This window comes from Physella acuta, unplaced genomic scaffold (genome assembly GCF_028476545.2).
Source record: "Physella acuta isolate Inbredline_101_S28 unplaced genomic scaffold, ASM2847654v3 ptg000058l, whole genome shotgun sequence".
Classification (NCBI taxonomy): Eukaryota; Metazoa; Mollusca; class Gastropoda; family Physidae; genus Physella; species Physella acuta.
In genome coordinates this window covers 921,111-993,199 of record NW_026731578.1, presented here as the reverse complement: position 1 = coordinate 993,199, position 72,089 = coordinate 921,111, and the positions used below count along the sequence as shown (strand labels likewise).

At 39.7% G+C, this 72,089-nt stretch overlaps 2 protein-coding genes across 4 annotated transcripts; both read right to left on the bottom strand.

Moving 5' to 3' along the window:
• Positions 1-3,155: 3,155 nt before the first annotated feature.
• LOC131948220 (polypeptide N-acetylgalactosaminyltransferase 5) lies at positions 3,156-28,017 on the bottom strand. 2 transcript variants are annotated; one of them, XM_059309765.1, is made up of 11 exons: positions 27,869-28,017; positions 15,694-16,432; positions 14,274-14,427; positions 12,503-12,675; positions 11,510-11,674; positions 7,649-7,862; positions 6,746-6,863; positions 6,056-6,235; positions 4,925-5,053; positions 4,085-4,312; positions 3,156-3,381 (listed from the first exon to the last, which is right to left on the bottom strand). In XM_059309765.1, the coding sequence occupies exons 2-11, from the start codon at positions 16,145-16,147 to the stop codon at positions 3,235-3,237; spliced, it is 1,962 nt and encodes a 653-aa protein (XP_059165748.1). In that variant the 5' UTR covers positions 16,148-16,432; positions 27,869-28,017; the 3' UTR covers positions 3,156-3,234. The 2 variants fall into 2 exon arrangements, with proteins under 2 accessions (XP_059165748.1, XP_059165740.1); XM_059309757.1 differs by lacking the exon at positions 27,869-28,017 and adding an exon at positions 26,653-26,953.
• Positions 28,018-30,739: 2,722 nt separating this feature from the next.
• LOC131948055 (alpha-1-macroglobulin) lies at positions 30,740-69,798 on the bottom strand. Of its 2 annotated transcripts, none has more exons than XM_059309530.1 (37): positions 69,595-69,798; positions 60,931-61,091; positions 58,747-58,914; positions 58,524-58,576; positions 57,745-57,814; positions 55,909-56,040; positions 54,214-54,298; positions 53,951-54,053; positions 53,547-53,777; positions 53,270-53,440; positions 49,365-49,553; positions 48,430-48,703; positions 47,208-47,407; positions 46,482-46,631; positions 45,665-45,770; positions 45,443-45,510; positions 45,205-45,289; positions 43,370-43,520; positions 42,501-42,729; positions 42,194-42,343; positions 41,258-41,353; positions 41,111-41,162; positions 40,893-40,985; positions 40,118-40,294; positions 39,168-39,505; positions 38,680-38,854; positions 38,263-38,480; positions 37,763-37,984; positions 36,627-36,763; positions 36,262-36,352; positions 36,071-36,154; positions 35,211-35,316; positions 34,564-34,686; positions 34,305-34,333; positions 34,068-34,158; positions 33,164-33,298; positions 30,740-31,466 (listed from the first exon to the last, which is right to left on the bottom strand). In XM_059309530.1, exons 1-37 carry the CDS (start codon positions 69,663-69,665, stop codon positions 31,321-31,323), a joined length of 5,160 nt encoding a protein of 1,719 aa, XP_059165513.1. In that variant the 5' UTR covers positions 69,666-69,798; the 3' UTR covers positions 30,740-31,320. The 2 variants fall into 2 exon arrangements, with proteins under 2 accessions (XP_059165513.1, XP_059165523.1); XM_059309540.1 differs by having other exon boundaries at positions 45,214-45,289.
• Between the last annotated feature and the right edge of the window lie 2,291 nt (positions 69,799-72,089).

The window sequence follows — 72,089 nt, the reverse complement described above, 5'->3', positions numbered from 1 at the left end:
CGTTGGAATGTGTGGACAACGTGAATTGAAACTGACTTAACGCATGACTTACCAAATGACTTACCAAATGACTTACCAAATGACTTACTGAATGACTTACCGAATGACTTACCGAATGACTCACCGAATGACTCACCGAATGACTCAACGAATGACTCAACGAATGACTTAACGAATGGTCTTGCCGCTGGTCTAAGTAGTTAACTGAAGCATTACACATTAACCAGCCACATGTAATGTAAGCATTATTTGTTTCGTTGTTCCATTTGAACTCAATTTTCCAATCTTGTTAGTTTTACTTTCTTGTTAAACATTAAATTGGTAGAAAATTGACCTGCTTTTGTTTTTCGTGGTTGTATAAAGGAGAAAAGTCGACCAAATGGAATCTTTGTTTACACTATGGGTTCTTTAACTGATGCCTGTATCAGCCTGCAAGAATGCCTTCAAGTGAGTTGGAGGTGCTCATACTTTCAGAGTCTTGGCAATAAGTCCATTCAACCAGTGGCGTAGACAGGAGGGGTGAGTGGCTAGTGGCCAGTGGCTAGAGGTCCCTCGTGGTCACCCAGACTAAAATAGTGTCACGTTTATTCAAGATATTGGCTACCGCGAATGTATGTCGCTTCTTGCTACAATTTCACCATATATATATATATATATATATATATATATATATATATATATATATATATATATATATATATATATATATATATATATATATATATATAATTCAGTACATGGGGACCATGCGGAACACCACCATGTAAGCACGCCTCGCTTCCCCCTCACTTTCTCTCCAAGCATATCGCTATCAACCCCACCACCCACCTGGTGAGTTGTGGTTCACAACGAATTGTTACCTCCTCTTCGTTTCAAATCGTTTAAAAAACTAAATTATCTGCCCCTAATAGCCGTCACTAATTCGACCCGGCTCTACGATTGCAAACATTTAGTGTTAACTATAGCTCACCGGACTGGTGGGGTGGGGGTGGTAGCGTTATGCCTAAAGAGCGGGGTAGGAACGGCTAAGCCCTTTCGTGGTGGTGCCTCGTATGGTCCCCACGTAGAGAAATATTTATATAGATAGATTCTCGTCTGCAAATTGTCGTCATGGACGGCTGCTTTCACAGGGCGGGTGGGGGTGGGTGGGGGTAGTATCCAATTCACAAATTATGAATTGCTGATAAGCAGAAAATAAAACAACTAAATAGCGACGAACGCTACGTCGCGGGTCAGCTAAAAGTGAAAAGTTAAACAACTTGAACGTGGAATTAGAGAAAACAAACACGTGAAGAAACTTAAAAAATTAAACTTTGTTTACTTAAAAATACTTAAACATTTGTTAAACCACATGTGTTGTCAAACCACACGATCATAGAACACATGAGTTCAGCTATCCTAGCCGTGACGTCACATCCGGTGTGTATCAAATGTTTTGCCAGGCAACAGCCATGAGGGCGCCGTTAAACACGGGAGTAGCAGAGCTTGATCATCATCTTCCGGTCAGCGCCCCACTCCGCCTCGGGCGGGCAGACCTCACAGTCCGACGAGAAGGGCCCTTTGGTCATGTAGCCGTAGGGGCACTGGACGCAGGAGCTGCTCATCTGCTCGAAGAAGTAGCTGACGGGACAGCCCCTGCAGGAAGCGATCCTGTGGGTGGCGAGCTTGGTCCCCGCGGTGTGGAGGTGCTGCTCGCAGGATGAGATCCAAGACTCGACCTCCACCCGCTCCAGACTGGCGTCAGGCACACCCCAGCGCCGCTGGACGTCTGCAAAGTCCTCAGCCGACAAAAGCAGGAGGTCTTTGATCCTCTCAGCCTCATCCAGGTACCGCTCCACGGAAACTTTGTTGGTGTAGTCTTTGTGCAGGCCGAAGTTGATGTCTGCTTGCGATGGCATGCCGTTCTCCGCGAAAATCAAATTCTCGTCGCAAGTTGCTGTCATCTGCGTCCAGTGGCATGCTACGCCGCAGTTGAACTCAGAACCTTCTAGCAGCTTATCCCTAATCTCAGTCACGTGATTTTTTAGAGCGGTGACGTCGCTTTCGTTGCATGAGTGTAGAGTGTAGCTCATATCAAAGGGGAGGTAAAGCTTGGTCGGAACTTTTAAAGGGAGACACTCGGGGACGCTGACTGCGTCGAATTTGTAGTTCTCTTCTAGTGGGTCACAGGACAAGACGCCGCTCTCCCCCGGGGCGTTGAGGGGGAGGTCAGTGTCAGGAGAGGGGCAGGTAATCCTGACATCAAACCGTCCACTGATCTTGAGTTTACCGTTTAGAGGGAACGGCGGGAAATTGACGCACTGGAATGGCTGTAGCGCGGACACAGACGGCCAGTTCAAGGTCAGCATAGCCCAACACGTGACCACCATAACACACCTACCCCACAGCTGGACACGCCCCTGCATGGTTCGGGGAATCATCTGGATAAAGTTCTGGATAATTCTTTTAAAACATTGTCAGTTTATGTACAAATCGCGAAGATGCTTCACATTCGTTTGGTACGGTTTGGATTTCATTCGACATCGGGAATATCCAAAACTTGGTGCGCAGCGGGAAATATTTTTTGTCAGTATTTCGGTCCTATTGCTTACATAAATTCTACCTTTGTAAACAGTACTATTTTAGGCAGTATTTCTGCATGCGGTACTATTATAAGCAGTACCTTGATAACAGTATCGTGTCGAAAAATATATTTCAGCATATTACACAGCTAGGTAAAGCTAAAGATTACAATGTAAATTAATTACCTCTGTAAAATATGTACCTTGCGACACCAGTGTCTAGATGTCTATCCTGAGATGAGGGATTGCTGCATATTTATTTGACTTATACTTTAGACCAAACCTACTGGCTTTTGTAGCAAATACTTTTTACTTTTTAAAATACAAGTTTAAATTATTGAAACGCCCTTGATAATATAAAAACAATTTTCTTAAAATAAGAAAACTGGGTTGAAAGCGATCAACCATGCGATAGGCCTAAGCGTTTTTAACGGTAGTCGATGAAAGTGGAGTTCTGTTTTTTTAAATTGTTATTTAAAGGAGTTATTGCCCCTAAGTTTTTTGGGGGTTTTTTTCTTCTTTTACACAAGGGTTTATTTAAATCTGGAATCAGAAAACTTGGAATGATGGTTCACGAAAAATATCAGTAACTAATTGTGGTATTTCTTCTGTTTATTTTGATGGCCATTATAAATATAACAATCTAAAACAACGATATAACAAATTGAGAAAACTAATGCGGGAAGTTTATATCTGTGCGTCTCGGCTGGAACTTCCACTTCTGCCATTTGTTGTCTGCGCACGTGCTCAGTGTCAGTGTGTCGTCATACACCCCTGACGTCAGACACAGGCCGGAAGGCAGGTGAAGTAGACTTTCGTCCTGGGCAGGCAAGGAACAAAATTATTCAAACAATTTATGATTAATAGGAGTGATTTTACTCGATATTTTTTTTTGTCAAGAATTTAAAAGCAAGTACGAATATCATTGGTTATAGAGAGTGGCATATTTTACATTTCTCATAGAAGATCATATATTTGTCAGTTGTAAAAGATTTTACATTTGTCAGTTGTAAAAGATTTTACATTTGTCAGTTGTAAAAGATTTTACATTTGTCAGTTGTAAAAGATTTTACATTTGTCAGTTGTAAAAGATTTTACATTTGTCAGTTGTAAAATATTTTATATTTGTCAGTTGTAAAAGATTTTATATTTGTCAGTTGTAAGAGATTTTATATTTGTCAGTTGTAAAAGATTTTATATTTGTCAGTTGTAAAAGATTTTATATTTGTCATTTGTAAAAGATTTTATATTTGTCAGTTGTAAAAGATTTTACATTTGTCAGTTGTAAAAGATTTTATATTTGTCAGTTGTTGTAGCAGATGTCAGAAGTAGTACTAAACCAACAATGTGTAAAAGATGTGATATTTTCACGGATTCCCTAGATTATAAAATCTTCCTTTTCTAATGTAGAACACTTCCTTCAAACGAAAAATGCGATTTATTGTAATTTTCCCAAATAAATCGTCCAGCTTGTCTGTGAGAAAGAAGGGAAGTAAGTAAGTAAACAAACAAGGGAGACTAACGTTTCGATACTGCCACGTGACTCCGTTCGACTGACACGGCGGGCCGTTGACAACTTTCATGTTGGACCAGCAGACGTAGACATCGTCTTGAGAGATCTGACCGTCCTCCGTCAGGTACCAAAACTGGTTGTAACCTTGACCGTGGCACGGGTACATCTTTGGCTCATGCTGATTGGCTGAAGGCCCGCCCATGCTGTCCACGCACCGGGGAGACGCCACGCTTCGGATCTAGGTCAAGGACAAATTTATTTTATTATTAAAACTGTCACAGAATGTCTTTGTTTACATGATGAACACAAGTACAATGTGTAGCTGCTGCCTCGCGTCCACACAAACAAAGCCACGATAGCTGAGTGCTCAATGTTTCCTATAAGTCTGGGCCAAAACATTCTTTAACGAGCTGACTCAGCCAGAATAAAATGACCAGCATTTTTGTGGGAGTTGAAATTTCTAGACACTGATGACTTAGACCTCACACAATTTGAACAATTTAAAACCATTCAGTCTCATGTCTGGCTTATCTTTCACATTTTATGCCTTAAGCTCAATCAGCTGAGATAGCATGTCTGCTTACCTACCCTTACCTACCCTCCGACCGTGTATACTCTTCCTCTATTACTATTACATACTCTGCTTGCTTAACTCCAATCTATTTATTACCTCCCTTCCCTATATTACCGCCATCCCTCTATTATCTCAACTCCGTCTATTGCTTCCCTTCTCTGAGTTACCTCCCTCTCAATATTACCTCCACCCAACAATCCTACCTCCTCTCTCTATAACCCCCCCCCCCCCCACACACACACAGTTTTGAATTACCTCCCCTCTTTAAATACTTACCTCCCCTGCATACTTGATGTTGGCCGTAAGCTGTATGTCAGGATACACATTACGTATGTACCATTCAAATGACTGGCATTTGAGGTCCTGACGTAATTTCTTTCTCTCCGTGACGTCACCATAGTCCCGCTGACAACAACACAAAATACGGTTTTCCACATAAAACTAGTTGCTTTAGAGATTATCAGAAAACAAAAAAAAATTTAATTTAATGCTGAAACGATATCTAGATATGTAACATACATGCCAACATACACCAAGAAAATTAAGCATCACAGAAAGAAAGTAAAAAACTAGAATCAATTATTCAATGACATTTTCTAATTCTGATTTACTTTCATCTTGTAATAGTGTGGACCTTATCACGGGTTTACGTCTATATTAACCGACCAAAGTTCGATCTTTAAAGTTTGATGAAGTTTGTGACTGCAAGGGTTTGAACATTCCATTCGGTGGGCTGGATGTAACGAAAGCTCTGAGTCAACAGAGCGGGCATGTGAGGGATTAGGCTGTGTGGGGGAAGTTGTGGGGGAAGCTGTGTGGGCAGCTGTGGGGCTGCATCTATTTGACTTGTGGGGTAACTAATCACATCATGAGATAGCAGGAGTTACGTCATGCACAATGGCAACTGACGTTTGATGGGATTGTGTTGCTACTACATATTATGATTATGGGGGTCTGGTGAGGGGGGGGGGGGGGGGGGGTTGGGGGGTTGGGACATATAACAGTGAGTTTAGGGACGATTATTACAGTAGTATAAGATTGTATCCCTCTCTCTCCTCTCACTATATATATATATATATATATATATATATATATATATATATATATAAATCTACATTTACATTTACATATTACATATACAACCCCCCCCCCACAATCCCACCCCCACAGAACCCACCAGAATGTATAGAATCCTCTCGTAGAAGTAGTTCTTATAGTCGTCCATCCAAACGTTAGACACCCTCCCACAACCCCCCACCCCCCACAGAACCCACCAGACTGTATAGAATCCTCTCATAGAAGTAGTTCTTATAGTCGTCCGACAAGCCGTTAGACACCCCCCCCCCCCCCCCCCCCACACAACCCCCCCACCCCCCCCCCCCCCCCCCCCCCCCCCACAGAACCCACCAGACTGTATAGAATCCTCTCATAGAAGTAGTTCTTATAGTCGTCCATCCAGACCTCAGCCACCCTCACAGAGTTCTTGTTGCCGATGTCCCTGGTCCACTTGATGGGGTTCGTCTTGCGGAAGATGTGCCCGATGTGGGAGCAGGGCACCATCTCCACGCTGCCCCCACACATCCACGCCTGTGGAACAGACGAGTCACGAGATTCAAACATCACACGCGCTTTTTTGTAACACACTCAACATTTCATTTCACTGAAATAAAAAGACCCCCCCCCCCACCCTTTTGTCCAACGTCCCCCCCCCACCCCGCCACCTTCTAATCTACCATTTTACCGACCCCAATCACCTGCTGTTAGCGACCCCAGCCCTAATTTCAAGCCCCGCTTATCTTGGCCAACTTACTCGCGACCAGACACATTATAGCCCCGACCCCACCCACTTTATAGCCCCGACCCCACCCACCTTATATGTCCGACCCCCTCTCACCTTATAGTCCCGACCCCACCCACCTTATAGTCCCGACCCCACCCACCTTATACCCCGACCCCACCCACCTTATAGGTCCGACCCCCTCTCACCTTATAGTCCCGAGCCCACCCATCTTATAGTCCCGACATCACCCACCTTGTAGTCCTGACCCACCCCCGTATAATCCCGACCCCCACCCCCGTATATTCCCGACCCCTCACCTTAAATGACAGCTCGATGTTCTCGCCGCCCCAGTAGTCCAGCCCGGGGTCGTACGTCCCCAGCCTGTCAAAGAACATCCGGCTGATGGCAAACAGACCGCCCGGCATGGTGGGGGATCTGGGGAGGATGGGAGGCTCATCATGGGAGGCTCATCATGGGAGGCTCATCATGGGAGGCTCATCATGGGAGGCTCATCATAGGAGGCTCATCATGGGAGGCTCATCATGGGAGGCTCATCATGGGAGGCTCATCATAGGAGGCTCATCATGGGAGGCTCATCATGGGAGGCTCATCATGGGAGGCTCATCATGGGAGGCTCATCATAGGAGGCTCATCATGGGAGGCTCATCATAGGAGGCTCATCATGGGAGGCTCATCATGGGAGGCTCACCATGGGAGGCTCATCATGGGAGGCTCATCATGGGAGGCTCATCATAGGAGGCTCATCATGGGAGGCACATCATGGGAGGCTCATCATAGGAGGCTCATCATGGGAGGCTCATCATAGGAGGCTCATCATGGGAGGCTCATCATGGGAGGCTCACCATGGGAGGCTCACCATGGGAGGCTCATCATGGGAGGCTCTTCATGGGAGGCTCATCATGGGAGGCTCATCATGGGAGGCTCATCATGGGAGGCTCATCATGGGACAACACGGGACAAAAGACAACATTACTAACGTCAACATGAGACAGCATGAGACAGCATGAGACAGCATAAGACAGCATGAGACAGCATGAGACACCATGAGACAACATGAGACAACATGAGACAGCATGAGACAGCATGAGACAACAGTACCATTTCAACATGAAACAACGTCAGCATGAGACCACATTACATCCTCACCCTGCGGTGTGTCAAACTAGACTGCATCAGACACGTCCACACCATCAACTCACCTGATGGTATCCGCCTGATTTCTGCGTCTCTTTCTTTCACTTTCTGGAATGTTCTGCCACTGGAAGGTCAGGTCCTTGAACCTAAAGATCCCAAACTGGTTGACGTTCGTGTTTTGTTGAGTGGCGAGGCTGTCGTCATCGATGACTTCGATGCTGGGGAAGGCGACAACTGTCGGGTTTTCTGTGATCCTGGCACTCAGGGGCTCGGCCCAGGCTGGAGCAAATGTCAGGTGTTAGGGTTAGGTTCAGAGACAGGTTTTGTAGGGGTTAGGTTCACAGACAGGTTTTGTAAGGGTTAGGTTCAGAGACAGGTTTTGTAAGGGTTAGGCTCAGAGACATACGTTCATACGTTAGGTTTAAGTTTTTAGCAAACGTGTGTAGACAGGTTAGGATTAACTTCATAGACATAGGTGTGTTCATACGCAGAGGCGTAGCGATGGGCGGGGGGGGGGGCGGGGGTGCGGATCGCACCGGGTGACACCATTTAGGGGGGTGACACCAAGGCAAAAAATAGTAAAATATATAGAGAAAAATTTGAGGGGGGGGGGCGGAAATCGCAAGTTTGAGAAGGGGGGGGGGTGCAAATCGAAAGTTCCAGGGGGGGTGCAAATACCCGGGAAGAGTCGCTACGCCTCTGAGTGCCGCACCAGGTGATACCCGACCTCGCTACGCCACTGTTCATACGTTAGGATTATGTTGACAGACATACGTGTGTTCATACGTTAGGATTATGTTGACAGACATACGTGTGTTCATACGTTAGGATTATGTTGACAGACATACGTGTGTTCATACGTTAGGATTAAGTTCACAGACATACGTGTGTTCATACGTTAGGATTATGTTCACAGACATACATGTGTTCATACGTTAGGATTAAGTTCACAGACATACGTGTGTTCATACGTTAGGATTAAGTTCACAGACATACGTGTGTTCATACGTTAGGATTAAGTTCACAGACATACGTGTGTTCATACGTTAGGATTAAGTTCACAGACATACATGTGTTCATACGTTAGGATAAAGTTCACAGACATACATGTGTTCATACGTTAGGATTAAGTTCACAGACATACGTGTGTTCATACGTTAGGATAAAGTTCACAGACATACGTGTGTTCATACGTTAGGATTATGTTGACAGACATACGTGTGTTCATACGTTAGGATTATGTTGACAGACATACGTGTGTTCATACGTTAGGATTATGTTCACAGACATACATATTAAGACAAGTGAGGGTCAAGGTATGAGAGTTAGGTTTTTGTGTGTTCCTAAGTTAGGATTAAGATAAGAGACTTGAGTGTGTCACGAATTTAGGGTTAAGACCATCTCTATTGGGTGAACGGAAAAAAAGTCACAGGAAAAAAAAACACAGAAAAAAGTCAGTTTTTGCTAGGAAAAAAAGTCACAGAAAAAAAGTCACAGTGGAAAAATTGTATCGGAAAAAAAGTCACAGAAATAAAGTCACAGAAAAAAAGTCACAAAAATCTTTTTAGAAATATTTGTGTTAATTTGTTAAGAATTGTAAAATTTTGTATGTTTATTGTTGTGGGTTGTATTTTTTGCTAGCATAAATTATTTATAGACATTAAAAGCATTATGATTTATAACAATTGTAAGTAAAAATACTCTAAGATAATTAACACAACAATCTCAACTTTTGTTACGTATTTAGTTAAATACGCAGTAGAAAAGTTAATTATATAAGAAATTTAGGCATATTTTGCCGTAGGCTATTCTCTGGTCGGCCTCTCCTCAGTAGGCTTTGTCCGAACATATTTTGTGTTGTTGGCATTATGTGTCAATGACAGCCTTTGAACCTTGGCGGCTTTCTGTTTTGATCCTAACTTTTGTTATGTAATGTGGGCATTAAAGGTGGTTGAACTAAACATAACTATTGTTGCCATGAGTTGAGGGCATCAAGGCAGACGAGCTTACCATTTCACGGTAATTTAATATTGGTATTTAAAAAAACACGATGAAAAACGTAGACTTTAGAGCATTCTATTAAATGCTACTAATCTTAAGTTTAACATAATTACAATCTACATACTTCATAATAAATATTTTTAGATGAATTATAAAAATTCCTATGCGTATACAGCCTACACACATTACATTACATTTAATTAATCCTAAGTTAATTTGCACTCTCTAAATATTTAATGCATAAAAGTATTATCAAATATCATGCAAATATATATTTGTGACTTTTTTTCCTGTGACTTTTTTTCCTGTGACTTTTTTTCCTGTGACTTTTTTTCTGTGTTTTTTTTTCCTGTATTTTTTTTTCCTGTGACTTTTTTTTCCTACAATCCTCTATTGACATGGGGTTAAGATTACTTTCGGGCAAAAGACAAATTGAAAGATGCAATCGTTTGTTTATTGGTGGTTGCGTCTTTCATTTGTTTATTGGTGGTTGTGTTAATCGTTTGTTTATTGGTGGTTGTGTCTTTCATAATTAGCTGGCCCATTTACATACACACTCACTGTAACCTACAAACACTCACACACAAAAAATCTACACACACTAACCTAAACCTTCACACATTCGTAGAAAGCTACACACCCTGACACATACCTACAACACACGAACACACCTACACACACCCACATGCGACACATGTCACCAGACTGTCCCTATCAGGGGCGTAGCGAGGGGGGGGGGGGGCGGGGGGTGCGGACCGCACCGGGTGACACCATTTAGGGGGGTGACACCAAGGCAAAAAATAGCAAAATATATAGAGAAAAACTCGATGGGGGGTGCAAATCGAAAGTTTGAGGGGGGGTGCAAATCGAAAACTTGAGGGGGGGTGCAAATGGAAAGTTTGAGGGGGGGGGTGCAAATCGAAAATTTGAAAGTTTGTCCCTGGGAAGGGTCTCTATGCCTCTGGGGGGGGGGGGGGGGGTGACACCATTAAGTGCCGCACCGGGTGACACCCGACCTCGCTACGCCACTGGTCCCTATGTCGCTCACTATGTGTGTAGCAAAACGTTGAATTATCAACTCACATAAACGTCTTTAAAACCACTTTCCTAATAAAAACATTATTACAATGTTTCGGGACTCAAAAGATTTACGATCAAAAAATTCAATAGCCCTATCAAGCCGACTATTGAGCGCTGTGGGAATCAATGGCTAAACCCTTCAAACAACGGGCCGTGTCACAACTTTATCTGTTTGTTTAGTGCTGGGCCATCTGGCAACACAAACCATTTGTATACACGTGGGATTAGCGCGGTATCGTCGTGATACATTGTTACTGTGTTCGTAACTACAACTACACGTGTTAAAATATCAAGCAAACAAAAGCTAATCGTATATATATATATATATATATATATATATATATATATATATATATATATATATATATATATATATATATATATATATATATATATATATATATGTACATATATATATATATATGTACATATATATATATATGTACATATATATATATATATATGTACATATATATATATATATGTACATATATATATATATATATATATATATATATATATATATATATATTTGTATGTATTGAACAATATATGTATATGTTTTATATATGTGTGTGTTTATGTAATGCTGGCTTTCTCCTCACCAAAAACTAACCACTTAGTGCATTTATAAAAGTTGCGTGACCTCACCTGAGTGACCCCACCTGTGTGACCTCACCTGTGTGACCTCACCAGGTGACCTCACCTGCGTGACCTCACCTGCGTGACCTCACCTGCGTGACCTCACCTGTGTGACCTCACCTGTGTCACCTCACCTGGGTGACCTCACCTGGGTGACCCCATCTGGATGACCTCACCTGGTGACCTCACCTGCGTGACCTCACCTGGAAAACACTCGATGTGTGAGTCCAGAAAGACGACGATTGGTGCCGTGGACACGTGGTACCCCAGCAGACGAGCTCGTGTCAGGCCCTGGCGCTGGGTGGCTCGCACGATCTGAACCTTGGGGTAGGAGTTGAAGTATTTCTCCAGGGGCGCTCCCAGGTGCTCTGTAACAAGATACGATTGGCTACATTTTTAGGGATGCTCCGTGGTGCTCAGTAACATAAGATACGATTGGTTAAAATTCTACGAGAGATTCTAGATGTGAATTGAGGTACGATTAGTAAATCTATTTTTTTAATAATAAATTCACACGACCAAGTTTTTATTTAATAACTTATTACAACATACAAAATATTGTTTCAAGTAAAGTATCTTTTGCAAACAAACGGTTCATTGGGCAAAAGAAGTGGAGTTGACCTGTTTCAGTGTCTTTGGCTTATGGAGTGACAGTGGTCAGCATTTTGACTAGGCGCCTTTACTTTTCCTAAAGTGAGCCAGGTACTCATCAGAGCTGGATGGACTTAAATCCTACGACTTCGAGACCTTCAGGATAGCAGTCAAACGCTAGAACATTCCACCACGCTCTCAAATCAAAATATTCAGTTAAGAAATTATTTTTCTCGAACCATTATCTTCGGCCCATTCTATAAATAGCACTTTCCTAACTCCCAAAAATGTCAATGTAACAATAGCACTATCCTAACTCCCAACAATGTCAATGTAACAATAGCACTATCCTAACTCCCAACAATGTCAATGTAACAATAGCACTATCCTAACTCCCAACAATGTCAATGTAACAATAGCACTAATTCTAACTCCCAAAAAGATCAATGTAACAAAAGCACTATCCTAACTCCCAAAAATGTCAAGGTAACAATAGCACTATCCTAACTCCCAAAAGAGTCACAGTAACAATAACACTATCCTAACTCCCAAAAGTGTCAAGGTAACAATAGCACTATCCTAACTCCCAAAAGAGTCACAGCAACCTTTTGTGGAGAAGTCGTCCACTAGAATGACCTCATTGAGCAGGCTGTCAGGTGTCCTTCCCAGGATGCTGTGCACTGACCGCAGGAGAACTGACCAGGCCTCGTTGTGGAATATGATGATCACACTGACCGGTTGCAAGCTGGTGCTGTAGCTGTTGCTCTGGGCTTTACAGCTGAAATTATCACGTGATATACAGGGGTCTGGGCTTTACAGCTGAAAATATCACGTGATATACAGGGGTCTGGGCTTTACAGCTGAAAATATCACGTGATATACAGGGGTCTGGGCTTTACAGCTGAAAATATCACGTGATATACAGGGGTCTGGGCTTTACAGCTGAAAATATCACGTGATACACAGGGGTCTGGGCTTTACAGCTGAAAATATCACGTGATACACAGGGGTCTAGGCTTTACAGCTGAAAATATTTGGTCACGTGATAGGTCAAGGAAAAAGTCAAGAAGCAAAAATTTGAAAATAATAAGGCACAGTATTAGAGGCAAGGTTCATGAGGAAAAATTCTAAAGTCCATAATGGCTGTCTTGGAGGCTAATTCCATAGATTGTAGGAAAAAAAGTCACAGGAAAAAAAAACACAGGAAAAAAAAACAGAGAAAAAAAGTCACAGGAAAAAAAGTCACAGGAAAAAAAGTCACAGGAAAAAAAGTCACAAATATATATTTGCATGGGATTTGTTAATACTTTTATGTATTAAATATTCAGAGAGTGCAAATTAACTTAAGATTAATTAAATGTAATGTAATGTGTGTAGGTTGTATACGTATAGTAATTTTTATAATTCATCTAAAAATATTTAGTATGAATTGTATAGATTGTAATTATGTTAAACATAATATTTATAGCATTTAATAGAATGTCCACGGTTTTCATCGTGTTTTTTTTAAATTAAATTACCGTGAAATGGTAAGGTCATCTGAATTACTGCCCTCAACTCATCGCAACAATAGTTATGCTTAGTTCAACCACCTTTACTGCCCACATTTATCACGCTCATTACATAACAAAACATAGGATCAAAACAGAAAGCCGACAAGGTTCAAAGGTTGTCATTGACACAAAACGTCAACAACACAAAATATGTTCGGACAATGCCGACTGAGGAGAAGCCGACCATAGAATATCCTACGGCAAAACCTATGCAAAACACAATGATGTGCCTAAATTTCTTTTATAGTTAACTTTTCTACCGCGTATGTAACTAAATACGTAACAAAAGTTAAGATTGTTGTGTAAATTATCTTAGAGTATTTTTACTTACAATTTTTATAAATCATAATACTTTTAACGTCTATAAATAATTTATGCTATCAAAAAATACAACCCACAAAAATAACATACAAAATTTTACAATTCTTTACAAATAAATCAAAAGATTTCTAAAAAGATTTGTGTGACTTTTTTTCTGTGAATTTATTTCTGTGACTTTTTTTCCGATAAAATTTTTCCATTGTGACTTTTTTTCCGTTTACCAATTCCATAATGGCAAAATCAAAGTGGCTTACTGCAAAGGCAGAATTTAAAAGGCAACTTCTTACATAAGTCAATTTCAGGCACTGAGACCTTAAAATGAAATCCAAATGAACACATTTTTAAAATGTGCTTTATTTGCCTACTTATTTCCCCTGGATCCATGCATAAATTATAGCACGTAAACATAGATCCCCTGGATCCTTGCATAAATTATCGTAAACATAGATACAGAGACTTGTGCATAAATTATCGCACGTAAACATAGATAGAGAGTACTCACGCCTGGCCCCGCCCATCTGGCAGGCTGCGGTGTACTGACACCATGTCACTGGCATACTGGTTGAAGCTGTTGTCAGCCAGGCCTTGCTTGTGTCTGGCCCTGTCACTCTCGGACAGAGAGTTCAAGTCCAAGGTCACGCCTCGACCCCCCTCACCTGTAGCAGAGAGACATGTTAGTCACACCTCTACCCCCCACCAGTAGCAGAGACAGGCCTATATGTTAGCCACACCTCTACCCCACCTGTGGGAGACATGTTAGTAGAGATAAAGTTCCAGTACCAGTGGACGCTGGGCGGAATGACATGTATGACGTAAGGATTGTCCTAATGTTGTTAGCAAAAGCTTGTTGCATTAGCAAGTGCATGTCGGATTATCGGGGCTAAACTCGTAGTGTGCATTCTTGAATGGTGTGTCCAACTGCACGGTTTGTAAGATACTAAACCGTGTTCACGAGACTCAATGGTGAGTAGATAACTAAGTAGTGTGTATAAACTGTCTACCAAACATGAGCTGGTGTACAGAAGAGTAAAGCACTAAGTTCATTAAAAAGAACAATGTGTGTGAAGGTTTAGCTTTGTGTCAGAAAATAAACAATTTAATAAAAATCCTGCCCTTCTCGACTTGGAGTGTTTCATAAATTTAAATTGTTCAGTATGTAAAGTTTGTTTAAACTTGATTGTTTACCATTCGTATCCCTAAACTACCATGTACATCTAGTTGAAATAGAGAGTCTTCGTACCCCCCCCCCCTCCCTTTATGTAGTATGAGGTCATAAAACTTGGCCCTCCGATCATTAGATATGTGCCGTCATTTCTAACAACACTTTAAAGAATCATATCATTGATTTGTTAAATCTACACACACAAATTCGCTTTGGTGAACACAAAAGCTCTATCAAATATCTTGAATAGCCTACACAAATCTGCAACTCAAATGTAGCAAAAGTATTTTTCCTGCTAATACAACATTAAAGAATTAAATAAACTTTGTTTATTTTAATACCGTCATGCTTGCCCTTGGCAAAACCTGTAAGCAATCTCTGCTTCAACATAAACAAATTTTAATGTTGTCTTCATTTCAGTTTTTAAAGGATTAAACTCCTTAGACTTTCGATAAACTTTAACTTGAAACCTTAAGAATACTCAAGGGACAAAAATTAAAAGAAAGAACCATATCTCATCTATTAACATCACGATAAATCTGTTTAATGGCAGTGTGGACGGTCATTATAATATAAATGAAGCCAAAGTCCATTAACAGATATAAAAACATCTTTAGCTAGTTCAGTTTAATCTTGTCGTTATTTGCCGAGCTGGGGACTTTAGATAATCAGACGAGTCACGTGTGTTCAGCTTGACCTTTACCGTTCAAGGTCACACTGGCACACGTGGAATTAATACAAAAATTAAACTGCATCTTACCTGGACCGTTGGCGTTGATCTCCCCATTAAATGGCGGCAAGATGACGCTCTCAAAGTCTGTTGCTGGCCTCTTCTCCACCAAACGGCCCCCAATTTCTGCCAGCTTCTCCAGGTGTCTCGGGTCAGGGGCCGCCTGCAGAGCTTCATCAAAAGTCAGCTTCTTCTGCTGCTGTTGCTGCTGCTGTTGCTGCTGCTGCTGTTGTTGCTGCTGTTGTGTCATGCTCTCAACCGCCGGCTTCAGATTTCTAACGCCGTCATCTAGGTTGACCTCTCTCAGATCGAGGTTGACCTCATTAAGATCTGCCTTAGGGAATACGATAACACGAAAGGAGTAGATAATCCAAACGACGGGCACGACTAGCAGAGTTCTCTTCAGCAGACGATTGCGATTTGACTTCCTCATTTTGCAGACGGCAGTAAGATTAGGTAGCAGTTTTATCGTCTGGCTGATCATGGATTGTTTCCCTTCTTCGCTAGCCTAGCGCTAGGAAATCATCTGCATATTTTCTCTTACACTTTGATTACATCTTACACTGATATGCCTTCGCCACAGTGCTGTGGTTGTCACACTGTTGTCTTTGTGCCACCGTGGTTGTTACGCTGTTGTCTTTCTATCACCGTGGTTGTCACGCTGCTATAAATTACCGGGGTTGTCACACTGTTGTCTTCCTGCCACCGTGGTTGTCACACTGTTGTCTTTCTGCTAGAGCCGTTGACTTCCATCACATAGAGCCAGACCCTGAAAGACAGGAGCCACCCATTAGACACACCTACACTACAACAGTATCCCTAGCGTGAAGAATGTGTCATGATTTATGGAAGGAGCTGAGTAGCTAGCATTGTACTCACTCATCATCTGACACGTGTTCATCTTTGATCTACAGGATCACGTGACCGGCAATAACCAATGGGGGAGGGGTAAACAGATGATCGTTCAAGTCAAAGAGTATCGGTATTTGGGTAGGGGTGGGGTGCGTGGGTTAATATTGGGGGTGGGAGGCTGGTATTCATTGTGGGGGCGGTCTTCATCGGTAAGAAAAATAATCCCTGCGATCGTTAAATCACATTTGTATCCAACTCATAAAATTTATAACTGCAATAAAGATGTAATGGTGGTTGGCCAAAACAATTGAATGGTGGTTGGCCAAAACACTATAATGGTGGTTGGCCAAAACTAATGGTGGTTGGCCATAGCAATTTAATGGTGGTTGGCCAAAACAATTTATTGGTGGTTGGCCAAAACAATTTATTGGTGGTTGGCCAAAACAATTTAATGGTGGATGGCCAAAACAATTTAATGGTGGTTGGCCAAAACAATTTAATGGTGGTTGGCCAAAACAATTTAATGGTGGTTGGCCAAAACAATTTATTGGTGGTTGGCCAAAACAATTTAATGGTGGATGGCCAAAACAATTTATTGGTGGTTGGCCAAAACAATTTATTGGTGGTTGGCCAAAACAAGTTATTGTTGGTTGGCCAAAACAATTTAATGGTGGTTGGCCAAAACAATTTATTGGTGGTTGGCCAAAACAATTTAATTGGGGTTGGCCATAGCAATTTAATGGTGGCTGACCAAAATAATTTAATGGTGGCTGACCAAAACAATTTAATGGTGGTTGGCTAAACAATATAATGGCAGCTTGTCACAGCAATATTGTGGGAATTGGCCATATCATGAGAAGGACGGCTGGCCATAATAAGAAAATATCAGATGGCCAAGACAACATCAACAGGCCATAAACCGCAAGCAGTATGACAATCTAACATATGTCGACATATATAAGAATGCACGCATGTTATGTTGGCTTTTAAATTAACTTTTTAAAATATCAAAAATGTATCGATTTCTTCCATTGTTTTCAAAGAATTGTATTTAACTTACTGTATGTGAGCAGAACCCAACTGCACGACAGGTGCACATACAGTAGCATGTGTACACACACATACAGTAGCACGTGTCCACACACATACAGTAGCACGTGTCCACACACACACACATACAGTAGCATGTGTCCACACACACACATATACAGTAGCATGTGTCTCCACACACACACAGTAGCATGTGTCTCCACACACACACAGTAGCATGTGTACACACACACACAGTAGCATGTGTCCACACACACACAGTAGCATGTGTCCACACACATACAGTAGCATGTGTCCACACACACACACAGTAGCATGTGTCCACACACACAGTAGCATGTGTCCACACACACACAGTAGCATGTGTACACACACACACAGTAGCATGTGTACACACACACACAGTAGCATGTGTCCACACACACACAGTAGCATGTGTCCACACACACACATACAGTAGCATGTGTCTCCACACACACATACAGTAGCATGTGTCCACACACACACACATACAGTAGCATGTGTCCACACACACACACAGTAGCATGTGTCCACACACACACAGTAGCATGTGTCCACACACACACACAGTAGCATGTGTCCACACACACACAGTAGCATGTGTCCACACACACAGTAGCATGTGTCCACACACACACACAGTAGCATGTGTCCACACACACACAGTAGCATGTGTACACACACACACAGTAGCATGTGTCCACACACACACAGTAGCATGTGTCCACACACACAGTAGCATGTGTCTCCACACACATACAGTAGCATGTGTCCACACACACACAGTAGCATGTGTCCACACACACACAGTAGCATGTGTCCACACACACAGTAGCATGTGTCCACACACACACAGTAGCATGTGTCCACACACACACAGTAGCATGTGTCCACACACACACATACAGTAGCATGTGTCTCCACACACACATACAGTAGCATGTGTCCACACACACACACATACAGTAGCATGTGTCCACACACATACAGTAGCATGTGTCCACACACATACAGTAGCATGTGTCCACACACACACACACAGTAGCATGTGTCCACACACATACAGTAGCATGTGTCCACACACACACAGTAGCATGTGTCCACACACATACAGTAGCATGTGTCCACACACACACAGTAGCATGTGTCCACACACACACACAGTAGCATGTGTCCACACACATACAGTAGCATGTGTCCACACACACACACACAGTAGCATGTGTCCACACACATACAGTAGCATGTGTCCACACACACACAGTAGCATGTGTCCACACACACACAGTAGCATGTGTCCACACACATACAGTAGCATGTGTCCACACACATACAGTAGCATGTGTCCACACACACACAGTAGCATGTGTCCACACACATACAGTAGCATGTGTACACACACACACAGTAGCATGTGTCTCCACACACACACAGTAGCATGTGTCCACACACATACAGTAGCATGTGTCCACACACATACAGTAGCATGTGTCCACACACACACAGTAGCATGTGTCCACACACATACAGTAGCATGTGTCCACACACATACAGTAGCATGTGTACACACACACACAGTAGCATGTGTCCACACACATACAGTAGCATGTGTCCACACACATACAGTAGCATGTGTCCACACACACACAGTAGCATGTGTCCACACACATACAGTAGCATGTGTACACACACACACAGTAGCATGTGTCTCCACACACACAGTAGCATGTGTCCACACACACACATACAGTAGCATGTGTCTCCACACACATACAGTAGCATGTGTCCACACACACACACATATACAGTAGCATGTGTCCACACACACACAGTAGCATGTGTCCACACACATACAGTAGCATGTATCCACACACATACAGTAGCATGTGTCCACACACACACACACAGTAGCATGTGTCCACACACACACAGTAGCATGTGTCCACACACATACAGTAGCATGTATCCACACACATACAGTAGCATGTGTCCACACACACACACACAGTAGCATGTGTCCACACACACACACACAGTAGCATGTGTCCACACACACACACACAGTAGCATGTGTCCACACACACACAGTAGCATGTGTCCACACACACACACAGTAGCATGTGTACACACACACAGTAGCATGTGTCTCCACACACACACAGTAGCATGTGTACACACACACAGTAGCATGTGTCCACACACATACAGTAGCATGTGTCCACACACACACACACACAGTAGCATGTGTCCACACATATACAGTAGCATGTGTCTCCACACACACACAGTAGCATGTGTCCACACACACACAGTAGCATGTGTCTCCACACACACACAGTAGCATGTGTCCACACACATACAGTAGCATGTGTCCACACACACACACACACAGTAGCATGTCTCCACACACACACAGTAGCATGTGTCCACACACACACAGTAGCATGTGTCCACACACATACAGTAGCATGTGTCTCCACACACACACAGTAGCATGTGTCTCCACACACATACAGTAGCATGTGTCTCCACACACATACAGTAGCATGTGTCTCCACACACACACAGTAGCATGTGTCTCCACACACATACAGTAGCATGTGTCTCCACACACATACAGTAGCATGTGTCTCCACACACACACAGTAGCATGTGTCTCCACACACATACAGTAGCATGTGTCTCCACACACACACAGTAGCATGTGTCTCCACACACACACAGTAGCATGTGTCCACACACACACACACAGTAGCATGTGTCCACACACATACAGTAGCATGTGTCCACACACACACACACAGTAGCATGTGTCCACACACATACAGTAGCATGTGTCCACACACACACAGTAGCATGTGTCTCCACACACACAGTAGCATGTGTCTCCACACACACAGTAGCATGTGTCCACACACACACACAGTAGCATGTGTCCACACACACACAGTAGCATGTGTCCACACACACATACAGTAGCATGTGTCTCCACACACACACAGTAGCATGTGTCCACACACGTACAGTAGCATGTGTCCACACACACACAGTAGCATGTGTCCACACACACACACAGTAGCATGTGTCCACACACACACAGTAGCATGTGTCCACACACACATACAGTAGCATGTGTCTCCACACACACACAGTAGCATGTGTCCACACACACACAGTAGCATGTGTCCACACACATACAGTAGCATGTGTCTCCACACACAAGGTAGCATGTGTCTCCACACACACAGTAGCATGTGTCCACACACACACAGTAGCATGTGTCCACACACATACAGTAGCATGTGTCCACACACACACAGTAGCATGTGTCTCCACACACATACAGTAGCATGTGTCCACACACACACACACAGTAGCATGTGTCTCCACACACACACAGTAGCATGTGTCCACACACACACAGTAGCATGTGTCTCCACACACACAGTAGCATGTGTCCACACACACACAGTAGCATGTGTCTCCACACACACACAGTAGCATGTGTCCACACACACACAGTAGCATGTGTCTCCACACACATACAGTAGCATGTGTCTCCACACACACACAGTAGCATGTGTCCACACACACACAGTAGCATGTGTCCACACACACAGTAGCATGTGTCCACACACACACACAGTAGCATGTGTCCACACACACACACAGTAGCATGTGTCTCCACACACACACAGTAGCATGTGTCCACACACATACAGTAGCATGTGTCCACACACATACAGTAGCATGTGTCCACACACACACACATACAGTAGCATGTGTCCACACACACACACAGTAGCATGTGTCCACACACACACACACAGTAGCATGTGTCCACACACACACACAGTAGCATGTGTCTCCACACACATACAGTAGCATGTGTCCACACACACACACACAGTAGCATGTGTCCACACATATACAGTAGCATGTGTCTCCACACACACACAGTAGCATGTGTCCACACACACACAGTAGCATGTGTCCACACACACACAGTAGCATGTGTCCACACATATACAGTAGCATGTGTCCACACACACACACAGTAGCATGTGTCTCCACACACACACACACAGTAGCATGTGTCTCCACACACACACAGTAGCATGTGTCCACACACACACAGTAGCATGTGTCCACACACACACACAGTAGCATGTGTCCACACACACACACACAGTAGCATGTGTCCACACATATACAGTAGCATGTGTCTCCACACACACACAGTAGCATGTGTCCACACACACACAGTAGCATGTGTCCACACACACACAGTAGCATGTGTCCACACACACACAGTAGCATGTGTCTCCACACACACACAGTAGCATGTGTCCACACACACAGTAGCATGTGTCCACACACATACAGTAGCATGTGTCCACACATATACAGTAGCATGTGTCCACACACATACAGTAGCATGTGTCTCCACACACAGTAGCATGTGTCCACACACACACATACAGTAGCATGTGTCCACACACATACAGTAGCATGTGTCCACACACACACAGTAGCATGTGTCTCCACACACACACAGTAGCATGTGTCCACACACACAGTAGCATGTGTCCACACACACACAGTAGCATGTGTCCACACACACACAGTAGCATGTGTCCACACACACACAGTAGCATGTGTCTCCACACACACACAGTAGCATGTGTCCACACACACAGTAGCATGTGTCCACACACATACAGTAGCATGTGTACACACACACACAGTAGCATGTGTCTCCACACACACACAGTAGCATGTGTCCACACACATACAGTAGCATGTGTCCACACACACACACACAGTAGCATGTGTCCACACACACACAGTAGCATGTGTCTCCACACACATACAGTAGCATGTGTCCACACACATACAGTAGCATGTGTCCACACACACACAGTAGCATGTATACACACACACACAGTAGCATGTGTCCACACACATACAGTAGCATGTGTACACACACACACAGTAGCATGTGTCCACACACACACAGTAGCATGTGTACACACACACAGTAGCATGTGTCCACACACATACAGTAGCATGTGTCTCCACACACACACAGTAGCATGTGTCTCCACACACACAGTAGCATGTGTCTCCACACACATACAGTAGCATGTGTCCACACACACACAGTAGCATGTGTCCACACACACACAGTAGCATGTGTCTCCACACACATACAGTAGCATGTGTCCACACATATACAGTAGCATGTGTCCACACACACACACACACACAGTAGCATGTGTCCACACACATACAGTAGCATGTGTCCACACACACACAGTAGCATGTGTCCACACACATACAGTAGCATGTATCCACACACATACAGTAGCATGTGTCCACACACACACAGTAGCATGTGTCTCCACACACATACAGTAGCATGTGTCCACACACACACACACACAGTAGCATGTGTCCACACACATACAGTAGCATGTGTCCACACACACACACACACAGTAGCATGTGTCCACACACATACAGTAGCATGTGTCCACACACACACAGTAGCATGTGTCCACACACACACAGTAGCATGTGTCTCCACACACATACAGTAGCATGTGTCCACACACATACAGTAGCATGTGTCCACACACACACAGTAGCATGTGTCTCCACACACATACAGTAGCATGTGTCCACACACATACAGTAGCATGTGTCCACACACACACAGTAGCATGTGTACACACACACAGTAGCATGTGTCCACACACATACAGTAGCATGTGTCTCCACACACAAGGTAGCATGTGTCTCCACACACACAGTAGCATGTGTCCACACACACACAGTAGCATGTGTCTCCACACACACACATACAGTAGCATGTGTCCACACACACAGTAGCATGTGTCCACACACATACAGTAGCATGTGTCCACACACACACACAGTAGCATGTGTCTCCACACACATACAGTAGCATGTGTCCACACACATACAGTAGCATGTGTCCACACACACACAGTAGCATGTGTCTCCACACACATACAGTAGCATGTGTCCACACACATACAGTAGCATGTGTCCACAGACACACAGTAGCATGTGTACACACACACAGTAGCATGTGTCCACACACATACAGTAGCATGTGTCTCCACACACAAGGTAGCATGTGTCTCCACACACACAGTAGCATGTGTCCACACAAACACAGTAGCATGTGTCCACACACACACAGTAGCATGTGTCCACACACACACAGTAGCATGTGTCTCCACACACATACAGTAGCATGTGTCCACACACATACAGTAGCATGTGTCCACACACATACAGTAGCATGTGTCCACACACATACAGTAGCATGTGTCCACACACACACAGTAGCATGTGTCCACACACACACACACACAGTAGCATGTGTCCACACACACACAGTAGCATGTGTCTCCACACACACACAGTAGCATGTGTCCACACACACACACAGTAGCATGTGTCCACACACACACAGTAGCATGTGTCTCCACACACACAGTAGCATGTGTCTCCACACACACACAGTAGCATGTGTCCACACACACACAGTAGCATGTGTCTCCACACACACACAGTAGCATGTGTCCACACACATACAGTAGCATGTGTCCACACACACACAGTAGCATGTGTCCACACACACACAGTAGCATGTGTCTCCACACACACACAGTAGCATGTGTCCACACACACACAGTAGCATGTGTCCACACACATACAGTAGCATGTGTCTCCACACACATACAGTAGCATGTGTCTCCACACACACACAGTAGCATGTGTCCACACACACACAGTAGCATGTGTCCACACACATACAGTAGCATGTGTCTCCACACACATACAGTAGCATGTGTCCACACACACACACACAGTAGCATGTGTCCACACACATACAGTAGCATGTGTCCACACACACACAGTAGCATGTGTACACACACACACACAGTAGCATGTGTACACACACACACAGTAGCATGTGTCCACACACACACACACAGTAGCATGTGTCCACACACACAGTAGCATGTGTCTCCACACACATACAGTAGCATGTGTCCACACACACACAGTAGCATGTGTCCACACACACACAGTAGCATGTGTCCACACACACAGTAGCATGTGTCTCCACACACATACAGTAGCATGTGTCCACACATATACAGTAGCATGTGTCCACACACACACAGTAGCATGTGTACACACACACACACAGTAGCATGTGTACACACACACACAGTAGCATGTGTCCACACACACACACAGTAGCATGTGTCCACACACACACAGTAGCATGTGTACACACACACACAGTAGCATGTGTCCACACACATACAGTAGCATGTGTCTCCACACACAAGGTAGCATGTGTCTCCACACACACAGTAGCATGTGTCCACACACATACAGTAGCATGTGTCCACACACACACAGTAGCATGTGTCCACACACACACAGTAGCATGTGTCCACACACACACAGTAGCATGTGTCCACACACACACAGTAGCATGTGTCCACACACACATACAGTAGCATGTGTCTCCACACACATACAGTAGCATGTGTCTCCACACACACACAGTAGCATGTGTCCACACACACACAGTAGCATGTGTCCACACACACACAGTAGCATGTGTCCACACACACACAGTAGCATGTGTCTCCACACACACACAGTAGCATGTGTACACACACACACAGTAGCATGTGTCCACACACACAGTAGCATGTGTCCACACACACACAGTAGCATGTGTCCACACACATACAGAAGCATGTGTCCACACACACACACAGTAGCATGTGTCTCCACACATATACAGTAGCATGTGTACACACACACATACAGTAGCATGTCCACACACACACACACAGTACGTACACAGTGTGTACACAATATACTAAGTACGGTTATAATCTTTTGGAAAATATATCGTGTCCGTTCATTATTTGTTTAGAATCGTTCAAGAGTATTGATGAACTAACCACCTACATACATGTGTATTGATGAACTAAACACCTACATACAGGTGTACTGATGAACTAAACACCTACATACAGGCGTATTGGTGAACTAACCACCTACATACAGGTGTATTATGAACTAACCACCTACATACAGGTGTATTGATGAACCAAACACCTACATACAGGTGTATTGATGAATTGATTAACTAAACACCCATATACAGGTGGATTGATGAATTGATGAACTAAACACCCACATACAGGTGAATTGATAAATTGATGAACTAAACACCCACATACAGGTGTATTAATAAATTGATGAACTAACCACCCACATACAGGTGTACTGATGAACTAACCACCTACATACAGGTGTATTGATAAATTGATGAACTAACCACCTATATACAGGTGTACTGATGAACTAACCACTACCTTACTGGTGTGTTTTCGTGAACTAACAGCTAAGTAGCGATTAGCCTACCCATGGCCTTACTTGATACAGTAAACAAAGTTTTTGCGATAAGTTCCGTCTTGACTGATAGCACAATTTATGTATCATATTTTTATATGTATGATAGTATCACAAGCTCTCGTAGATTAGCTGTACCCTAGAATATGCCGATAACAATATTATTAACTTAGGTTTGGGTTAGTGTGGGACTCGTAGGGGGAAATTGTAAGTTTTAGTCTAAGGCAATTTTCAAAGTTAGTTCATCGAATGTGTGTGTAGATCTATAGTCAATCACCAAATATTGCACCATGTTTTTCTTGTTTTGTTAAAACTACTGGGTATAAAAGTCCAATATGTCTGTTTACACGTTGGTATGGTATTTAAGTATAAGTACAAGTAGAATAAGCAGAAAGTAAATTACATGTATGAAAGGCTAGACGGTGTAAAACAGAAATTATAATATTTTATCTAAAACGGCTAGGTGATGTAAAATATTAACAATTTATCTAATAATCTAGATGATGTAAAATAGAAATTAAAATGATCTATCTGAAACGGCTTGATGATGTGAAATTAAGTGCAGGAAAAACTTGAAATTGTTACCTGTACTTTAGCTAAAAGGAATTAGTTTAGCTGTGGCCGAGAAGAGTAGCTCCCCTTGCGTAAGGACGGATGAATGGAATATTTGCCGTTGTAAAACACTTATAGACTGGCCGTGTTTACATGTGTTCCCGTGCCTGTCTGTCCACGTGTGTGTGCTACTTAAACTGCTACACACGTAACACGTGTCACAGAATAACAAACAGGTCAGAGACCATCTACGTACCCAGCACGACACGTCACTAGATAAGGGTAGTGTGTTATCGTACCACCACCGCCCCAACCCACTGTACACTGTGTTGTGTCTAAGACTATGAGAAAATACATAGAGTTCTGCTTGTCTACTGAACCGTATAGTCGTGCTGGGGGGGGGGGGGGGGGGGGGAGTTAGGGGTGACACAATCAGCTGGTTCACCATTCGTTGGGTGTGAAATATTAGTGGTTCTGTTTGGTGTGAACCATTAGTTTTCCGTTTGGTGTAAAATATTAGTGGTTCTGTTTGGTGTGAAATATTAGTTTTCCGTTTTGGTGTAAAATATCAGTGGTTCTGTTTGGTGTGAAATATTAGTGGCTCTGTTTGGTGTGAAATATTAGTGGTTCTGTTTGGTGTGAAATATTAGTGGTTCTGTTTGGTGTGAAATATTAGTTTTCCGTTTGGTGTAAAATATCAGTGGTTCTGTTTGGTCTGAAATATTAGTGGTTCTGATTGGTGATTTTCTCCCCTCGCGAAGCACGTCCACAGTCTCCACCCCTCTCCCACAAATGAAATTTTTAAAAGTATATAGAAAATTTTTACTTTAATCAGTGTCCACATCCCCACACCCCCCGGAAATTTTAAGTGCACCGACTTCCTCATAGTTTCAAGTGCGAAGTCAGACACCAGACAACACAGTCATCACACGACCAGTGTATGCCACTGAACCAACTTACGTGTGTGGACCAACTTACGTGTGTGGACCAACTTACGTGCAAGATAACAGAAACATAATCCCTCACACCACATGACAAAATTAAAATAACTTTTCCAAATATGTAATAAATAAATAAAAGCACTTATATGTTATATTGAATTTTTAAAAGTATCCTTGAAATTTAAAAGTATCAAGTTTGTTGTCCGTTTCCTATTAAGTCTATGCCTTTTAGGGTGTAGAAAGTTCCCCAATAGGGTTAACTGTATTATTAGCTGTTTCGTTACCTACTGGTTCACATAACAAATTACCTGTTGTATTCGGCGAATGTGGAAACGGCGAAGAGCGACACCACACACAGTGTCTGATTGTTGACGGGTAGTCCCCAGGAAAGATAACTCTGATATCAGCCGCTCCAAACGACGGTAGTTAGACTAGCTTTTGTTATCCGGCCCTAAGTAGGCTGATAGTCGGGTGCTCTACAGCGATACGTTGTTGCAAGAAATAATAGGCTAAGTGGGACGTAAGGGAAGCTACCTACACATAAAGGGAAACAACTGCACGAAGAGGAAGTTTCAGAGAAATTTCGGAAAAAACAAAATGAAAAATATCTCGTACAACAGAAATAACATCCTGAATATACACGAAGCTGGTTCCTGCTTTTGTTCTCGATGAAAGTTTTAAAAGCTTCAATGAAATTTAACTGATCAAATGTACTTTTCCCATTTAATAAAACTGTGTTATGTTGTTGACTCTCCATTGAAAGGGTGTGTTGTAAACATGTGGCGTAGGCAGGATTTTGTTATATTTGACACACTGAAAGCGAGACACCAATGGCTGTAGCATTTCGTGATACAGCTGTTTATTGCGTGTGGGGGTGTCCCCTACCTAACACCCCCCTCCCCCCCACACCCCCGCCCACACCATCACACCCCCCTCCCCCCCCCCCCACACCCCCGCCCACACCATCACACCCCTGATGTACACTATTTATACCATTCGGGGTTGCTGGTGAAAAAGAAATACAGAGTTTGTTTAGCGCCCTTGACCTAATTAAAGCTGGGGTTAAAACTACTGAGCAAATCTTCACAGTTTTTGTGCTAGTTTAAAATTGATGGTGTGTGTGGGTGAGGGGGGGGGGGTAATTTTAGCGATATTGAGTTGTAGCTCACAAATCACTGTAGAGTTTTTCAGACTTTTTCTCCGGGGAGCACTTGAAACTTTCCGGGGGGGGGGGGGGGGACTAGTAAAAGCATATATTTTCTATATAAACCATAGGGGGGTAGGCGTGCTTTAGTGAGTGGGGCAGTATCCATCCCCCTCCCCGAAGAGATGTCTGAAAGACAAACTGACTGTGTTATGATTGGTACGTTGTGAATGTGTACTGAGATATAATTGATACTGTAGTACTAAGTTAGGCTACTACGGCACTGTGATATAATTGATACTGTAGTACTAAGCACTGTGATACATGGCAGTATACTTTTCAGGGGTGGGGTAGGTGTCAGCTAACCGGTAGGACTCAACTATTGGCGCCCATTACACTTCTGTACAATGATAAACCCATAACAAACACCAAACTTGTCACTGACAAAATGAAAACTTGTCAATGACAAAATAAAAAAATGACACTGACAAAATGAAAACTTGTCAATGACAAAATGAAAAAATGGCACTGACAAAATGAAAACTCGTCAATGACAAAATGATAAAATGGCACTGACAAAATGAACCAATAAAACATTGGAATAGGATTAACTACTCCTACGGTCGAGCCGGGTACTGAACGGTGGGGTACTAGTTTACCCTGCATTCAGTGGGGGGAAGATAGGCCTGGTGAGAACAGAAGGACAGAAGCGACCGGTACACGGTAATCAAACAAATACCCAAACCAGTTAGTCGGAGTTTGCCGTGTTGATGCCTGCCTGGCTAATGGGAGACACCTCCTTAGCCGGTGGTGTCCGTCAAGAAAGAAAGCAGCCAGGATGTTGGTGGACGGGCAAGACAAGCTCTTGTTATAACCCTAACCCACCTACAACAGACGGGTAAGACAAGCTCCAGTTATAGCCCTACCCCACCTACGACAGACGGGCAAGACAAGCTCCAGTTATAGCCCTACCCCACCTACAACAGACGGGCAAGACAAGCTCCAGTTATAGCCCTACCCCACCTACGACAGACGGGCAAGACAAGCTCCAGTTATAGCCCTACCCCACCTACAACAGACGGGCAAGACAAGCTCCAGTTATAACCCTACCCCACCTACAACAGACGGGCAAGACAAGCTCCAGTCATAACCCTACCCCACCTACAACAGCTAGACTAAGCCCTAAAACCACCAGCTTAAATAAATGTAATCATGACTAGTTCTACGGCGGTTGTTGCTGAAATAGTAGAGTAGAAACTGTTTAAAATTAGCCAACTCATTAATTAGCAAAATCATTAATTAAGCAGCGCCGTAATTAGAGGTCGACATTAATTACACTACTTTACGTTTTATTTTTCCCACTTCGTCGCCATGACAGACGTGTTACCCTCCAGTGTGTCACCCAACCCCTCACTCTCCAGATGAGTCCATCCCCCGCCCCATTCAGTGTCCCTCCCCCCCACAAGTGTCAACCACCCCCCTCCAGAAGTGCCCCCACCCCCTCACTCTCCAGAAATGCCCCCCCCCCACCTCTACCAGTCCCCCACCCCTCTCCAAAAGTGTTGTCACCCACCCCCTCCGAAGTGTCCCCCACCCCACACCCTCCAGAAGTGTCCCCCACCCCTCACCTTCCAGAAGTGTCACCCCCCCCCCCCCCTTCTAAGGTCTACATTGTTCAGTCACTCGGCCCACTTATCTCCCATATCAAACACTGGCACAGACGTCCTAAACAAGTATCAATCAACAATTAAATTCGTGGCTATCGAGTTCATCTTTTTAACCAAGCCTTGATGATTCACGAGGGTTGTGGGTAGTAAAGGGCGACAACCAAACGAAATTAACTATAAGACTTTACAATGCACTTTTAGGATATTTGAACCTTTCATTCAGTGATTAAATCGTTTTTATGTGTACAGAATGTTTCATGTTGGGTGATGACAATTAAAAATATAATAAAACCTAATCATTTCACAATTTTTGTTGAAAAATCCGCTAATTCCTATAATTAGTAGTAAAACCAAATCCAAAACAATGTATCAGTAAATACATGCTTTATTTAAATAAACAGTAGAATTACACAAAATATCCACAGTGAATAACACTACACCAAACAAAAGAAGATTGACAAAAGTAGAATGACACCAGTAGAGTGACACCATTACAGTGTCACCATAACAATGATAGAAAACACCATTTGAATAACACAATTATTGTAAAATTTTTTGTACAAAACTAAGTTTAAAAAAATAACAAACTTGTTTATTTATTTTCTGGCCATTTAAGATAATAATATCAAGATAACTTTAATACTGTGGAAACACCAATACAAAAATAATATTCACAAAAATTATTCTAACACGTCTTACTCAAATTATCGTAAAAACCAAAATTATTTGCATACGAAACCAGTAATCCACCCTTTTTAATAGTTTTAGTATATAATTACTTTGTGTAGGTCTTTTACGCTAAGAAACTCTCATTTTTATGTTTCGTTACAGAATAATTTGACAAGCTAACAGTGAAAAGAGTGTTTATATTATTTAAATTCAATTTCTCGTTGTTAAAGAGGCATATAAATGAACTTTAAGCACTGCGGATTTAATTCTGAGAAGACTTCTATGTCAGACGACAAGACTTCTGAAAATCTCGAACAGCTTTTGTGACTGATTTAGCTGCGATGATGACTGTCACGTCTTCATTGAGTTGGATCTTATTGTTGGCCTTGGTGACAGGCTCCTTCACAAGGAGCACAACTTTTTTATCTGGAACACACAAAGGGGGAGGCAAATTTTTTATATCAGAACAAAGTGGGGAAGCTTTTTATATCAGAGGGAGGCAACTATTTATATCACACTACCCCTGACTGATCAAGTGACACACTACCCCAGACATCTGGGCTATTCTAACCTGACCTACAGATGACCCGTAACAGCCAAGGACATATGGACATAAGGTTAAATACATGCTTAGGACATTTGGACTGATGGTTAATTAGCTAATTTATATTGCTATTTTGGTTAATTAGCCGGAGTATGTGCATTAATGAAGGCCTATACTTACTTGAGGTGAGGACATTAGGACATGTAATTACCTGGGGTGAGGACATGTAATTACCTGGGGTGAGGACATTAGGACATGTAATTACCTGGGGTGAGGACATTAGGACATGTAATTACCTGGGGTGAGGACATGTAATTACCTGGGGTGAGGACATTAGGACATGTAATTACCTGGGGTGAGGACATTAGGACATGTAATTACCTGGGGTGAGGACATTAGGACATGTAATTACCTGGGGTGAGGACATTAGGACATGTAATTACCTGGGGTGAGGACATGTAATTACCTGGGATGAGGACATTAGGACATGTAATTACCTGGGGTGAGGACATTAGGACATGTAATTACCTGGGGTGAGGACATTAGGACATGTAATTACCTGGGGTGAGGACATGTAATTACCTGGGGTGAGGACATTAGGACATGTAATTACCTGTGGTGAGGACATTAGGACATGTAATTACCTGGGGTGAGGACATTAGGACATGTAATTACCTGGGGTGAGGACATGTAATTACCTGGGGTGAGGACATTAGGACATGTAATTACCTGGGGTGAGGACATGTAATTACCTGGGGTGAGGACATTAGGACATGTAATTACCTGGGATGAGGACATTAGGACATGTAATTACCTGGGGTGAGGACATTAGGACATGTAATTACCTGGGGTGAGGACATTAGGACATGTAATTACCTGGGGTGAGGACATGTAATTACCTGGGGTGAGGACATTAGGACATGTAATTACCTGGGGTGAGGACATTAGGACATGTAATTACCTGGGGTGAGGACATGTAATTACCTGGGGTGAGGACATTAGGACATGTAATTACCTGGGGTGAGGACATGTAATTACCTAAGGTGAGGACATTAGGACATGTAATTACCTGGGGTGAGGACATTAGGACATGTAATTACCTGGGGTGAGGACATTAGGACATGTAATTACCTGGGGTGAGGACATTAGGACATGTAATTACCTGGGGTGAGGACATTAGGACATGTAATTACCTGGGGTGAGGACATGAAATTACCTGGGGTGAGGACATTAGGACATGTAATTACCTGGGATGAGGACATGTAATTACCTGGGGTGAGGACATTAGGACATGTAATTACCTGGGGTGAGGACATTAGGACATGTAATTACCTGGGGTGAGGACATGTAATTACCTGGGGTGAGGACATTAGGACATGTAATTACCTGGGGTGAGGACATGTAATTACCTGGGGTGAGGACATTAGGACATGTAATTACCTGGGGTGAGGACATTAGGACATGTAATTACCTGGGGTGAGGACATTAGGACATGTAATTACCTGGGGTGAGGACATGTAATTACCTGGGGTGAGGACATGTAATTACCTGGGGTGAGGACATTAGGACATGTAATTACCTGGGGTGAGGACATCACACTTGCAGCCTTGTGGAAGAATAGTTTCAGCCAGGATGTTGATACTTTTGACAATTTTTGTGGGTCTCAAATTCTGCTGAAGTTTGACGCCTTTTTTAGTCACCTGTGCTTTGTATGCTGTAAAAAATAGGATGTAAGCAATGTAGATCAATATATCATCATGACATATATAATGAATATGTAAATAATACATTATAAACCTAGTAATGCAAGTCAAAACTATTTTAAAATAATTAAGACAGCAAAATACATTGTCTATGTGGATTGAAGAAATTTAAAGTCAACACAGGTTAATCTTTCGTGAAATATCTAATTCTCTAGCTACTAATGAAAACAAATCCAACTTTCATGAAATGTCTAATTCTCTAGCTACTAATGAAACAATCCAAAACCTACACAATACAAAACTGAAGAGCTTTTTAGGTAAACAATGTTGAACAGACAAAGGGCCACAATCGCAGATTCAGAGTTGTGGGTCCTGATTGCCATTATAGAAACCACAAGAAAGATAACTCAAGCTATATTTCAACAAGTATGGGAGTTGTGGGCCTTTGGATGCTGGTCTAGGACCAAAGGTAGACAACCCAACTATGTGTGAAAACTGACTTTAGACGTCTAAACATGGCTAGCAGATATCTCATATGATAACATAATTTCTGCCTGGAATATATGTTAGACCACTGGCCATTGGTCAGTTGGCCTTTAGTCCTGTTTGCCTGAAGTCTAATCCTCCAGGTAGCTTGTCCAGCGTGTAGTTCTACAGCAACTAATATAAAGGTACACATCAACTGCTATAATAAATAATTGTAAACATTTAGTCAAGTGTAGGCCCACAACTGCTAATATAAAGCTAGACATCAACTGCTACAATAAATAATGTGTGTACCTGCTGTGGAGTTGCAGACTTTTGCTTTAAAGTTTTCTGGCACAAGAGCAATCTTGATACACATAGGGCAGCCAGAGACTTGTGGCACTTGCTGTTTGTGGAAGGATTGTTGGGGTCATTATTCTGTTGTGGTCATTGCAATGTTTAGAGACAAATCTAAGTGAAACAGTTAGTTGTCAATCTTAGCTATATTTTACCATCATTATGTAACATTTAACGTAAAAAAATAAAACTTACAAAACCGTCAGCAGGACTCACTCTGGTCTCTGAAAAAGGACATTTTTACAACGAATTGGTTTAAATTTCAACATGGTCAAAATAAACTGCTTTACTCATAATTTCAGAATTATTTTTTTAATGCATGCATCTTTAGTTTTTGCTAGTTTTGCACTCAAAGCTAGTTTAAGTTAGTTAAAAAGTGATGTGGCTATGATGATTATGTGATAGTTGTTGGTCAGATAACTTGCTACAGCACCTCCTGATCAACACTACTCACGCATGGGGAAATCAGATGATCCAATCAGAGGTTCTGAAGCTGGTATGGGTATAGGTATACGGGGGATTTCCTCCTTAGTGCCACAGGTAGGTTTGATGTCATACGATTCAACGTAATACAAATCTAGAAACAGAGAAAAATGAAATATAGAGAAAAAGGTTTCTATAGAGGTGTTTTCAAATTATAAACGTGTGTGTGTGGGGGGGGATGTATGTGCATGAGTCCTGATATGTGTGTGAATACTTATGTGTGTATATATATATATATATACACACATATATGTAGGCCTATATACAAATGTATATAAATATATATATATATATATATATATATATATATATATATATATATATATATATATATATATATATATATATATATATATATATATATATATGTTTAATTGAGAACAATTTCAAGAATATAAAATAGTAGTTTTTGATATTGAGAATGAAGAAACAAAAGTAAGATGAGTTGACAGTGACCACCAGCAGTAGGGTAATGTGAGACAGCTGTTATTTATGGGTTCCTGGGAGGTTTTTTTCTCAGACCCTTAATAATCCTCTATTTCTGTACCACTGAGTATGTATATATAAGGGTAGTAATAAAAATCATCACATCCGACATGTTTTAAAATGTGGTCTTACCAGGCTCATAGTAAAGGGAAACCTTGACAAATGCTGGTCTGGGGTTGGAGACAGCTAAATCTTGGTTTTGTTCAACATCTATGGAAAACACTTTTCTGTTCTTCAGCTGATCATGGGAGGCAAGACAACCAATTAGATGAGACATCAAGACAACCAATTAGGGGAGACAGATCTTACCCCATCAAAGTAAAGAGACAATTGATCTTACTCCATCAAAGTAAAGAGACAATTGATCTTACCACATCAAAGTAAAGAGACAATTGATCTTACCCCATCAAAGTAAAGAGACAATTGATCTTACTCCATTAAAGTAAAGAGACAATTGATCTTACTCCATCAAAGTAAAGAGACAATTGATCTTACTCCATTAAAGTAAAGAGACAATTGTCTCTTACCCCATCAAAGTAAAGAGACAATTGATCTTACTCCATTAAAGTAAAGAGACAATTGATCTTACTCCATCAAAGTAAAGAGACAATTGATCTTACTCCATCAAAGTAAAGAGACAATTGATCTTACTCCATTAAAGTAAAGAGACAATTGATCTTACTCCATCAAAGTAAAGAGACAATTGATCTTACTCCATTAAAGTAAAGAGACAATTGATCTTACTCCATCAAAGTAAAGAGACAATTGATCTTACTCCATCAAAGTAAAGAGGCAATTGATCTTACCCCTTCAAAGTAAAGAGACAATTGATCTTACCCCATCAAAGTAAAGAGACAATTGATCTTACCCCATCAAAGTAAAGAGACAATTGATCTTACCACATCAAAGTAAAGAGGCAATTGATCTTACCCCATCAAAGTAAAGAGACAATTGATCTTACCCCATCAAAGTAAAGAGACAATTGATCTTACCCCATCAAAGTAAAGAGACAATGTGCCGTCATCTACATTGTTCTCAATTTTCTTCAGTCCCAACATCAAAGACAAAGATTTCAACTGGAAGAAACATTTGGTTTTAAATTTTCTAAATTAAGATTTCATACTGAAATCATACAAAGTTAATTAAGTTAATTAAAACTTAAACTGAGCACAAATTTTCTTACTTTTGTGAGTGATTCTGGAACAGGAGACCAGCCAGTCACCATTTTAATGATCACGAGCCCCATGCCTGTTGCATTGATGTTTTCTTTAGACCTGAACAGATGTACAATTGCCGTTTATACTTTCTACAAGTCTAATTAGATTCTGAACAAGTCAAGAGATTACAATCTGGTGTGGTCAACAATATCAAATATAAAAAACGGCAACAATATCATATATCAAATACTGCAAAAACATCAAATATCAAATACTGCAACAACATCAAATATCAAATACCGCAACAATAACAAATATCAAATACTGCAACAATATCAAATAGAGATTTACCCAACATTTGTTAAATATTTTGTATTGATTGTATACCTACCCTACATTGATTTCAAGAGTTCTCATGTTACATTTGTTGACATCATGACGATAGTGTTTCCTGGTAACCTTCAGGTGGAACTTTGAAGCATCTTTGGCAAACAAATCCTTTGGAAGCTTGTTGTAAAAGACATTGAGCTGCATATGAGAAGACAAAAAATACAGGGTTTGTTTATCTAATCCTGGCTAAAGAGCTTTTGATTTCAATTTTTTTTAAGACTGTATTGTTTAAGTGTACTCTGCATCTCATTAGAGAAGATATTTGCTATTTTCCTAATTACAGATTTTCACGGTGGGCCGAGTATTTTATCAAGCCCAATGGGTACAATTCTACAACCAATGCCAGTCTACAAATAAGTCCAGTTCTATTGCCAATGTCAGTCTACAACTACAAGACCAATCTACATGTCCAATATTAGTCAACATAGTCTAGATCTTCAACCAATGCCAGTCTACAAATCCAAGTCTAGATCCCTAACCCTAACCCAGTCTATAAATCCAAGTCTAGATATTCAACCAATGCCAGTCTACAAATCCAAGTCTAGATCTTCAACCAATGTCAGTCTACAAATCCAAGTCTAGATCTTCAACCAATGTCAGTCTACAAATCCAAGTCTAGATCTTCAACCAATGTCAGTCTACAAATCCAAGTCTAGATCTTCAACCAATGTCAGTCTACAAATCCAAGTCTAGATCTTCAACCAATATCAGTCTACAAATCCAAGTCTAGATCTTCAACCAATGTCAGTCTACAAATCCAAGTCTAGATCTTCAACCAATATCAGTCTACAAATCCAAGTCTAGATCTTCAACCAATATCAGTCTACAAATCCAAGTCTAGATCTTCAACCAATGTCAGTCTACAAATCCAAGTCTAGATCTTCAACCAATGCCAGTCTACAAATCCAAGTCTAGATCTTCAACCAATGCCAGTCTACAAATCCAAGTCTAGATCTTCAACCAATGCCAGTCTACAAATCCAAGTCTAGATCTTCAACCAATGTCAGTCTACAAATCCAAGTCTAGATCTTCAACCAATGTCAGTCTACAAATCCAAGTCTAGATCTTCAACCAATGCCAGTCTACAAATCCAAGTCTAGATCTTCAACCAATGTCAGTTGACCACTCCAGTCCTACCTGAACCAAAGCACATCCTGACCCTCTAGCTACTGTCGTGATCTTGTTTGGTAAAACCCCAATGCGGGCTGACTGCATCAGGAGATTTGTTCCATCTTTCTGGGATACACTAAATGCTTGCTTGGTTTTTTGGCCTGATACAGAGATTTTCATTTCTACTTTTCCTTCAGTGTATGACAAACTGGCAAATTCTGATAGAGCACTCAGACCCATCACTGTGTCCTGGAGATTAAATATTAAATTTTTTGAGAGAAAAATAGTTTGCAAAAATAATTGTATTGATGATAATAAGTTATAAATAGTAAACATCAATGGTATCAGGTGTTCATGTATAGTACATGTAAAAAAGGTTACATTTGAAAGTATCAAAGGTAAATTTTATATAAACTTTAATTAAAAAAATAAGGTGATAATTAGATAATTAAAATGATTACAAAGTAAATTACAGGGGAATAATTAGTTTATTAAAACCTAAGGATATAACTAATTAAAAGACTGACCTGTGTTGAAGAGAATCCACCAAAAGGATTCCTCTGTTTTGACAGCCACATGGCAATCTTGTGTGTGTTTTCTATAGCCCTTGGTCCGTAGTGGATCAGGTTGGCCAACAAGGCATAGGATGTCATCTCCACCTCAGCTGATGGGGCCACATAAAAATGCCATGGATCATTATTTTTTGGCCTGGAATCTTCATCTTTGCCCCAGTACTTTAGTGTATCTGGAAAACAACAAAAATAACTTCAACTAAAAAGAGTTGATTTTTTTTTTTTACTTAATTAAAAAAGAAAAAAAAAATGGTTGAAACTTTTTAAAAAATTGTAGGCCTAGGTGTTGTTTAAAATATTCTAATTAAATGTTGATTTGAATTTTTAAAAATTATCTAGATCAACTTTTGAATTATTTTTTTAAAAAATTACCTTCCACGTGAGCTCTTGCATCAAGAGCTTCTAAAATTTCCAGACTTTTAGGGCTGTTTGGTTTGTAGAGAGCATAAGCATAAGCTACTAGTGAAAGGACATAGGCATCCATTGAGTCCTTCTCACTGTCAAATGCTTCATTGATGCACTGAACAGCACCAAATATTCCTGGTTCCTGTGGTAGAAGAGATACTCCAGTTGTTATGGTAACAAACTTACATTACCAGCAAAAAATTTATTGTTAAATTTATACATTGAATAAAAATGGGATTTACTAAAGGGTTTTTTAGTGCTTAGTTTTAAAATTCAAACAGTAATTCAATTTTTAAATTTTAAATATTAGCTATAAAAGATGGGGTAAAGCTTAACATTTTAAAACCTAGCTAAAGAAAATGAGATAAAGATTAACATTTAAAAAACTAGCTTAAGAAGATGAAGTAAAGATTAACATTTTAAAAACTAAGTAAAGAAGATGAGGTAAGATTTACATTAGGATCAGCCCCAGCTGTCAAGAGAGCAATCATGACGTAAGCTGTGAGAGCCGTGAATGATTCGCCTTTCTTCTTGTCTTTCCCCAGCCCTCCCATCATGTACGAGCTGAGGACCTTCCCTGTCTCCCTGTAGCAGCCTGTCTCCATCTGGTTCCTGTGTAGGAACCTCATGCTCAGCGTCAGATCCTTCTGGTCTATGTAGATATAGGGCTGGGCCTGGGCATAGGACTTGACCACAAAGGCTGTCAGCCATATGCTGCCCTTGTTGTTTTCATTGGGACCAAAGGCACTGTAAGATCCATCGTTATGTCTGAAGGTCAGCTCTCGTTGGTACCCTGGTGGACATTAGTTAGCTTTGCTTAAGTTTGTTTAGGTTTGTAGTTTAAACAAAGTTTGTTTAGGCTGATAGGTTTGTAGTTTAACCAAAGTTTGTTTAGGTTTACAGTTTAACCAAAGTTTGTTTAGGTTTGTAGTTTAACCAAAGTTTGATTAGGATTAGAACATGGCAGTAGTGTTAGATAAACTAACAGCAGGGTGATAGGTTGTTTAGTTGAGCTAAAATACTTGCATTGCATACAGGGTTTATAAAATAATTAACTTAAATTTGCTTAAGTAAATGACATTAGTGCTTATTTATTTTAGTGTGAATAGCAGCCTTTACTTGAAACATAATTCTTCTGTCATAATTTTCTCTAAATAAAAAAAATGTTGATAAGCTATATTAAAAGTTATTATAATGAACTGCACTAATTAAACAGTCTATATCATCCAGTTATTAGTCTACTTATTTCCATGAATTTAACGACAACCTAACTATTTCCATAAATATAATAATTTGACAAGACCTGTGACCAGACCTACCTATTTCCATAAACTTAATGACCTGACCTGTGACCCGACCTACCTATTTCCATAAACTTAATGACCTGACCTGTGACTTGACCTACCTATTTCCATAAACTTAACAGCTTTCTGCTTGATCTCGTCTGTGATTTGTCCAGTGCTGGTCAGATATTTGAGGACGAAGATGTTGGGGACAAAGCCCACCATGTTTTGCTCACCACAGCCAGTTGGCATCTGTACAAGGTGCTCCAGGTTATTTAGGGCGGGGCCCATTATATCACCTGAATGCAAAAGGTGATGTTGATGTAAACACTAAGACATGCAGATATTAAAAGTTGAATTTGTCTGTGACAAAGAAGGATAAATGCACATATAAAAAAATAATAATGATAGAAAGCACATTAAAAAAATTTGTTGATGATAGAATGCACATATTAAAAATAATGTTAATGCTAGAATGCACATATTAAAACATGAAAAACAACATTGAAATTCAATGAGCCATTTTAAATTACTGCTTGTTTTTTGATTCACAAGAATATTAAAAACAAAATAATAGTAAAAGAAAAATGTTCTTACTATTTGTTGCTAATTAAATAGAATAAGTATCATGTCATTACTGTCATATTTGTTCGAAATTAATAAAACCCCATCTATAACCATAAGTTTAAATCAAAAGCCTAACCCCTAACTTAAATGTAAGAACAAATCTCAATCCTACCTATAACCTTAACCTCTCCATAAGTTTAAATCAAAAGCCTAACCCCTAACTTAAATGTAAGAACAAATCTCAATCCTACCTATAACCTTAACCTCTCCATAATTTTAAATCAAAAGCCTAACCCCTAACTTAAATGTAAGAACAAATCTCAATCCTACCTATAACCTTAACCTCTCCCCTAGCAGAATCTCTGACAATATGAGCATCAGCAGGCATGGGCAGAATGACATCTTCCTGCTTCTGTTCACCATCTGAGAGGGTCAAAATTGTAGCAACATTTTTTCATGCATTAATATTATACTGTTTGCTAAATCGTTTGAAAACAATTGACTGAAATTCAAAGGAATTTTACTTGCATTAAATAAGAATTACATACTTTTAGTACACAAATACATTGTGTGAGAATACTGTTGTTCTACTCCTTCAGCCTGGGGAATAAAATAATTAAAAACATGAAAGAAAAATGAAACAGAACAAATAATAAAGTGTTGAGAAATGTAAGAAAAGTAGGTTGGACACCCACCTTGACCAACATTGTCCTCTCCACTGCATCAGATAAGCCTATGTAGCTGGTGTCCACATCAATTGTATTGCTGCAAAATCCTGGGATTATTTCTGCCTGAAGTTTTTACAATGGGAATAAATTGTATTTCAGTTTTGTAGATATACTTTAACAATTATAAATTTTATATTCACAGAAAGTTCATACTCATATATCCTTATAAATGGCCATTTTATCTTTTAACTAATGAATATATATTTCTAATTTTTTTTATCTCTTTACAGATTGTACGTCAATTGATAATCCATGTTATTTTGTAGTTTTTAGTTTATTATGTTATTATGTTGTTTTTTTTTAAATGGTCAATGTGAACAAAGGCACCCATTGTCTACTGTTGTAACCAGTGTTGAATAAATTAATAAATAAATTGAATGTCAGTGCTTAATAGGTAGGCCCACTACAAGATATGTAGCCTAAATTTACTAAATAAAATATTCATTATTTGTTGGTCAGTAAATGGAGACAACTAGATCAAATTTAGCCGTATAAAATTACCTTAGCTTTAATGGGCAATGATCCAATTTGTTTGGGTTTTGTATAAAATTTAGCAGTATAAAATTACCTTAGCTTTAATGGGCAGTGATCCAATTTTTTTGGGTGTCACATAAAATTTAGCAGTATAAAATTACCTTAGCTTAAATGGGCAATGATCCAATTTTTTCAGGTGTCACAAAAAATTTAGCAGTATAAAATTACCTTAGGTTTAATGGGCAATGATCCATTTTTTTTGGGTGTCACATAAAATTTAGCAGTATAAGATTACCTTAGCTCTAATGGGCAATGATCCAATTTTTTTGGGTGTCACATAAAATTTAGCAGTATAAGATTACCTTAGCTTTAATGGGCAATGATCCAATTTTTTTGGGTGTCACATAAAATTTAGCAGTATAAGATTACCTTGGCTTTAATGGGCAATGATCCAATTTTTTTGGGTGTCACATAAAATTTAGCAGTATAAGAGTCCCCTCCACAGACACAAATAGGCTCCTTGTTTGATGCTGAGTTGTGAACTTCAAAGTTGCTTCCCATGTCAAGATGGAGTTGAATCTAAGGCAAGCAACTCATGTTATTTATTGGCAACTCATGATATTTATTTAGTCTCTTACATGAAAGCACATTTAGCAAATGTAGAGATTTTTTTAGATTTCTTTTTCTTAAAGTTAATCCCTTATATTCTAAAACAGTTGGTGTAGTGGAAACTTACATGGAGACACTTATCTAAGTAGTTGTATACAGTAAACATGATGGGTAGCCTCTCTCCTCTTACTGCTGCATATGGGAGTTGAAGTGAAAGAAAAAAGGGCTGGAATGTGACCAGGGTGGTTAGATTGGAGAGGCCAAAACCTTTGTCTGCGTCCATACACAAGGCATTGCCAACCCAGCTTGTGATTGTATGAGGGGCTGTTTGATCAATGACAGACCTGCCTGATTGGCTAGTAAAAACAAACAGTTTGATCAATGACAGACCTGCCTGATTGGCTAGTAAAAACAGTTTTCAAACAATGGCTGTAGTATTGTAATTTAGTTTACAACTTAGCAATACATTCTTAAAACATCTGGTTTAAAATATGATTTTAAGTAGGCCAACACATCTTTTAAAAAATTTAAATATAATTAAACTAGCCTAGATTAAAAAAAAAACAAATTTAGTCTTATTAAGAATGTACTTAATTTTTATCAACTCCATATTTTAAGAATTTTTAAAAGTAATGAATTTTCATGTGAAATAATAGTTAATGAAAATGCTTGTTAAAACAAAATAATGCTAAGCAAGTCAGACTCTCACAAGGAAGAGTAATGTCAATCAAACCAAATGCCGACAAAATTAAAGAGGTCAACATCTCACAAAAATTACTCTCAAGCAAGCTGCCACATCACATTATGGGCTCAGAAGAAAAATGACCAAAACATGGATTTGAACAAATAGGGAAAAAGTATAATAGAATGAACTTTATTTTTTAAAATGATCCTATTAATAAATCTTTTAGGTGTAATAGTTTTAAATATTTTCAAATGTTTTGTATCAAATGTGAACCATGTTTGATTCAAGATGTGGATCTCTTGTAAACATACCTAATTATTTGTATATCCCACAACCAAGTTTCTGGAAAATGTGTGCGAGTTGCTATATTTTCTTTGGGTCCTTCTACTGCTTTCCTGATTGGTACAGGCCCAACTGCCGAAAGGGCAGGAACCATGTTCATGTCGAAATTAACATCTTCTTCTGAGCTCAAAAGAAAAGGAATTCACCATGTTAGTACAAGCTTTAAAAGATGCACAGCTTGTTGCAAATAAGTTGAGATCATTCATGTCCTATTTGTTTTAACAGCAAAGTTTAAAATAGAAAATTAGTTTACAGTTAAACAAAACTATTGCACCTTAATTATGTAGGCTACTGATACTTTGTTATTTCTTTATATTTTCTTAAAGAATGTCAAATACTGTTAGTTTAACTTAAAGAACACATTTATTTTCTTTACAGCCCACTTTGTGCAACATGATGCAGCAGAAACAGCACAACAATGAGTTAATCTAACCCAGAAATATAAAGATAAGCTACATGATTCAGCTGTAAAAACAAAGGAAAATGTGGCTTAGGAATTTATCTTACCCAAAAGATAAACATACACGATACTGCAGGAAAAATAACAAAATTGAGAAATGGCTTTTTGAAGTGTCCTGACACAGAAGTAGATCTAGATCTATAAAGATTTATGATGCAGCAGTAAAGACAATAAGAGAGAAAAAGTGGCTTCGGAAATATAAAGGTTCATGATGCAGCAAAAACAACAAAATTGAAATGTGGCCTGTGAATTGATCTCACCCCACAATAAATACATCCCAAAGCCAAGTTTCTGGAAAATTCCTACGGACTCTTTTTTTGGGGTGGTTTTTGCGACGAAAACTAACCATAGCTTGAGGTGCTGAAAAAGATTTTATTTGGATGGTGGGTCTCCCGTGCATAAAAAGGGCTTCCAAAAAGTTAAAAGTCTAGTTTAGCCAAAATGAGCTTCAAACAAACCCATATTTGAAAACTTATGAAAGTTATTCATTAAAAGCTTTTGATGCAAAGTGTAAGTGAATCCCTTTTGCAAATGAATATTACAACAACAAAAATACAATAAATAAAATGTTGTGATACTACATTTATATATAAATAACCATCTTTGATTTTTTTTTTGACAATAGATGGATATTCCATTTTAACGGTAATGCTACTTAAATTTCTAGTTAGTATCCTATACCATATTCAGGTAAAAACAAAACACTGAATAACTTAATGACAATCAGAACAAATTTATAAATCAATTAGGCACTTGAGAACCATGGGAATGTTTTGATAAATCATTAGTTCTAATGGCACAGTAATGTGACAGGTGTCATAGATGTCATTTAAAACAATGTAAATATATCATCGACCATGTCAATCTACCACTATTTGACATTCTTTAACATTATGTATATAACAGAATCCAACACTAGAAGAAAACAACGTCCTAGTAAAGCTCGTTCTATGCACAACACATAACTGAGGGTTTAAATAAAAGTTGTTTAACTGTTGAGACCCCACTTAATTAGTAATTAGTTGATTTACATAAAAACTCATTGAGACCCCAATTGATTAGTAATTAGTTGATTTATATAAAAACTCATTGAGACTGCACTTGCACAGTTTGTTGTAGCTTATGTTTAAAAATGCCATTACTATCGCATAAAAGATAAAATTTTCACCAAACTTTAATCGACATTTAATTTAATAGTTCTGTAATGAAAATAATTGTGTAATTTGTTCCTACCATCCATGACATAATGATAATGTGTTTTGTACCAGGCCTACCATACATGAACTAATGATGTGTTTTGTACCGTGCATACCATACATGACATAATGATAATGTGTTTTGTACCAGGCCTACCATACATGACCGGCCATCTACTTGAACATGGTCTTGTTTCCAGGTTTAGATTAGAAAGGACCAGCAAACCAGATGACTGTAAAAACAATTTTGAGATTGACAACTGACATTTTTCATTGAAGATGGTCTAATATTTTAGTTTAATTTTTAGGGAATTGGGGTAAAAGCCTAAGCTACATTCAAACTTATATTGTGAGTTAGCAAAGCCATGTTAAATTACTTGAATTACCTTAAAAGCTTGGCTTGCATCGACATATTGTGAGAAATATTGCCAAAAGTTACCATCCATTTCACTTTCTGTATTATATGAAAATAATGTATGAATTATTTATAAAAACACATAGATTTGACTTTTTAACATGTATTTTTAATGTTTTTTTAACTAATTTATTATCAGCTAAATTTTATAAAATTAAAAAAAAAATTTAAAAATAATAAGTCATCCCATTACCGGCTTCTGTTTTCATTTTCTCAGTGCAATAGTCCCCATCACCCCAAAATGGAACAGAAACATCAGCAAAATCTGGTGAATTGTACTCCTCAATTTTTTGAAATATCTTTTTAAAATAAAATGTCAGTATTTAATTAATTTAAAAATTACAATGATTTATTTTTTAAAAACAACTTGAATAATGTATTAATAGTGTGTACTTGGTAACTCAATTTAATAAACAAAGTGTTTTGTGAAACAAAGATGTGTTGGAATTATTCTTTAAGTGTTGGCAAAACCTATTAGTTTAACATGTTGGCCTAACTGAACAGATTAGTGTCTTGGCCAAAAGTACAAGTTTAGAGTATCGGCCAAACTTACAGCTTTAGAGTGTTGGCCAAATTTAAAAGTTGTGTGTATTGGCCTAACTTACAAGTTTAGAGTGTTGGCCAAACTTACAAGTTTAGATTGTTGGCCAAACTTATAAGTTGTGTGTATTGGCAAAACTTACAAGTTGTGTGCATAGGCCGCACTTACAAGTTTTAAGTGTTGCCCAAACTTACAGTTTTGAATGTTGGCCAAATTTAAAAGTTGGGTGTGTGGCCAAACTTACAAGTTGTGTGTGTGGCCAAACTTACAAGTTGTGTGTGTGGCCAATCTTACAAGTTGTGTGTGTGGCCAAACTTACAAGTTGTGTGTGTGGCCAATCTTACAAGTTGTGTGTGTGGCCAAACTTAGAAATAGTGTGTGTGGCCAAACTTAGAAATAGTGTGTGTGGCCAAACTTAGAAATAGTGTGTGTGGCCAAACTTAGAAATTGTGTGTGTGGCCAAACTTACCAGTTCAGGCTTGATCTGGTGCTGACCTCCCAGAATGTTCAGACTTTTGTCAATGATGCCAACACCACAAATAGATTCTGGAGCTGCTTCTAGTTCAATGTTTACACTTTCCCCAGGCAGGACTGACTCTTTGTCAAATGACATCTTCACCTAAATGGTCAATTGTTAGCATTAAGTTGCTGATGGTCAATTGTTAGCATTAAGTTGCTGTAACAACTAAATGGTCAATTGTTAGCATTAAGTTGCTGATGGTCAATTGTTAGCAGTAAGTTGCTTAAACAACTAAATGGTCAATTGTTAGCATGTAACAACTAAATGGTCAATTGTTAGCATTAAGTTGCTGTAACAACTAAAAGGTCAATTGTTAGCATGTAACACCTAAATGGTCAATTGTTAGCATGTAACAACTAAATGGTCAATTGTTAGCATTACGTTGCTGTAACACCTAAATGGTCCATTGTTAGCATTAAGTTGCTGTAATATCCCAAAATCTACCAACAGAATTTCATATTTTTAAAAAATAATTATAATTTATATCATTTATCTTTGTTTACCAAAATTTAAAATCTGTGATGATACAATTATATCATATGTAATTATACATGTGTAACTGACATATTGATACATGTGTAACTAATGTAATGACGCAAGTGTAACCTATGTAATGACATGTGTAACTAATGTAATGACACATGTAACTAATGTAACGATAAAATTGTGACCTACTGTATTCTCAAAGCACGGCTGGACCTGAAACTTCATGCTGTCTGCCACAACTTCCCCATCTGACAGGACGTGGTAGATCAACAGGGTAAACTTAGGAGACATAGCTGCTGTGATGCTTAGATCCAAAGCAAAGCTGGAAACTTTGTTGGCCAGGAACTCGGATCTGACAATTTTTTCTTTTGGCTTTTTATCTGTAAAAACTAAAAATTGTTTTAACATTATTACTGTGCTTTTATCTGGCTAGCCATTGTTTTAACATTACAGGGCCTTTGCAGCAAAATATTCATTTCTCAAGTGGTTACATTTTTAATCCAAATTTTAAAGTATAGATGAAGTTTCCTTTTTCTTCTAAACAGATAGAATTCAACTCTAGGCCATTAGTTAATTGCTGGCTGGTGGAACTAGAATGGTTATCTATATATATAATTCTCTTCTTCGAGCCGTTAGAAAACAAGCTGCAAACGCTCTCCCTACCTCCCCACCCCTACATGGTTTTAGTGAGCTGTGTTCACTCTAAATGTTTACAAGCAGAGCCAACGATTTTAAACGTAGGGGGGGGGGGTGGAGAGTAGGGGGGGAGGGAAGGAAGGGGGGGGGGGGGGGTTATGGTCCTTAACGAGCTACTTATAGTGTTTTAAAGAAATATTTTCAGTGTCAGCGTTGGTACTGTCGAATTCACAAATTATGAATTATTGAAAATTAGAAACAACTAAATAGCGGCGTATGTTATGCCGCGGGCCGGCTCGTTTATTTTAAAGCAGAAATTTTAATGAAGCAAACCAATCTTATCACCATTAAGACTACTGAGTTATGTTGAACTATCTGCTAGATCAGGGGTCTCCAAACTACGGCCCGCGGGCCGGATGCGGCCTGTGATGTCCTCTCATCCGGCCCGCGGAGATCTTTTTGTTCACGGAAAAACGTTTCTTGCTGATGGCTGAGGAACTTTGCCCAGAAAAATCAATGACATGCCTGGAAGAAACTGGCCCCCGAACTGAAATTTGATAGTTAATGCGGCCCTCGGACTGAAAAGTTTGGAGACCACTGTGCTAGATCATCACCAAATAGGACTATTGAGTTATGTTGAACTATTTGCTAATTACTACGACACCAGATTAGTGAAAACGTTAGTTGAAGATATTATTGTTTGCTTATGACAGCAGTTCTTATGTTACAGGACTCTAAATAAAACTGTAATAGCTATGTGTGTGGTAAGATTTACCTTGTACAAAGGGTGGGGGTGGAGGTGGACTGTCAGAGTCAGGGGGCAGCTCAGGTGAGGAGGGTACTGTGGCGTCTGATGATGCCTGGAGTGGGTCCTCTGTTTGACCTTGAAGGGGTGGGGCAGTTGTTAAATCTTCCACTGGACTGAGCTCTTCACTTCTGACTTCCTGTAAACACTGGGAGGATGGATCAGCTGCTGGCACGTCTTCAGAGCTGGAACTCCCATCATAGGAGACTTTTCCTTTGGAAATTACTTTACCTCGAGCTAACACCTATGGCAATAAAGATAATCATTTAAATTATTTCATATCCTTACATATATTAAAAACTAGTTGTTAACCTTTAACATTAATAAACATTTATTTAAAATATCTAAAGACTCTTTAAACTAAGAGTAATCAAACAAACACCAGCTCTCTACTAAAAAAATACGACTGTTTTAACTTCTGAGTCTTTTCTAAATAATTTCAATAAATAAACCATTACAAATATGAGGACCTACATACAAAGCGTATATTTATCTTATAGTTAAATAGTATAATATTACAATTAGAATTGTATTTTTTGGCAATTACACAGAGAAAAAAATATTTACCTCGCGATGCCAGAATGTAATAAAATGTACCTGGTAACGCAATATTTAATAAAACTTGCATGGTAATGAGATTACTAATTGAGTGTACCTGGTAATGAGGTAATTCATTGGCCTTACCTGGTAATGAGGTAATTTATTGAACTTACCTGGTAATGAGATTAATTAGATAACTAATTGACCTTACCTGGTAATGAGGTAATTTATTGAACTTACCTGGTAATGAGATTAATTAGATAACTAATTGACCTTACCTGGTAATGAGATAAATAACTGAACTAACCTGGTAATGAGGTAATTAACTGAACTTACCTGCTAATGAGATAATTTATTGAACTTACCTGGTAATGAAACTGAATCTTGTCTTCCCTGGTTGTAAAAGGGATCCTCAATTGAATATTCTGGCCACAAGTTAGCGTCTGCTCGTGTCTGGGTATCTGGATGTAGGTGAGGGACGGAGAGAACCACTGCTGGACTGTCTTGTACCTGGTTGGCTGGTACCTGCTGCTGTTGTGATTTACTGCTTTAGCCTAATGACAGCAGGGGGACAAATGTGATTTACTGCTTTAGCCTAATGACAGGGGAAAAATGTGATTTACTGATTTAGCCTAATGACAGGGGGAAAATGTGATTTACTGCTTTAGCCTAATGACAGGGGAAAAATGTGATTTACTGCTTTAGCCTAATGACAGGGGGAAAATGTGATTTACTGCTTTAGCCTAATGACAGGGGGAAAATTTTATTTACTTCTTTAGTCTAATGACAGGGGGAAAATTTTATTTACTGCTTTAGCCTAATGACAGGGGAAAAATGTGATTTACTGCTTTAGCCTAATGACAGGGGGAAAATGTGATTTACTGCTTTAGCCTAATGACAGGGGGAAAATTTTATTTACTGCTTTAGCCTAATGACAGGGGGAAAATATGATTTACTGCTTTAGCCTAATGACAGGGGGAAAATTTTATTTACTGCTTTAGCCTAATGACAGGGGGAAAATATGATTTACTGCTTTAGCCTAATGACAGGGGGAAAATTTTATTTACTGCTTTAGCCTAATGACAGGGGGAAAATGTGATTTACTTCTTTAGCCTAATGACAGGGGGAAAATGTGATTTACTGCTTTAGCCTAATGACAGGGGGAAAATGTGATTTACTGCTTTAGCCTAATGACAGGGGGAAAATGTGATTTACTGCTTTAGCCTAATGACAGGGGGAAAATGTGATTTACTGCTTTAGCCTAATGACAGGGGGAAAATTTTATTTACTTCTTTAGTCTAATGACAGGGGGAAAATTTTATTTACTGCTTTAGCCTAATGACAGGGGAAAAATGTGATTTACTGATTTAGCCTAATGACAGGGGAAAAATGTGATTTACTGCTTTAGCCTAATGACAGGGGGAAAATGTGATTTACTGCTTTAGCCTAATGACAGGGGGAAAATTTTATTTACTGCTTTAGCCTAATGACAGGGGGAAAATATGATTTACTGCTTTAGCCTAATGACAGGGGGAAAATTTTATTTACTTCTTTAGCCTAATGACAGGGGGAAAATGTGATTTACTGCTTTAGCCTAATGACAGGAGGAAAATGTGATTTACTGCTTTAGCCTAATGACAGGGGGAAAATGTGATTTACTGCTTTAGCCTAATGACAGGGGAAAAATTGTATTTACTTCTTTAGTCTAATGACAGGGGGAAAATTTTATTTACTGCTTTAGCCTAATGACAGGGGAAAAATGTGATTTACTGCTTTAGCCTAATGACAGGGGGAAAATTTTATTTACTTCTTTAGTCTAATGACAGGGGGAAAATTTTATTTACTGCTTTAGCCTAATGACAGGGGGAAAATTTTATTTACTGCTTTAGCCTAATGACAGGGGAAAAATGTGATTTACTGATTTAGCCTAATGACAGGGGAAAAATGTGATTTACTGCTTTAGCCTAATGACAGGGGGAAAATGTGATTTACTGCTTTAGCCTAATGACAGGGGGAAAATTTTATTTACTGCTTTAGCCTAATGACAGGGGGAAAATATGATTTACTGCTTTAGCCTAATGACAGGGGGAAAATTTTATTTACTTCTTTAGCCTAATGACAGGGGGAAAATGTGATTTACTGCTTTAGCCTAATGACAGGGGGAAAATGTGATTTACTGCTTTAGCCTAATGACAGGGGGAAAATGTGATTTACTGCTTTAGCCTAATGACAGGGGGAAAATGTGATTTACTGCTTTAGCCTAATGACAGGGGGAAAATTTTATTTACTTCTTTAGTCTAATGACAGGGGGAAAATTTTATTTACTGCTTTAGCCTAATGACAGGGGAAAAATGTGATTTACTGATTTAGCCTAATGACAGGGGAAAAATGTGATTTACTGCTTTAGCCTAATGACAGGGGGAAAATGTGATTTACTGCTTTAGCCTAATGACAGGGGGAAAATTTTATTTACTGCTTTAGCCTAATGACAGGGGGAAAATATGATTTACTGCTTTAGCCTAATGACAGGGGGAAAATGTGATTTACTGCTTTAGCCTAATGACAGGGGGAAAATGTGATTTACTGCTTTAGCCTAATGACAGGAGGAAAATGTGATTTACTGCTTTAGCCTAATGACAGGGGGAAAATGTGATTTACTGCTTTAGCCTAATGACAGGGGAAAAATTTTATTTACTTCTTTAGTCTAATGACAGGGGGAAAATTTTATTTACTGCTTTAGCCTAATGACAGGGGAAAAATGTGATTTACTGCTTTAGCCTAATGACAGGGGGAAAATTTTATTTACTTCTTTAGTCTAATGACAGGGGGAAAATTTTATTTACTGCTTTAGCCTAATGACAGGGGGAAAATGTGATTTACTGCTTTAGCCTAATGACAGGGGGAAAATGTGATTTACTGCTTTAGCCTAATGACAGGGGGAAAATATGATTTACTGCTTTAGCCTAATGACAGGGGGAAAATTTTATTTACTGCTTTAGCCTAATGACAGGGGGAAAATGTGATTTACTTCTTTAGCCTAATGACAGGGGGAAAATGTGATTTACTGCTTTAGCCTAATGACAGGGGGAAAATGTGATTTACTGCTTTAGCCTAATGACAGGGGGAAAATGTGATTTACTGCTTTAGCCTAATGACAGGGGGAAAATGTGATTTACTGCTTTAGCCTAATGACAGGGGGAAAATTTTATTTACTTCTTTAGTCTAATGACAGGGGGAAAATTTTATTTACTGCTTTAGCCTAATGACAGGGGAAAAATGTGATTTACTGATTTAGCCTAATGACAGGGGAAAAATGTGATTTACTGCTTTAGCCTAATGACAGGGGGAAAATGTGATTTACTGCTTTAGCCTAATGACAGGGGGAAAATTTTATTTACTGCTTTAGCCTAATGACAGGGGGAAAATATGATTTACTGCTTTAGCCTAATGACAGGGGGAAAATTTTATTTACTTCTTTAGCCTAATGACAGGGGGAAAATGTGATTTACTGCTTTAGCCTAATGACAGGGGGAAAATGTGATTTACTGCTTTAGCCTAATGACAGGGGGAAAATGTGATTTACTGCTTTAGCCTAATGACAGGGGGAAAATGTGATTTACTGCTTTAGCCTAATGACAGGGGGAAAATTTTATTTACTTCTTTAGTCTAATGACAGGGGGAAAATTTTATTTACTGCTTTAGCCTAATGACAGGGGAAAAATGTGATTTACTGATTTAGCCTAATGACAGGGGAAAAATGTGATTTACTGCTTTAGCCTAATGACAGGGGGAAAATGTGATTTACTGCTTTAGCCTAATGACAGGGGGAAAATTTTATTTACTGCTTTAGCCTAATGACAGGGGGAAAATATGATTTACTGCTTTAGCCTAATGACAGGGGGAAAATTTTATTTACTTCTTTAGCCTAATGACAGGGGAAAAATGTTATTTACTGCTTTAGCCTAATGACAGGGGAAAAATATGATTTACTGCTTTAGCCTAATGACAGGGGAAAAATGTTATTTACTGCTTTAGCCTAATGACAGCAGGGGGACAAATGTGATTTACTGCTTTAGCCTAATGACATGGGGAAAATCTTTACCTAACTAAATTCACATTTATTGCTTTAGCCTAATGACAGGGGGAAGAATGTGATTTACTGCTTTAGCCTAATGACAGGGGGACAAATCTTTCACTAAATAAATTCACCTGACATGGTCTAAAATTTTAATATTTTCTAGACTGAATTTAAGGGGTGGCCAACACATACTTCAAGAGAGATAGATGAAATGTTCTCTGAGATGCCATCACACAATGTGTACTGAATGACGCCAGCGCTGTCGGTGACAAACTGTCGGGAGAATTTACGGACGCCTGAAGCAGCTGATAATTCAATGAGCTCTCCTTCTTTTGGAGTTCCATCTGGATTTGTCACTACAATCTGGAAATCATGAAGAACTGCAACACTCAAATGTCTTCTCAATTACTGTAAATGTTACTAAATAAATGTGTACTTTTTGTAAAGCAATATTACCAGCAAGTCTTACCTTTCCATAAAAAGGCAGCCCAGGCTTAAAATATCCTTTGGTAAAGTCTTTCAGAGTTATCTCCAAGGGTTCATGTGTTAGTGAGAGTCCACTGTGAGTTTTGCTCACGACAAAAGCTGTATCCTTCTCTGTGACTGAGGCATGAATTGACAGGGATCCACCATAATATATTTGGTCGGCTGGGGGAAGGACTTTAGAGGTATTTGCTGTGAAGGTGTAGCAGCCATTTATCTGTGGACAAAAGGTTTTTATGGGATTTTTTTTTAACTGGCAATTTGTCAAATGTTAATTGTTAAAAAATGAAAAAAAAAATAGATTGATAGTGTTACAATTTTTTTGTGCTTGTTTTATTTAGTTCCAAAGTTGGATATGGTCTTATTTTGATAAGACAACCTTGATTTTACCTCAACAGCCTCCTGATGGCACTTATTATTTTTATCCAGGTAATTTTTCTCCCAGCAGACCCGTAGCTCTAACAAGCCCTTGACAGGCTTGCCATACGTGTACCTGCAAATGTTTTAACATTTTAGACATTAGAGGCAGATAAAAACCGTATATGACAGTAGAAATCTATATGTTTAATCTTTTCCTCATCTTTTGTTACAATTTGGCAACAAAAATTGTTTTTGACAAATTTGCAAGAAAAAAAAATTGAATGACAACTTACTTAGCACAGACTTTTCCTTGAATCGTTTCATCAGTGATGAGCAAGTAAGAAGGGGGTGTAATCACTACTTCAAACCTTGGCAGAACTGAAACAAAAGCACAACAACAACTACTTTTACTACAGATTTCAAAAAATTATCTTTTAGAAATATTTTTTAAAATCCTTTATATAATATATTATATACTACTAATACTAGTAAGATCTTCTGCAGAGTCCTATTACAAAGAATGAGGAAAGGAATTGATGGGATCCTTCGTGAAGAACAAGCTGGCTTCAGGGCCAACAGGTCATGTAACGACCAAATATTTGTCTTGCGCACTATAGTGGAACAGTCCCTGGAGTGGAATTCGTCTCTCTACATCAACTACATAGATTTCGAGAAAGCATTTGATAGCATCCACCATCCATCATTATGGAAGATACTAGAGCTATATGGCTTTCCAGGAAAAGTCATAAACATACTTAAGGACATGTACTATGATAACCAATGCTGTGTGCGACACGAAAATCAGCAAAGTGAATGGTTCAAGGTAAAAACAGGAGTCAGACAGGGCTGTGTCATCTCACCTGTCATCTTTTTGGTGGTAATAGACTGGATTATGAGAAGAGCCACTGAGGATAAGCCAAGAGGAATTGTTTGGGAACTTACCATCCACCTAGAGGACTGTGACTTTGCTGATGACTTGGCTTTACTTTCACATGCCCAAAAAGACATCCAAGCGAAAACCACAAGAATAGAGCAAATTGCCAAAAGCGTTGGGCTAAAGATAAACTCCGGAAAAACCAAGCTAATGAAAATAAAAACCAAAAGTGCTCTCAAGACCTTTGCGAATGGAGCAGAGCTAGAAGAGGTCGAAGACTTTAAGTACCTCGGCAGCTATATATCAGCAAATGGCAGCATGGAGAAAGAAATTGCCACCAGAATAGCAATGGCAGCACAAGCTTTCAACAGACTTGCTAAGATCTGGAAATCATCCTCACTGCAGCAGAGAACTAAAATAAGGATCTATAAGTCTAATGTACGTTCTGTACTCCTCTATGCTGCAGAGTCATGGAAACTAAACAAGAAAGTAGACAGCCGACTCAGAGGCTTTGAAAGAAGATCCCTCCAACGCATCCTCAGGATAAAGTGGGACGACAAAGTCCCGAACAAGGAAATATGGCGAAGGACAGGATTAAACGACATTGTCTCAGAAGTTAGAACGAGGAGATGGAGATGGCTGGGCCATGTCCTACGCATGAGCAAAAAAAGACTCCCCAACATGGCGCTGAAGTGGAACCCACCCGGAAAGAGAAGTAGAGGAAGACCACTGGGAACATGGAGGAGGGAGATGGAAGAAGAAGTACAGGCTACTGGCAAAACCTGGCATGAACTAAAGTGGCTCGCCCAGGACAGGGTGGAATGGCGGAGATTTGTTGTTGCCCTATACTCCACAGGGAGTGATGAGGATTAAGTAAGTATACTAAGTAAGTAATACTAGTAAGATAGTATTAATTATTATACTAGTCATTACTAGACTCTAGATCTAGATCTGTGTCATATGGCAACAGATATAAGTTATAATTAAAGTTATAGATGTCAGACATTTACTTTTGTAAGTTATAAAAATTTTATCATTTTTAGACTACCCACGAACAGCCTGTACCAAAGCTAGAAAACTGCAAGCAATTAAGACTCAATTTAAAACTACCCACCATATTCCTCCACAGTGAAATAGAGTAGGCTGCCCCTGTTATTATTCTCCTCAAACTGGTCCACGTTCACTTCAATCTTCCACTTGCCAAGTTTGGCTTCAGCAGCCAACTCAAACTCAAAGCTGCTGATACCTGCACAGTTCACAGACACACACGATGTACAAGTGAACTAAATACATTTTCATTTGGCTTTTGCTATCTCACATAGATCTATATGTGATTTATACCAACATATTCGCTGACCAAATACATTTATATGAAAACACATTTTAAAATTTCATTTGGTGTCATTTAGAATTTCGGATGTAGAATACTACTACTCTACTACTATTAGATCTAGTACAGTAGGCCTATAAAAATACTAGCTGCATCCCGTGCTCCGCCACGGTAAATCTTTTTTAAATGTACCAACAGAACAAAACTAAACACAACACAAACGAACGAAAAAAAAAAAAAAAAAAAAAACGAAAAAACAAACACAACACTCATAACATAAACACAATTTAAATGCAATCATAAAGGCATATTGCTCACAGTCTAGCCCGTAGCGCCAAATCGCGCCCTTTCCGGTGATATGCAACCCCCCTCAAGCTTTCGATTTGCACCCCCCCCCCCCGCCCTAAAAATTTCGATTTCCACCACCCCCCCCCCCCCTCGCAAATTTTTTCCAACCCACTTTGGCGCCCCCTAAGGTCGGCACCCGGGGACATATGCCCCCCCCCCTCGCTACGCCTCTCCTATAAAACCCGAAAGATAGAATAATAATTAGAAAACAGTATAAATAATAGGCAGTATCTATAATATAAACAATATTTCACTTTATCCATTCACGCATTTTTTTTCCAGTACTTTAAATTTTAAAAATTTACAATAGAGTTTCATTACTAAAACCATTGCGCACCTAATGAAATTGATGACGCGTCTATAATAGTGCTGAATAGTTGATTAAAAATTATAAGTAATAAACAGTAGGGCCTACATTCAGTGAATAAAATAAATAAAAGATTGCCTTTTATCAATCCATGCTAATTATAATTTTCTAACAATAATTTCCTCTTACACATCCGAATAATTTGCATTCACATTTTGCTAATTATATTATTGCAACACTAATTCCTTCTATGACGAACGTATATTTGCATTCACATTTTTTATTAGCGTGAGTTTAATGTATTTTTAAATTACCTCCTTTGTCAAAATTAGAAAAGAGTTAAATTAATTTGATTTTTCTACCCTACTGTTATTATGTTATTAAAATGTATCCACTTTTTCTGGGAATATAAACGAAAATGATATTTGACTTTTATCTTTTTAATACGTTTTAGCAGTTTGCGTGTATTTAATATTTTCTTGACGTTATGCAAAAGAGTAAAAACCGTGGCAATTATAAAATAGCTCTATGCCGCTATATAAACAAACCCTACTCTATTACTTATAATAAGACACTGCGGTGCACTTTCAAGCACAGCATGGTGCGAATGTTTACTTTTATAGTCCCAAAATCTATAGCGATGACGGACGGAAGGAAGGAAGGAAGGAAGGACAGACACAGCCCGCTTATATTATAGATAAATTTAAACCAACGGGGAAAAATCTTCTTTGCTGCACAAAGAACGAATTAAAAAAAAAACCAATAACAAATACTATCCATGTTTATATGCGAGGCGTATTTTAAACCAATTTTCACTGTAAATTAAAATTCACCAAAACTACATTGATCTAATACAAAGCAATTAGGCCTGGCCTAAGCGTAAACGTTTAACGTCAACAATAGCATGTACAAAGTCTAATAACTCTAGAATATTACAGAGTTTTAGTAAATATAGAGTAGTTTACCTTTGTGATCGACATCAGCAAATTGTTTGACCCTAATGTCATTGGGATCTGAGATGTAAATACTTTTAATCTGGAAAAATATTTTAAAAAAATAGATTATTGAGAGATTTCGAGGTTTACAAGTGTAGCACATAGATCTACAAAATTCTACATCCACAAAGGACATTCAATTAAAAATATAAGGGGTCGTCCATAAATGACGTCACACTCGTAGGGTAGAGGGGGTCCGTAATTTTGTGACAATGTGTGATGAGGGGGAGGGTGGGGGGGGGGGGGGGGGGTTCAGATGGTGCGACGTCACACTTGCATTACTAAAAAGCAATGTTAGAAAACGATTTTAGACGTTTTTTCGCGGTTTAGAAAACTGTTTTAATAAATTGTTATATTAATTGATTAAAATACTCTATTTTGACAGAGTTCAGACAAGATTTTGAAAAAATATGGATGTTTTAAGAAAAATTCAACTGCAATTTTGAGGGGGGTTGTATACTGAAATGTGACGTCATTTTAGGGGGGGGGGTCTGGCTTTTTGTGACGATGTGTGACGGAGGGGGGGGGGGGGGGGAGAGGTAAAAATCGTCAAAAAAAGCGTGACACCATCTGAAGCGTCCTCCCCCTCGTCACACACCGTCACAAAATTACGGACCCACCCCCTCCCTCTTCGAGTGTGACGTCATTTATGGACGACCCCTAATACAATCTTTAATATAAGACATTGTTTAACTAATACAAACTTTAATATAAGACATTGTCTAACTAATAGAAATTTTAAATTTTACTTTTCCGACTCTGGCTTTTAAATCACTCATCAGTGTAAAGACACGAAACATAACTGTAGGTAAAAGAAGAGTCATTTTCATTTTCTCAAAAAATATATCATTCATGGTGTCTTAAAAATATTTTTAACAATAAATTATTGATTACAATAAAAATAAGTTAAACATTTAAAGATATCTTGATTTTTTTTAAATGCTTAGAACAACTTAAAAACACCCAGGTTACCTTTCTGTCCTGGTTTGTAGACAGGTTTGTCAGTCTGTACTAGTGTGATTATTTTATCACTGAAAACTGTAACCTTCAAAGGCGTGTTAAGAGAGTTATTACCCTTATACAGCTGCAACTCATAGTCACCCGGGGGCGGAGCACTGAAGCTTCGACATATTTGTTCCCCTGAAAATTGGCGAACACAAGATAAGGGGTCGTCTATAAATGACGTCACATTCGTAGGGGGAGGGGGTCCGTTATTTTTTGACGGCGTGTGATGAGGGGGAGGGGGGGGGGTGTTCAGATGGTGTGACGTCACACAGTTGCATTATAAAAAAAAAAGCAATGTTAGAAAACGAAGTTTAGACGTTATTTCGCGTTTTAGAAAACTGTTTTAATAAAGTGTAATAGGAATTGATTAAAATACTCTATGTTGACAGAGTTCATACACGATTTTGGAAAAATATCGATATTTTAAAAAAAATTCAACTGCAATTTTGAGGGGGGTTGTAGGCTGAGGTGTGACGTCATTTTAGGGGGGGGGGGGGTCTGGCTTTTTGTGACGATGTGTGACGGAGGGGAGGGGGAAGGTAAAAATCGTCAAAAAAGCGTGACGTCACTTATGGATGACCCCTAAATTATTCAAATATAAAACAGTTATAATAAGAAACTTTTTAATACACCGAAAATAAGAAAACCAAAACAAACTTGATTTCTTTAATTATAGCTTTAGTTGTTAATGAGATCTTTTACATGTTTTAGCGGCCTAAACTTTGATTATAGAAGCAAGTTTTTTAAACATAATTTTCTTATTTTCAGTGCATTTAAAAGTTCATTTTTATAGACTGCTAAATCTATTAATCCTTGTCGCAACACTTTGTTAATATTGCTATGTTTGGATATATCTGTATACAAATGTAGATCCTAAGCAAACTACTAGAAACAGTGGTTTGTCTGTATAATAACTTATATTGTATTCTATAAAGCAAACTGTTTGTAACAGAAGTTAGAATATGCCTTTAATCGGGACGAAATTACCGTGACGTTACCCCTCCCTCTCTCCCCCCCCCCCCTTCCCCGGGGGAAAGGACAATTAGAATGGCCAAACATGCGGGCAAAATTTATTTATTTATTATCAAGTTATCTTTCTTTTACATCCACATAAGATGCTGTCGACGGCTAACTTCTTTGATAAAAATTTAAAGGCCAGCTGAGGAGGGGGGGGGGGGGGATGCAGACAAGTAAACGACTCCCACGACTTGCCATAACAGGCCCACAAGTCCATTAGAAAATTAGATAATGTAAAATGTATGTTTGTTATTGATAGAACAACTGTTTTTTTTTCTTCTGAAAATAGAAACTAAGCGTGTGTGTTATTATCTCCCTTTAGCGATGTATGTAACTAAACTGTGCAAGCTTTTGAATCGGCTCAAGGAAATGTCAAGTCTACGTCCTGTCTTCCAGACGACCCAGTCAAGTCTGCTCTATTGATGTTGACGTGCATGGGCGCTTTGTTGTCCACTTCCTTTACCCCCCCCCCCCTTTAACAACACCCGACATAGTGTCGTATTCTACTGGTTTAAGTCTAAAGGACAGTGACAGCGGGCCCCTGGGATCTGACTAGCTCCAAAGGGAATCTTCTAGAAACAATGTTTCCTTAAATCCACCTTCAATGGGCTGCATGTGCATACATTAACATACCTGACTCACGTGCACACATTAACATACCTGACTCACGTGCATTAACATACCTGACTCACGTGCACACATTAACATACCTGACTCACGTGCACGCATTAACATACCTGACTCACGTGCATTAACATACCTGACTCACGTGCACACATTAACATACCTGACTCACGTGCATTAACATACCTGACTCACGTGCACACATTAACATACCTGACTCACGTGCACACATTAACATACCTGACTCACGTGCACACATTAACATACCTGACTCACGTGCACACATTAACATACCTGACTCACGTGCACACATTAACATACCTGACTCACGTGCACACATTAACATACCTGACTCACGTGCACACATTAACATACCTGACTCACGTGCACACATTAACATACCTGACTCACGTGCACACATTAACATACCTGACTCACGTGCACACATTAACATACCTGACTCACGTGCACACATTAACATACCTGACTCACGTGCACACATTAACATACCTGACTGATACATGTCCGTGAGATCGACCCCAGGTTTGTTGCTGTCCTGTGGTACAAGCCTCAGGGTTGCGGGTTCGGATCCCTCTGAGCCGTAAAACGTCAGGCAGAACTCTGGCGTTGTACCGTGACGCAATATTTTAGGCATCGTGAACAGGTACTTACTAAAAGACATTTAAAAACATGATATCAGGATTTGCTTGAAGTAGAACCATAGAATGGATGACTGGTTTAAAGAATTTCAAGTCGGATAGAAATAAGGACAGAGGGGGACACAAGTATGATTACAGAAAATATGTTTCATAGGAATTAGGTTTAATGTGATACCCACACAACCATGACAGTACCTTGACCCACACATGACAGTACCTTGACCCACACAACCATGACAGTACCTTGACCCACACAACCATGACGGTACCTGGACCCACACAACCATGACAATACCTTGACCCACACACCATGACAATACCTTGACCCACACATGACAATACATTGACCCACACAACCATGACAATACCTTGACCTACACATGACAGTACCTTGACCCACACATGACAGTACCTTGACCCACACAACCATGACAGTACCTTGACCCACACAACCTTGACAGTACCTTGACCCACACAACCTTGACAGTACCTTGACCCACACAACCATGACAGTACCTTGACCCACACATGACAGTACCTTGACCCACACAACCATGACAGTACCTTGACCCACACAACCATGACAGTACCTTGACCTACACATGACAGTACCTTGACCCACATAACCATGACAGTACCTTGACCCACACAACCATGACAGTACCTTGACCTACACATGACAGTACCTTGACCCACACATGACAGTACCTTGACCCACACAACCATGACAGTACCTTGACCCACACAACCTTGACAGTACCTTGACCCACACAACCATGACAGTACCTTGACCCACACATGACAGTACCTTGACCCACACAACCTTGACAGTACCTTGACCCACACAACCATGACAATACCTTGACCTACACATGACAGTACCTTGACCCACACAACCATGACAGTACCTTGACCCACACATGACAGTACCTTGACCCACACAACCATGACAATACCTTGACCTACACATGACAGTACCTTGACCCACACATGACAGTACCTTGACCCACACAACCATGACAGTACCTTGACCCACACATGACAGTACCTTGACCCACACAACCATGACAGTACCTTGACCCACACACCATGACAGTACAATGACGTCACGTATGGGACCGCACCATTTAACTCCCATACCAGTAACACCACTGAGCCGATGATTTTGTTTCAGGGGTGACCTCTTAGGGTGGTCTAGTAAAGATTCGAACCTTGATCAATGGCGTTTTGCCGCCACATGAAAATTGTCCGGGTCTGACCGCAGGAGACTGGTCGGCTTTAATCAAAGGACGGTAAAAAGTTTCAGTGGTAGGAACGGTGGGTTACGGTACGTTTTATAACCTGCACTGCTGCACATCAAACTGTACGGAGGAGCACGCACCGAATCACACACATATCATGTAATGGTGAGCACTAAGTTACACACAGATCATGTAATGGTGAGCACTAAGTTACCCACAGATCATGTAATATTGAGCACTAAGTTACACACAGATCATGTAATATTGAGCACTAAGTTACACACAGATCATGTAATGGTGAGCACTAAGTTACACACAGATCATGTAATGGTGAGCACTAAGTTACCCACAGATTATGTAATGGTGAGCACTAAGTTACACACAGATCATGTAATGGTGAGCACTAAGTTACACACAGATCATGTAATGGTGAGCACTAAGTTACCCACAGATCATGTAATTGTTAGCACCTCTTGGCCGAGAAAATGGACTCCCAAAAAATGTGAATCTCACACAGGTCACCCTTCACATATTTCAGCTTGACTAAAATCGCAACTGGCCTATCACGCTAGTACACAATCCTTTCGAATGGAAACTGATATCAATAATCTGTAGATAAGCTAATGAATTAAACCCATATTAAAAATACTATTCATAAAATGTGTTTATGGAATTTGGTATTTAAAACGACATAGAATGAGTTATGGGGTGGTATAAATTGCTATGAAGTGTGTGGGGGGGGGGGGGGAATTCGACGTTTTAAAGCCACACCAAATGGTACTAAAGCTGACCTACAAGACTATACTTAAAATTTTAAAATATTATCATTAGTTTCTAACGAAAATGTTTTATAATCAATTTTCTGCCATTTTCGACGGGCAAACATCCAAACTCATTTTCATTTTTGCATTTTGAAATCTTCATCGCATTTTTGTACAGAGCAATTAATGTTATACATCATCATCATCATCATCATCATCATCATCATCATCATCATCATCATCATCATCGTCTTGTTGGTAGTCATAAGGGTGTTGCATCTAAGTCAAGCTGACACACTGTGATTATCTATTGCATGGGGTTGTCGTATGAAAGGTTCATTGAATTGTTTGGCTAAATTATACCTTGAAATAAGGGGAAGGGGGGTGCAAGGGCGTCATAGCAACAGGTAAAATATGATTTCGTTGTTTTTTTTTTTTTTTAATTACTGGAAGAAAATTACCCAAAAAAACGGTTTTTACTTGGATGAAAAGTGTCGGAAAGTGTTTTACGTGGCTAAATATAGAGCGATGTTGTGTAGATGGAGATATCCTATAAAACGACACGATCTATGTTCAATGGCATTTGTTTATAGCAGCAGATAAACTTACTACACACAAACGCCATACTACTAAAAACATACTACTCCTAATAATGAAGTAAATTAAAAAAGCCCCAATTATATGTTGCACTACGACGACCCTCGACTTGATGTTTCTGGCCACTAGGAGATGTCCCAGGGAGAGGAAGCCACGAGCGACCGGAAGTCGCCGCACTTTGTCTCCACGCTCACGTCTGCTTGTCTTAGATAGTTGTCTTCTAATTATCTGAGGATTGGTCGTCTGCGGCGACCATGGCGGATAACTCTGTCGCCAAGATGGCGGCTTTTAAATGGATGTGTTGACAAGTTTCTATTTCTTTATTAAAATAGACAAGTTTTGTCCTCGCTAAAACATGAACACATACAAGAGCTAACCTTCAGTATACACATGTATAACATTGATCCCAAATACTTAGTTATGTACCTAAACAAATGTATAACATTATACAACACTGTAACAGCACTAATGAGTTCGTTATACAAAAATTCCACGAGATATACATCTATTTATAAAAAGACTTAGAAAGTGGCCATATTAAAGTTAGAAGAGGGATTGTTTATTGGAGGGGAGGGGGGTGGGGGGTAAAAAATCCATAAATGACGTCAAAGTTTTTCAGATCATTACGCCCCTTTCTTCACCCTCGCGTGCTTTACCTTCCCCCCCCCCCCCCCTTTCCATTTCCTACGAATAATTATAGTCATAACAAAAATTAATGTTTTCAATCATATTTATTCTCAATTAATACAAAATTATGCTCCATAACATTTATTGATCCCCTTCCACTCCCTTGCCCCTTCAACACAAAAAATATACATGAAATCAAATTATAAGAAGCTTCATGACAAACACGCACGATAGTTTTAAATTTATAAATTTGTTTTTTTTTATAAAAAAAACAAACATGCAAAGAAACTCTGTCTCATATATACACATATATATATATATATATATATATATATATATATATATATATATATATATATATATATATATATATATATATATATATATATATAGCCTATATATATAGCCTATATATATAGCCTATATATATATATATATATATATATATATATATATATATATATATATATATGTATATATATATATATATATATATATATATATATATATATATATATATATATATATATATATATATATATATATATATATATATATATATATATATATATATATATATATATATATATATATATATATTGTTCTAAATATAAAAATAAACACCCATATACACAAGTTCTCTGACTTGACCAGTCATACTAAGATCTATCAAGTTCTCTGTCTTGATCTGATGTCCAGCGCTAGAAAGAGAGCGGATGCTGTAATTGATTATTCCTAATCCCATCGTCAATGACACGGCGACCCCCCCCCCCCACCCCCACCCCCCCTCCCCCCACCCCCCGTGCTAATACACCTCCAGACCCAACAAACCATCCATCAAACAAGGCCGATAATTGTGTCAAGCACACAAGGGAAATTACTTCTGCTACTGTTTGTATTTCTAGACTCTCCGAACTACCAGTTGTGACTATCCGGGCAGGGACTATAACTCCATTACCCATCACCCAAACACCATACATTAGAAAAGTATTATCTCCCTTCAAGCAGAGGACAGCCTTTTAGCAGGCATTCTAAACAGTTTTGTAATTTGTTTTCGACTAATTGATGTTTCTTTGTTCATTTCTTTACTAAATTATTTAAAATGGGTTTAAATGTTAACGGATTTAACACTAAAATAACCAGGTTTTAAATGTTAACATATTTAACACTAAAATAACCAGGTTTTAAATTGTTCTCATCATCGCTGACTATCCTGCCGTGTATCCAGCGATAACTACACAGGTCACCATCAAAGTATGACGTCACCTTCGCCTCACTGTACACGTCATCTGACAGTTGATCAGCAATCAATACATTATTTTAATTAACTTTGATAGAATGCACAGCGGGTAAATTTCATCAAAGATTTTTGACGCCACATCAATACTCAACACAAAAACACGTTCCTAAACTTTATATTCCAACCAACACGAACTGCATCAGTGGAACTCTTAGATGTGTCTTGCCTACAGTCAGCCAAGACACACCCGTACATCAACCAAAAATATAGCAAACAGAAGCAGCAGTCAACACTATCCAACATAGCAGCAATCAATGCTATCTTCTACAGCAGCAGTCAACATTATCAGCAGCAGTCAACACTATCAGTCAACTCTATCCAACATAGCAGCAGTCAATGCTATCTTCTACAGCAGCAGCCAACATTATCAGCAGCAGTCACCACTATCAGTCAAATCTATCCCCTAGACTCTAGACCAACAATCGCAGCATCAATAATCGCCTATTGCTGCAGATACTTCGCCATCTGATTAAACAACAATAATCAGCTAAACCAGCATATAGCTCATCTAAACACATTTCAACAACACAGGGTAAACAACGACACACCATCACCGGACATGTGGATACAATGTAACTGTCAACACGATCCCACACAAGAAAATAATGCTCCATGTACATCTTGTTAACTCTTACACACAAATCATCCCGCATACGACGAAGTCTATTCAGTCCGAAAAACAAACACTCAACCTAATGATACGCAGAAGATGCAGCCTAAAGATGCCACTCAACCACTGCTATACCTACAACGAAGAATATATCAAACCCTCAACATTGATCTCATCTCAATCCCTCTATTGCAAATCTCTTCTGCTTCATCTTTCACTCTATGGTTTTATTTACTTTTCTTTAAACATTAATTACTAATGCTAAAAATGTAACTCAATTATAACGGCAATTATGACGGCACCACATCAAGAAAAATCTCACAATTAATCACGATGACCAGAAAACTGCACAAGGGAAAACTGCATAACGGAAAACTGCACAACGGAAAACTGTACAACGGAAAACTGCACAACGGAAAACTGCACAACGGAAAACTGCACAAGGGAAAACTGCACAACATAAAACTGCACAACGGAAAACTGCACAACGGAAAACTGCACAACGGAAAACTGCACAACGGAAAACTGCACAACGGAAAACTGCACAACGGAAAACTGCACAACGGAAAACTGCACAACGGAAAACTGCACAACGGAAAACTGCACAACGGAAAACTGCACAATGGAAAACTGGACAACGGAAAACTGCACAACATAAAACTGCACAACGGAAAACTGCACAACGGAAAACTGCACAACGGAAAACTGCACAACGGAAAACTGCACAACGGAAAACTGCACAAAGAAAACTGCACAACGGAAAACTGAGCACATAAAAGTGGGCAAGGGCATTTTTTATTTTATTAAATCGAACAGTTATAGATATTAACAAAGAGTGACTACATGCACAATGTAGCATAATTTAAAAATTTTCCACGAAATATGAAAAAAATAATGTGTATTGGTAAAATTCGTTTGTATTTGCGCATTTTTTTCTGTTTGCGCAGTTTTCCATTGCGCATTTTTTCCTTTTGCGCATTTATTGAAACTGTAGCAGTCTGTCGATCAACCAGACGACCCATGTTAACCAGAAGATAACTGTCTCCGGCAATAAAATCCCTGACTTGTCCGTCCTGATTTGACTGACCCCAGCAATAATATTTCTGATTTAACTGACCCCAGCAATAAAGTTCCTGCCTTTACTGAAGACTGCCCCGATTCGCCTGTAATTAGCAAGTTTGTGACGTGATTTTGTCAGGAAACTTGTCAAACATGTCAGTGTAAACATTTTTGGTTGTGTCAGTACTTTAACCCCCACCCCCCCCCCCCCCCACCCACCCCCGGGTTGTGACCTATATGCTCCCAGCAGAAATCTTTTGAAAAGGTGAAGTCTGAAAAAGCGAATCAATAAATTCTCAAACAATTCGATTAGGTTAACGAGTGACGGACTAATTGGTTGACAAAGTCCCGCGAGATCTCGGGCTCGTGGCAGGCGTCAAAGTAATCATGACGTCATACGTGAGCTGACGCTCTTGTCAAAGCAGACGGTGATAGGAGTTGGTTATATGAAGATGGGGGTGGGGGTGGAGGAAGGTCAGTTTGTAGGACGATAACTTTAATTTCACTGGGGAACTTCGTACAGTGGCTGTTCTTACTGATAACATTTTTGTTTGATTGTAGAGGACATTTTTGTTACAGAGAACATTTTTGTTACAGAGAACATTTTTGTAACAGAAGACTTTTTTGTTACAGAGGACATTTTTGTTACAGATGACATTAACAGAGGACATTTTTGGTTACAGAGGACATTTTTGTTACAGAGGACATTTTTTGTTACAGAGGACATTTTTGTTACAGATGACATTAACAGAGGACAATTTTGGTTACAGAGGACATTTTTGTTACAGATGACATTTTTTGTTAGAGGACATTTTTTGTTACAAAGGACATTTTTGTTACAGAGGACATTTTTGTTACAGAGGACATTTTTGTTACAGAGGACATTTTTGTTACAGAGGACATTTTTGTTACAGATGACATTTTTGTTACAGAGGACATTTTTTTTACAGATGACATTAACAGAGGACAATTTTGGTTACAGAGGACATTTTTGTTACAGATGACATTTTTTGTTAGAGGACATTTTTTGTTACAAAGGACATTTTTGTTACAGAGGACTTTTTTTGTTACAGAGGACAATTTTGTTACAGAGGACATTTTTTGTTACAAAGGACATTTTTGTTACAGTGGACATTTTTGTTACAGATGACATTTTTGTTACACAGGTCATTTTTGTTACACAGGAATGAGCTGCTGCCATTTGCGTACTTTCAAGTTGTTTTTTTTTAAATGACAAACTATGGGCTAGATCTGTACTCGCACTGGTTATTGCAAAAACATTTTTTTTAATTTTATCCTCAGTATTTTTGTTTTGTTCTAAATAAATGTAAACGAGGTATTTAAGAATATATTTCTAAAGCACATCTATACGTGCTGACCCTTTCTACCGATGTGTGAGAATGTTATTTTTCTGTACGTTTTTTCTGCCATCTCCAGCAAGAATGAAATAAATAACAGATGCACAGACGTTAAAGTGGACCTGACATAGTGACAAAAAAGCTCCTTGCGCATGCCAAACATTGGCGTCAAAATGTACGCCAAAAATGATACTTGTGATGAGTCATTGACATTTGATGTTTGCATTACAAGGCCGTTTTACATCAGCTGTTTCTGTGAGTGGGTGGGTTTGTTTGTTGACTTATTTGGTACGTGTTTACATTTGATTTGAATGATCTCCGAAAAATGCGACAGAGTCTTTGAAAAAGTCCCCGTTGCGTACACTACTGATATATACTCACATCAGCTACTCATGTATCACACCACAACATGTATATTAAAACCACTTGTAGGTTTACAAACAGTTACATACACATATCACATACACATATCACCACTATTTGTAGAAGCACCACCCTTACATTTAGTTTACAGCCCATATTGTCTTGCTTAAAGTTGTCACAAAAACACAATACCGAAACATCCACCCCCCCCCCCAAGTCTATATTAATCTGACACATATTTTTTAATGAACGGGCTAAAGTTCTCCTATATATACTTACACTAGTTTGAACGAACTAAAGAAAATCTTCCCATATAAATAAACACCAGTTTAATGAATGAGCTAATGTAAACCCACACCTGTACGAATGAATTAAAACTACAGATATAAACATACCCATGTAAACATATCCCTATATATATATATGGAATTACATAAGTAAACCTTCCCATATAAACCTACCCCTTATATGACTGAACAGAAGAAACCTTCCCCATGTACACCTCCCCACGTAAACCTCCCCATGTAAACCTACCCATGTAACCTCTCCCTGTAAACCTACACTAAACCTAGCATGAAAGAGAGAAATGTAGGACTCACTTTGTCGTGTCAGCCGCCGTCTCAATCGACCAAATCAATAACACAAACACCACACGTCTGCAAGCGTCCATGTTTGGGTGCCGTCTAATCCTGCACTCTGCACGTCTGCTGCTAGATCTACAAATGTCAATTGTGATAGCACATGAACACGTCTGCTACAGCAGACTATTGAAGACAAGTTAGCCGTCTGCTAACGTGAGCGCTGCTCCAGCCTTTATAGAAGGCCGGTTAGTGCCACTTCCGGGTCAACTCTTCACTGGCTAGAGGTGGGAGGGGGTGGGGGAAACGGATGTGACTGCTTGCAGGAGGGGTACTGACTCGGTGGGGAAAGTTGACTTCAAAGGAAAAATTGTTTTATTCAACCAGAAAACACAAGCAGAACATACGTAGAAAATAGTACAACTAATCCATCAACAGCAGAATACCAACGCATCATCACAAGAATACCAACCCATCATCACAAGAATACCAACCCATCACCAGCAGAATACCAACCCATCAACAGCAGAATACCAACCCATCACCACAAGAATACCAACCCATCACTACAAGAATACCAACCCATCACCACAAGAATACCAACCCATCACCACAAGAATACCAATCCATCACCACAAGAATACCAACCCATTATCAGCAGAATACGAACTCATCACTAGTAGAATACCAACCCATCAAAAGCAGAATACCAACCCATCACTACAATAATACCAACCCATCACCAGCAGAATACCAACCCATCACCACAAGAATACCAACCCATTATCAGCAGAATACGAACTCATCACTAGTGGAATACCAACCCATCAAAAGCAGAATACCAACCCATCACTACAATAATACCAACCCATCAACAGCAGAATACCAACCCATCACTACAAGAATACCAACCCATCACTACAAGAATACCAACCCATCACCACAAGAATACCAACCCATCACCAGCAGAATACCAACCCATCACTACAAGAATACCAACCCATCACCACAAGAATACCAACCCATCAACAGCAGAATACCAACCCATCAACAGCAGAATACCAACCCATCACCAGCAGAATACCAACCCATCACCACAAGAATACCAACCCATCACTACAAGAATACCAACCCATCACCACAAGAATACCAACCCATCACCACAATAATACCAACCCATCAACAGCAGAATACCAACCCATCACCAGCAGAATACCAACCCATCACCACAAGAATACCAACCCATCACCAGCAGAATACCAACCCATCACCACAAGAATACCAACCCATCACCAGCAGAATACCAACCCATCATCACAAGAATACCAACCCATCACCAGCAGAATACCAACCCATCACCACAAGAATACCAACCCATCACCAGCAGAATACCAACCCATAAACAGCAGAATACCAACCCATCACCAGCAGAATACCAACCCATCACCACAAGAATACCAACCCATCAACAGCAGAATACCAACCCATCACCACAAGAATACCAACCCATCACCACAAGAATACCAATCCATCACCACAAGAATACCAACCCATCACTACAAGAATACCAACCCATCACCAGCAGAATACCAACCCATAAACAGCAGAATACCAATCCATCAACAGCAGAATACCAACCCATAAACAGCAGAATACCAACCCATCACCACAAGAATACCAACCCATCAACAGCAGAATACCAACCCATCACCAGCAGAATACCAACCCATCACCAGCAGAACACCAACCCATCACCAGCAGAATACCAACCCATCAACAGCCGAATACCAACCCATCCCCAGCAGAACACCAGTAGATTATATTATGACGATATTTCTGTACAATCTGCACGTGTAGAAATAAAGCAAGCACATTGAGTCAGTCATTGTTGTATCAGTAATGTAAATGTATAATGACCACTCTTTACAATTAGTCAGTCGACATCACCATTAGTCACAATCGTTGTTCGTCAGTGTACGTCGCTAAATTGAATTCCTCGTGATAGGTCCCAGCAGGTCACCAGAGGTCAGTTCTCGTTTGTCTTAGTACTCGTTTTCACTTAGAGGCTCTGCCACTAGCTGTCTGGGGGGGGGGGGGGGGGGGGGGGGGAAGAGGTACCCGAGGGTAAAGGACGTGGGGGGAGGGAGGGGGGTTGGCTCTATTTAGTATTTGGCGGAACCTGACCAAAAACTAAAAGTATGTGATGTTAACTCCCCCACACTGCCCCCACACTAGATGTTAACTCCCCACATTACACGTTAGCTCCCCAAACTACCCCCACAAAACTCCCACACAACCCCAACCTATACACTAACGTTTCGTTTGATATACTGATCGCCGCTGACTGGTAAGACTTATATAAAGTGGCGTCGCTAGGTGGGGTGGATAGTGGGAGGGGGGTGTCAGCTAGGGTGGCCAGAGGTAGAGTGTCACTGGTAGAGTGGCTGTGAATGTAGCTGTTAGTGGAACCTTTAGTATTTCTTTTAGTTTTATTCATCAGTTCAACTAATCATTGA

Excerpts from the sequence above, each read along its gene's own strand:
- LOC131948220 (XM_059309765.1), bottom strand. The coding sequence starts at position 16,147 with ATGATCAGCCAGACGATAAAACTGCTACCTAATCTTACTGCCGTCTGC. Across the intron at positions 12,676-14,273 it reads CCAGATGGGCGGGGCCAGGC|CTGTAAAGCCCAGAGCAACA; the intron begins GTGAGTACTCTC and ends TGATAATTTCAG. Across the intron at positions 6,236-6,745 it reads ACATCGAGCTGTCATTTAAG|GCGTGGATGTGTGGGGGCAG; the intron begins GTGAGGGGTCGG and ends TCTGTTCCACAG.
- LOC131948055 (XM_059309530.1), bottom strand. The coding sequence starts at position 69,665 with ATGGACGCTTGCAGACGTGTGGTGTTTGTGTTATTGATTTGGTCGATT. Across the intron at positions 43,521-45,204 it reads GGTCATGTATGGTAGGCCTG|AAGAAGATGTTAATTTCGAC; the intron begins GTACAAAACACA and ends TTTTGAGCTCAG. Across the intron at positions 36,353-36,626 it reads ACTCTTGAAATCAATGTAGG|GTCTAAAGAAAACATCAATG; the intron begins GTAGGTATACAA and ends ACATCTGTTCAG.